This window comes from Gigantopelta aegis, chromosome 10 (assembly GCF_016097555.1).
Source record: "Gigantopelta aegis isolate Gae_Host chromosome 10, Gae_host_genome, whole genome shotgun sequence".
Lineage (NCBI taxonomy): Eukaryota > Metazoa > Mollusca > Gastropoda > Neomphalida > Peltospiridae > Gigantopelta > Gigantopelta aegis.
Genome location: NC_054708.1, coordinates 66939434 through 67000381, shown reverse-complemented (window position 1 = coordinate 67000381; position 60948 = coordinate 66939434). Strand labels below are relative to the sequence as shown.

At 35.9% G+C, this 60948-nt stretch overlaps 2 protein-coding genes across 2 annotated transcripts; one reads left to right on the top strand and one right to left on the bottom strand.

The window, feature by feature from the left end:
* Positions 1-375: 375 nt before the first annotated feature.
* On the bottom strand, positions 376-27649 carry LOC121384377 (serine--tRNA ligase, mitochondrial-like). The gene is made up of 15 exons (XM_041514749.1): positions 27547-27649; positions 26938-27018; positions 24132-24206; positions 22991-23036; positions 11352-11412; positions 10678-10819; positions 10167-10202; positions 9178-9283; positions 8231-8308; positions 7758-7801; positions 7113-7219; positions 5847-5940; positions 3373-3474; positions 3059-3127; positions 376-1915 (listed from the first exon to the last, which is right to left on the bottom strand). The coding sequence occupies exons 1-15, from the start codon at positions 27631-27633 to the stop codon at positions 1862-1864; spliced, it is 1182 nt and encodes a 393-aa protein (XP_041370683.1). The 5' UTR covers positions 27634-27649; the 3' UTR covers positions 376-1861.
* Positions 27650-33146: 5497 nt separating this feature from the next.
* Positions 33147-54877, top strand: LOC121384469. Its single transcript, XM_041514874.1, has 6 exons — positions 33147-34645; positions 37492-37587; positions 40734-44454; positions 47403-47596; positions 51032-51253; positions 54412-54877. Exons 2-6 carry the CDS (start codon positions 37543-37545, stop codon positions 54499-54501), a joined length of 4272 nt encoding a protein of 1423 aa, XP_041370808.1. The 5' UTR covers positions 33147-34645; positions 37492-37542; the 3' UTR covers positions 54502-54877.
* The last annotated feature ends 6071 nt before the right edge of the window (positions 54878-60948 follow it).

Here is a 60948-nt window from a genome sequence, read left to right as displayed (position 1 = left end):
CTGGGATTGTTAAAAACCTCACTGTACCTTAGGCAAGCATTGAGGTACATCCCACCCCATTTAATGTCAGCAATTCAAAACTTGTGATCAAGTTATTTTACAGTGGAACATAATGTTAGTAAACAATGGCTAATTTGTTTGTAAGTCACTTTTCTATTTTATTCAAAGGTCATTAGGTGGAAAGATAATGGCAAGTTTGACAGTCTATCATTTTCTTCATTATTATAATCTACAGCGAGTTAATATTATATATGTTATTGAATGCCAAAAGAAATTATCTACTTAATATTTTTCAAATTCATTCTAATGTAAGAGAAAAAGAAGTTCATAATGATAATATCAAAACAGATTTCAGTAACAAGCAAAGCACTTCACTACATTCCATTATATTTTAAAAATAAAAACAACCTGGAGTGTGGGGTGGGTGTATAAACAAAAAATGTAAAACTGTAACACATATGACAAATCGAAATCCTCAGTCAGAAATTAGAGGTAAAATTGCATGGATAGAGTCGCAACTTCATTGAACAGACACATCAGTCTTTAGTAATGTGTTAGTCCACTTTTAGAAGTCATATTATGGAGATAACATACATGTTGAAACCACATTTGCTCATAGTTTTGTCATTCTCGTCAATGCCACCACGATTGGTATATCAAAGGTCATGGTATGTGCTACCCTGTCTGTGGGATGATGCATATAAAAATCCCTTGCTGCTAATTGGAAAGTATAACCCATTGCATGGTGGCAGTGGGTTTCCTCTTTCATTATCTATGTGGTCCATAACCATATATCTGACGCCATATAACCGTAATTAAAATGTGTTGAGTGCGTCGTTAAATAAAACATTCCTTCCTTCACGTCAATGCAAGCAGAGTTAATGGTTGTTGGTCGTGTCTCACCCTCCTGCATACTGTGTACCACTAGCTATCATTCAGCATTTGATTCAGTATGAAGTAGCCACTTGCATACATCAATTTAATCATGCACATGCTTTTATGTGCAAAACCAGTTTTCCGGCCTGACCAGTGAAATGTCCAATGGATTGCACGTTTTTGTTGGGTGATCTTATTCAAAGGATGTGATTGCATCACATATACAAAATTGGTAGAAAAAAGTATTTGAGAAAATATGGCATTTTGAAAAGTGTATGGTTTCTTTTGGTGTTTAGTATATTATTAAAATATTTATTTAACAAATGAATCAGTGTTGATGAAGACGACCTTATTAGGACATCATAATGTCACATCCTTCAGCAGCAAATAAAAAATATCTGCCATCTTAATCACTCCAAAATCAGATCAATACATCGACCATCATTCTTAAATTATATTAAAAATGCTATCTAAGTTTATTGTTCCTGCAGTCAACACGTTTTATAAATATACAATGAATGAATAGTTTAACGACATCCCAGCACAAAAAATAAATATACTGACACAGATAAGTTTTTATCACTTGGAACCATTTGAGAAAGGGTTCTGGTTCGCAAGTCATACGTACACATGGTTCATGGTAATAAGATTTCATAAAAAGATATGGTGCAATATTGTCATTAACAGAATTAATGAACAATGGCATGGAAGATCATGGATACCTGGTAAAACCAAGAAAATCCTAATACATGATGAGATGCAATCAGTTACACTGTTAGTTGATTATTCGATTAGATGAATAACTATTCATTTTGCAGAATAATGAGTTCTTTCATCTAGTCTATCTGTTAGAGATGTCTTTTTTTAGGTAGCAGAAAATCATTCCATTTGAATAGATCGTTTGTTTTTATTAGCTCGTAGATTAAAACGGATGGTTTCTTTATGAAAAGATCTAGGCAGATGAGTTGTAGTCATGGTTTTTAGTTTAATCAGTGATTGGTCCACTTGGAATTGGTATTTCTGGTAGTTTCCATGAACCCTGCAATAACAAAATGTGAAGAGAAATATTTTTTAACAGTATTTAAATTGTTAATAACTGATCAGTCTTAATAGAAATAACATATTGAAATTCAATTCAAAGATTGTCTTCAGCATTGTGGAGTTTGTAGTCATGAAAACACACACACACACACACACATTTCCATCCATACTCTGTTTTGACTTGCACAGATTGAATTATGCACTCTGTGTACATTCCTCAGGGCTTCTAGATTATTGTAGCCCCATTCCCATGGCTAGTGATATTCAGTGTTGGGCTATTAAATTGCCACGCCCGACAGCTAGTGAATTTTTTTGTGTCAAATGTTGCAGTTAAGTCTGTTTTGTAAATATAAATATCCTGACCCCACCCCCCCCCCCCAATGTTAGTATTTTTAGGCTTTATCTCCCTCTTTAGGTGACATATTTGATTATTACTAGTATTTAGTAAAATTGTATTAACTTAAAGTAAAGTAGGGCTAGTGAATTTTAAATCGTGGCTAGTAAATTTCTAAAATCACTGATCCCATGGCTAGAGAATTTTAAATGGTGGCTAGTAAATTTCTAAAATCACTGATCCCATGGCTAGAGAATTTGATAAACATTCTAGAAACCCTGATTCCTCCTCTTCAGCAATTTTCAGACATTTTAATAAACATTTAAAGTAGGGAAGTAGTTTAAACCCGAACATTTATATACTGATGGAAAGAAATAAGGGAACACACAACTATTTAACAGCAAGTATTGACTGCATCCAAATCTCATCCATTGTATCTGGAAGTTAACTGTGTTACTGATGTTTAGTCCACCCACAGACATTACATCTCTGCATTTTATACAGGATAGCTACTCTAATAGTAAATTAAATTTGGTCCAAAATACTGTGTTCCTCTTTCTCTTTCTGTCAGAATATCTGTTAATTTAAAAATTGTTTGTGCAAATAATTGGGTTTTGTTCCTCATGCAAATGATCTGTTGTTTAACAAACTAAAGAAAATACCCCAAAACACCCCCCCACCCCCCCTCAAACAATTGATGAAAACCAAAACATTAAACCCAACAATTGCTGTACTGTCAGAAATATAAGCATGTAATTATATATTTTTATCTGAATGATGTAAGTAAGTAATCAGTTTAAGACAAACCTGCTGTACAGAACCATGTTCTAAGGCACATGCTATCATTCGGGTCATATCCATGGCTTGTCCATGTACCTGTAAAATTAACAAACAAAACCATTTAGAGATTCTTACAGTTCCAATGTTTTCATATTAAACCATACTTTTTAATAAAGAAAAGTGCAAAGCATTGCAGACAATCATCTGCTATTAAAAATCATCTTGGATTAAATTTCAGTTTTCCTAATGCATGATTAATTTTAAATGTTCTTTCTTCTTTAGCACAAAATTTAATTGTTTAAAAACAAAGCATGTATTAAATGATATTGAATTATTGTTACCATGTGGATGTGTTGGCCCAGTTTATGATCACCAATATTCACAGAGTGGAGACAGCAAAGCCTGCGACTCACATAATCCTTGTACTGGGAAGCAAAAGCAACCTAGAAACAGAAAGTTCATGTCAAGTGTCTGGTGACTACAATTAAAATAATAGTCACACAAATGCTGTTGTTGCATACTAGATACAATAAAAGAACATAAATACAGGGCTATAGCTAGGAATTTGTTTTGGGGGTGGGGACAGATGAATGTTTGGAACAAACAAGCATGGAAGGTGCAAGTCCTTGGGGGTCTGGGAAACTTTAAAATCTAGAGGCTATGAAATACCATTTTACAGCCAGTTCAGGGAAGTTAATTAAAATGCCAATATCAATAACCAGTAATTTGGTTTTTTGGGGGGTAATTGCCCCCCCCCCCACTAGCTATGGCCCTGAAATGGTTGAATAACCTAGCATGAATAAAAATATCAGCTGCTGGGTGCACTACTAAGGTAAATCAATGAATGAGATACATCCATGTATACACATTCTACAATTAAAATGCTATTAAAGTACAATAAACAACATGTAGGAAATGGATTGTTTTCTCATTTCATGAATACTCAACCTGACCTCAAACTAATGGCATTTCCCCCTGAAACAATGGACTGGTCCGAACAACAATGGGGTGGCTTAAAATGTTTCATTGAGTCCTCTGCTTACTGTTCAGGTCTGACTTAATCCCATTCGTGCTAAGAAGCACATACGGCTATAACCAGAGATCGTCACTGCTGCCTGTCTTTTACCAGCTTCCACTCATTCCGAAGTTTTTCAGAGATGTTGACAGACGTGTCGCTGTGCTCTCTGGCATTGCCCCCCACCTGGGGGGACTTATTTCTACGTATGGAACTTTGCTTGAATACCGCGTCGCCTACACCGGGTCTCGGGCAACCGTGACCCTGGTGTATGGTGACCGGCAACAGAAGAAAGGAAGGTGGAGGAAGAGGAAACGTGCGTCAGGGGTGATCCAGGGGGAGACAAAACCGGTGGCGGCTCCTTCTGCTTCGCCGCCCACCGCTGCTCCTAGGAAACAGAAGAAGAAAGAAGAGGCTCCGGCTGATCTGGATACTGACGTTTCCACTACACCAGGGGCGGTCCTGGACACAGCCATGCACGAAGGACCGTCATCGCCCCCAACACCTGCTCCGACTTTGGCAACTCCGGTGCGGCCACCGACTTTACAGGTGGCCCCCGTCGAGAAGCCGGCCCATCAACCGGCCATTGGGAAGAGGAAGGCAGACAACCAGCCAGGCGCCACCTCTTCAAGACCTCGACCAACTCCGGCGGTGAATGAGGGACAAGATTGGACGTTGCAGGGAGGCAAGCTCAACCCCCGCTACGCCAATCTTGTCAAGACGTGCATCAACATCAAGGACAGCTCCAAGAAGCTCTTCATGCAAGGCATGTCGATCCTGTATGAGCCACTGGTGGATTTTGAAGGGGACTTCGCGATCCAATGCGTCTCAGCAAAGGACAGCAAGAAAGCTGCAGCGTGCATCACCCACCGATGGAAACACCTGGTGAACCAAGCTCTCCTGCTCGCCGAAATGGACAACCGTACCATCCACCAGCTGACTAAGAAGGTCTTCGGAAGAGCCTACCCAACCATCATCACTCTACTGCAGAGACCAACACAACAACCAGCTCTTCCGAAACCTTAGGATGACAGACTTTCTCTACTCGCCGTAGCGCCAACCTCCCTAGTCAACATTGCCACCGTGAGTATGGACTTTTTTTTTGTAAATAGTCTGGCATCTTTATTTTTGGCAGTCCATCTAAATTGCTCCAATCACCTTCAACTTTGGATGAGCAGTCTAATTTTTTGTTTGGCCTCTAATTGATTCCAAACTTGGTTATTCTCAACTTACTAAATTTTTCCAAATTCCGTCCACCTCAAACTTACCCCCCCACTCTCCCCTCCTGTCCCAGAATTGGTCACTGGCGAAGTCAGAGGTTAAGTCCGGGGTGGGCGTGCCTGAACCTCTGTGGATATGGGCACGTAAATAAAGTTCCCATTCCCATTTACCAGCTTCTCCAGCAAGCTCCAGCTCAGACTGCCCTCTCGGATTTCTTTCGGTCTTCCTCGTTTCCTTTTTCCAGGATGGGTCCATCGGAGTGCCACTCTTGGTGTTTAGGTCACATGATTGAAAAGCTTCCTTCTTTCCCCTGAGTGCATTAATTTGAGGTCGGGTTAAGTTGAATAGAAAAATAAATTAACAACATCTCAAAATACTTTAATTGTAAAACCATCATAGGCTATGACGTCATTACAGCACACGCCATTGTGGCATCATAACGCATGATGGTTTTATGATTTCATTGCATTATGACAGCTTTGAAAATACGGGCCCTCATTATCAGAAGGCATATTGAGTATTTTGAGCAGCATTTGCAGAGTATCCGCCGTCATTTTGAGCCTTGATGGTAAAACATACCTGTACAAACTGCTCGATACCTGGAGCCCACATCTGAACCTCAACTCGTTTAGATTCTGCAACATGGAGTTCACTGCCTGGAGAACACACTAACCTATAAAACAAGAGAAGTGAATAATGAAAATAATTAAATACAATGACACTGGCTTTTAAACCTTCCAGGATTCCTGATCCGGGATGTGGTAATTAATCATCTATATGATGCAAGTGTTCTAGGGGAATAGTTTTAACTTCCGATTCTTTCTAATATATTTTCGAAGTTACTCTATGGGTATAACCTAGTATCAAAATTCTTCTTTTAAAATTAACAATTTGGACTAGGAGTTTGGTTTTGTTTAATGACACCAATGGATGTCAAACATGTGGTAATTCTGACTTGTAGTCGGCAGAGGAACCTACTACATTTTTCCTAATGCAGCAAGGGATCTTTTATATGCACTTTCCCACAGACAGGAAAACACATACCACCGCCTTTGTCCAGTTGTGGTGCACTGGTTGGAACGAGAAAAAACCCAATCAGCTGAATGGATCCACCAACGTGGTTCGATCCTGTTACGCAAGCACCTCAAACGACTACTCAACTGACTGAGCTAAATCCCGCCCCAATTTGGACAAGATGTCATAAACTGCCTGACACCTAAAGCTGTTGACTGGACAATGTGCTGCGGTGTTATTAAACATTCCTTTCTAGAAGACATGCGAGTATGTATAAGTAGACATTAAATCAACAAAAATATAATATGTAGAGCAGTTAAAAAAAAAAAAAAAATTGTTTTGTAACAAAATTTATTAATCATCGGCTACTGGATGTCAAACATTTGATAATTTTAGAGAGGAAACACGCTACATTTTTCCATTAGTAGCAAGGGATTTTTTATATGCACCATCCCACAGACAGGATAACACATACCACAGCATTTGATATACCAATTGTGGTGCACTGGCTGGAATGACAAATGGCCCAATGGGTCCACCGATGGGGATCAATCCCAAACCGACAGCGCATCAAGCGAGTGTTTTACTACTGGGCTAGAGCAATTTATGGCCATGGGAAACACTAATCTTGTAAATATATTTTTAGTTGAAGACAGGATTATTTAAATGTGATGAGATGTTAATACACATTTGTGTTTCCATTTTACTTTGTTTTTTTCTTTTGAACCACTAGATAGGATGATTATCTTTTGTGGATATCTATCATAAATATTTACATGCAGATACCTTGGCAATAATTAATAAAAATTTCAATTTGAATAAATTTCTTACCTAACTGGAAATCCCATAGATTTGTACATGTTCCATATTAGTGACTTCATCTTGTCAAACTCTTCAGCGCTGGATGTGTCACATTCACTTCCAGAAAACAACACTGCCTGTCAAAAAAGCAATTATCATCCATTAAAGGTTTTTGTAGGAGATATCGCTAGCACTATAATTTGTGATATCTCCTGCGATATTCTCCTAGGAGATATTGCTTCTTTTGTTGCGTCACTGTGCATGTTTCAGTACTAAACATATCATTAGTGATGTCACGCCACTGTTATTCTGCCAGTTAACGAGTCTACCGCTGCCAAATATAGTGACATTCGACTTATATTACTGACATTGTTTACAAATGTCGCAAATGAAAAGAATGATAATGGATGATACAAAGAAAAAAACCCCTGTGTCTTGTCATATCATAATTAATCAGCACAAGTTGATAAAAGTATAAAAATAAATTATGATATCACATAACACTCGGGGAGCATCCTCTATATATTATTTTAAAGATTAAAGATTAAATAAAAACATGCAGGCTAAATAAATGGTTATAGTAGTTTTGTCAAAGCATGTAACCATTAATAATCTAAGAACGGATTCATGAAAAAACCTAACTCCAAAACATAAACCAAAAAAACATTCATTTACCTTTGTTGACTGGAGAGCTCCAAATAATCCAGGCAAGTCACATTCTGAAAATGATTTATTCAAAATAAGTTACTTCTCCAAACATTAAAAAAACCCATAACAACAATAAATATACTAAACTACTTTCTTAAATATGGAATATTCTGTATTTTATTGAAAATGTATCCTTTATTTTACTTTTTCTTTTTGAAAAAAACATTGCTTTATTTAACAACACTAAAATGAATAAATAAATAAATGTTCAATGACACACCAGCACAAAAAAATACACCAGCTATTGAGTGTCAATCGACACCACTAGAGCACATCATCGACTATTGGGTGGGGTGGGTTTTTTTTGTTTTAATTTGACATTAAATAACTTCCAGTATTGTGATTCCAAAATTTACTTCTTACTATTAGCTATGAATTCAGTACCACAAAAATTCAAAACAATGACAAGAATGTGCAATATTATTATTGCATGTACTTACGTGGCTGGTAGTGTGTTCCAACACTAAACATTCGAAGTGGCAATGTTTCTCTGTCAGTGTTCATTTTTGTCAGATAACCTAAAAATTACCATTAATGGCTGTCACTATCTTTCCAGTACATATAAATGCTTGCTAATGAAAGAAAAAACTAATTCTTTTATTGGTAATAAAATACATTTAAACGTTTATGCCAATGGTGACATTTTCTGGCAATGGTTTTACACTGGTTTGATACAACATGTCTGCAACATATAACAAATATATAAAAAAAAATATTTGATTTTTATTTACATTAACAACTAATTTAATTTTTAAAAATTAAAAGTAAGGAAGGAAATGTTTTATTTAACGATGCACTCAACACATTTTATTTTCAGATATATGGCATCAGACATATGGTTAAGGACCACACAGATATTGAGAGTGGAAACCTGCTGTCGCCACTTCATGGGCTACTCTTTTCGATTAGCAGCAAGGGATCTTTTATATGCACCATCCCACAGACAGGGTAGTACATACCACGGTCTTTGATATACCAGTCGTGGTGCACTGGCTGGAACGAGAAATAGCCCAATGGGCCCACTAACGGGAATCGATCCCAAACCGACCACGCATCCAGCGAGCGTTTACCACTGGGCTTCGTCTCGCCTCCATTTTAGCGAGATGAAAGACAAATTAGTAAACAGGTGGATAAAACAGATAATGGAAATAAACCTAGATATGCACCATCCCACAGACAGGATAGTATATACCACAGTCTTTGTTACACCAGTTGTGGAGCACTAGTTGGAACGAGAAATAGCCCAATGGGTCCACCGACAGGGATCGATCCTAGACCGACCGCGCATCAAGCGAACGCTTTACCACTGGGCTACGTCCATGATGTTTTATTTTTTCAGCTTCTTAATAAAGTTTATGTCTGAATGACTTAAAAGAAAATCATTAACCTGCAAATGAGACTAGGGAGGCACCACGTAAGTGAAGCATATCCAGCAGCTGGTGAGATTTAGACTCGGTATCATTGACGGCATCACGGTCATATAATTTATACAACTAGAAAAAATTTAAAATGATTAAAATTAGAACGTGAAATTTAAACAAGTAACATCCATATAAATATATCTTTTATGGAAAATGGAACTGTTTACAATCTTATTACCCACGAAATTGCTTAATCAGATTCAACTACCTGTACTTTAAAAAACTGAGTTAACTTATGCATATGATAACTCTTTTTGTAATCAATACTAAAGTCAAGATATATAATAATTATGACATTTAATTGATAGGGAAAACACACTGCTGACAACTCGTTTAAAACTATTTTAAAGTCTATCATTCACTTGCCTTAAATTTAGTATTTACTGAAAATAAAGCTAAACAGAAAATGTATGTTTGATGAAATTACACAAATAAACAGTTTTAAACCTTTTTGTATATTGATAACAATATGCCTCTTACACCTGTTACTGTCAAGACCATCATACATAAAGTATTACTTTACACAATATGTATGTATTCATGTGTTGAGTTGCCACAAACAAACACATTTGAACAAGGAAGGAAGGAAATGTTTTATTTGATGATGCACTCAACACATTTTATTTACGGTTATATGGTGTCAGACATATGGTAAAGGACCACACAGATATTGAGAGAGGAAACCTGTTGCCGCCACTTCATGGGCTATTCTTTCCAATTAGCAGCAAGTCCCCAAGGAATCTTTTATATGCACCATCCCACAGACAGGGTAGTACATACCACAGCCTTTGATATGCCAGTCATGGTGCACTGGCTGAAATAGAAATAGCCCAATGGGTCCACAGGCGGGAATCGATTCCAGACTGACCGTGCATCGAGCGAGTGCTTTACCACTGGACTACATCCCGCCCTTTCAAATTTTAACAATATCAAATGTTTATATTCTAACTCTTACCTCTTGTGAGTTTTGTATGTCAACACCACAACCCTCCTGAAATATAGCAACATAATTTCTTTTACTGGTATTAATATATATTGTTCCATTGTATCAAAATAGCATTACAAATAGTCTACAATTCAAACACTAATTTAAACTAAGTTAAATACTACCTCAAACAGTAGTGATTTAATTAAACCTGACTGAAGTACTTGCATCATTATTAACAAAATAAATCTTCAATGTCAACCTTAAAAAATATCCCCACCATTTTAAATTTGCTACATAGAGGGAAGTAACTCGCTGTGCACGTTAAGAAAAGTATTGCCTTAATGTGCCCTGTGTACTAAGGTTGACGACAGTCACTTTTCAGACCCTTGTTTTGGGTTCGTACACAATAAATAAACCATATTTAACACTAAAAATTACTATATACAGAGAACACACTATTAATATTTTTGTTTTCATAATAGTCCATGTAGTGGTTTTCACTTTAAATAGATTGCGGTATATATTTTAATGAACTCACAGCAACTCGTGACCGGAACATCTCAGGAGCTGCTATGTGAGAAAAACCATGTCCAGTCAGATAGTTATTCACAGATGAAATGAGTGTCTGTACAGTCATTGCCAGGTCATTCTTAAAGTAGTAAGCCTTGGGACCAACAGAACTGAAACATAGCAAACAATAACTTAATAAATCAGAGAAGTCGGGAGGGGGAATACATGATTGACAAGAAAACCAGTATATACAGTTATAGTCAGGTCACTCTTAAAGTAGTAACCTTTGGGACCAACAGAACTGAAACATAGCAAACAATAACTTAATAAATCAGAGAAGTCTGGAGGGGGAATACATGTATGTCAAAATGACAAGAAAATCAGTATGTACAGTTAAAGTCAGGTCACTCTTACAGTAGTAACCTTTGTGACCAAACAGAACTGAAACATAGCAAGCAATAACTTAATAAATCGGACAAGTTTGGGAGGAGGGATATATGGGTTTTTTTTTTAAAACTCACCCCACCAAGTCTGTAAAGTTAAGAGGCAGGTAATTTTTAAAACAGTAAATCTTAGGTCTAATGTATCTAATTGTAAGCAATAACTTATCAAGTCAGAGAAGAGGGAGTGGTAGTGGAGGTGGGGGTCACTGATATAGCCAGGGGAGATGGGGGCCATGTGTATCAAAGCTATAAAACCTACCTAAATTTGGCCAAGTCAAATTGCTTGCAAATTTCAATATGACTTCTCACATCATCTGAAACTAAAATTAGAAAAAAAAATCTTTACACAAACAATGCATTAATAAACTATTAGCCAAATGTTACAGTCATTTAATAAGACATGATAAAAACTTATCCCTAGACCTTGTGCTGGGCCCCCATCAGTGGACTAAGATATTTTCTGTCACCAATTAGTGCTCCATGACAGATGTACATGTATCAAAGGCTGTCCTGTTGGTACGATGGGAAGATGGATATACACATGCACATTAAAAAAAATCAGATTGCTGTTTATCAGGAGTACCAAGTGTGGTATCAAAAATGGATTTCTCTAATTCTTTAGATATGGGGCCTATTTCATAAAGGTTTCTTAGGCTCTGTTAAACAACAAAGCATCCTCTTTGCAAGTCTTTTAGCATTTCACTGCGACATCGCAAAGTTGTGGAGAGTTTAGTGAATTAGGCCCCAAGTGTAATAATTATCTTAACAGGGCTTGAACTCAAGAATTTGCAACAATCAAACTGTTCACTTAAAGTTAAAGCAATTTTGACCCTGCCTACAGCAATTTTAAACCAGTAACATTTGCAACAAATCAACACAAAAGTAAAAATAAAAAATTATCCTTTCAACCGACAATAATTCATACCACAGCTACGGCAATTGCTGTCAGTGCTGCCTTTAAGTACGAAACGGGCACAATATTATGTTAGACTCTTCATAACCTCTAATTAAAGGATGTGCTACAGACCTGCACAATATTATGTTAGACTCTTCATAACCTCTAATTAAAGGATGTGCTACAGACCTGCACAATATTATGTTAGACTCTTCATAACCTCTAATTAAAGGATGTGCTACAGACCTGCACAATATTATGTTAGACTCTTCATAACCTCTAATTAAAGGATGTGCTACAGACCTGCACAATATTATGTTAGACTCTTCATAACCTCTAATTAAAGGATGTGCTACAGACCTGCACAATATTATGTTAGACTCTTCATAACCTCTAATTAAAGGATGTGCTACAGACCTGCACAATATTATGTTAGACACCTCATAACCTCTAATTAAAGGATGTGCTACAGACCTGCACAATATTATGTTAGACACCTCATAACCTCTAATTAAAGGTGATGTGCTACAGACCTGCACAATATTATGTTAGACACCTCATAACCTCTAATTAAAGGATGTGCTACAGACCTGCACAATATTATGTTAGACACCTCATAACCTCTAATTAAAGGATGTGCTACAGACCTGCACAATATTATGTTAGACACCTCATAACCTCTAATTAAAGGATGTGCTACAGACCTGCACAATATTATGTTAGACTCTTCATAACCTCTAATTAAAGGATGTGCTACAGACCTGCACAATATTATGTTAGACTCTTCATAACCTCTAATTAAAGGATGTGCTACAGACCTGCACAATATTATGTTAGACTCTTCATAACCTCTAATTAAAGGATGTGCTACAGACCTGCACAATATTATGTTAGACTCTTCATAACCTCTAATTAAAGGATGTGCTACAGACCTGCACAATATTATGTTAGACTCTTCATAACCTCTAATTAAAGGATGTGCTACAGACCTGCACAATATTATGTTAGACTCTTCATAACCTCTAATTAAAGGATGTGCTACAGACCTGCACAATATTATGTTAGACTCTTCATAACCTCTAATTAAAGGATGTGCTACAGACCTGCACAATATTATGTTAGACTCTTCATAACCTCTAATTAAAGGATGTGCTACAGACCTGCACAATATTATGTTAAGACTCTTCATAACCTCTAATTAAAGGATGTGCTACAGACCTGCACAATATTATGTTAAGACTCTTCATAACCTCTAATTAAAGGATGTGCTACAGACCTGCACAATATTATGTTAGACTCTTCATAACCTCTAATTAAAGACTCTTCATAACCTCTAATTAAAGGATGTGCTACAGACCTGCACAATATTATGTTAGACTCTTCATAACCTCTAATTAAAGGATGTGCTACAGACCTGCACAATATTATGTTAGACTCTTCATAACCTCTAATTAAAGGATGTGCTACAGACCTGCACAATATTATGTTAGACTCTTCATAACCTCTAATTAAAGGATGTGCTACAGACCTGCACAATATTATGTTAGACTCTTCATAACCTCTAATTAAAGGATGTGCTACAGACCTGCACAATATTATGTTAGACTCTTCATAACCTCTAATTAAAGGATGTGCTACAGACCTGCACAATATTATGTTAGACTCTTCATAACCTCTAATTAAAGGATGTGCTACAGACCTGCACAATATTATGTTAGACTCTTCATAACCTCTAATTAAAGGATGTGCTACAGACCTGCACAATATTATGTTAGACTCTTCATAACCTCTAATTAAAGGATGTGCTACAGACCTGCACAATATTATGTTAGACTCTTCATAACCTCTAATTAAAGGATGTGCTACAGACCTGCACAATATTATGTTAGACTCTTCATAACCTCTAATTAAAGGATGTGCTACAGACCTGCACAATATTATGTTAGACTCTTCATAACCTCTAATTAAAGGATGTGCTACAGACCTGCACAATATTATGTTAGACTCTTCATAACCTCTAATTAAAGGATGTGCTACAGACCTGCACAATATTATGTTAGACTCTTCATAACCTCTAATTAAAGGATGTGCTACAGACCTGCACAATATTATGTTAGACTCTTCATAACCTCTAATTAAAGGATGTGCTACAGACCTGCACAATATTATGTTAGACTCTTCATAACCTCTAATTAAAGGATGTGCTACAGACCTGCACAATATTATGTTAGACTCTTCATAACCTCTAATTAAAGGATGTGCTACAGACCTGCACAATATTATGTTAGACTCTTCATAACCTCTAATTAAAGGATGTGCTACAGACCTGCACAATATTATGTTAGACTCTTCATAACCTCTAATTAAAGGATGTGCTACAGACCTGCACAATATTATGTTAGACTCTTCATAACCTCTAATTAAAGGATGTGCTACAGACCTGCACAATATTATGTTAGACTCTTCATAACCTCTAATTAAAGGATGTGCTACAGACCTGCACAATATTATGTTAGACTCTTCATAACCTCTAATTAAAGGATGTGCTACAGACCTGCACAATATTATGTTAGACTCTTCATAACCTCTAATTAAAGGATGTGCTACAGACCTGCACAATATTATGTTAGACTCTTCATAACCTCTAATTAAAGGATGTGCTACAGACCTGCACAATATTATGTTAGACTCTTCATAACCTCTAATTAAAGGATGTGCTACAGACCTGCACAATATTATGTTAGACACCTCATAACCTCTAATTAAAGGATGTGCTACAGACCTGCACAATATTATGTTAGACTCTTCATAACCTCTAATTAAAGGATGTGCTACAGACCTGCACAATATTATGTTAGACTCTTCATAACCTCTAATTAAAGGATGTGCTACAGACCTGCACAATATTATGTTAGACTCTTCATAACCTCTAATTAAAGGATGTGCTACAGACCTGCACAATATTATGTTAGACTCTTCATAACCTCTAATTAAAGGATGTGCTACAGACCTGCACAATATTATGTTAGACTCTTCATAACCTCTAATTAAAGGATGTGCTACAGACCTGCACAATATTATGTTAGACTCTTCATAACCTCTAATTAAAGGATGTGCTACAGACCTGCACAATATTATGTTAGACTCTTCATAACCTCTAATTAAAGGATGTGCTACAGACCTGCACAATATTATGTTAGACTCTTCATAACCTCTAATTAAAGGATGTGCTACAGACCTGCACAATATTATGTTAGACTCTTCATAACCTCTAATTAAAGGATGTGCTACAGACCTGCACAATATTATGTTAGACTCTTCATAACCTCTAATTAAAGGATGTGCTACAGACCTGCACAATATTATGTTAGACTCTTCATAACCTCTAATTAAAGGATGTGCTACAGACCTGCACAATATTATGTTAGACTCTTCATAACCTCTAATTAAAGGATGTGCTACAGACCTGCACAATATTATGTTAGACTCTTCATAACCTCTAATTAAAGGATGTGCTACAGACCTGCACAATATTATGTTAGACTCTTCATAACCTCTAATTAAAGGATGTGCTACAGACCTGCACAATATTATGTTAGACTCTTCATAACCTCTAATTAAAGGATGTGCTACAGACCTGCACAATATTATGTTAGACTCTTCATAACCTCTAATTAAAGGATGTGCTACAGACCTGCACAATATTATGTTAGACACCTCATAACCTCTAATTAAAGGATGTGCTACAGACCTGCACAATATTATGTTAGACTCTTCATAACCTCTAATTAAAGGATGTGCTACAGACCTGCACAATATTATGTTAGACTCTTCATAACCTCTAATTAAAGGATGTGCTACAGACCTGCACAATATTATGTTAGACTCTTCATAACCTCTAATTAAAGGATGTGCTACAGACCTGCACAATATTATGTTAGACCCTTCATAACCTCTATTTAAAGGATGTGCTACAGACCTGCACAATATTATGTTAGACACCTCATAACCTCTAATTAAAGGATGTGCTACAGACCTGCACAATATTATGTTAGACTCTTCATAACCTCTAATTAAAGGATGTGCTACAGACCTGCACAATATTATGTTAGACACCTCATAACTTCTATCGTGGAAGGCCATCGGTCTACAGGCTGGTAGGTACTGGGTTCGGATCCCAGTCGAGGCATGGGATTTTTAATCCAGATATCGACTCAAAACCCTGAGTGAGTGCTCCGCAAGGCTCAATGGGTAGGTGTAAACCACTTGCACCGACCACTGATCCATAACTGGTTCAACAAAGGCCATGGTTTATGCTATCCTGCCCGTGGGAAGCGCAAATAAAAGATCCCTTGCTGCCAATCGGAAGAGTAGCCCATGTAATGGCGACAGTGGGTTTCCTCTCAAAATCTGTGTGGTCCTTAACCATATGTCTGACGCCATATAACCGTAAATAAAATGTGTTGAGTGCGTCATTAAATAAAACATTTCTTTCTTTCTTTCATAACCTCTAATTAAAGAATGTGCTACAGACCTGCACAATATTATGTTAGACTCTTCATAACCTCTAATTAAAGGATGTGCTACAGACCTGCACAATATTATGTTAGACACCTCATAACCTCTAATTAAAGGATGTGCTACAGACCTGCACAATATTATGTTAGACTCTTCATAACCTCTAATTAAAGGATGTGCTACAGACCTGCACAATATTATGTTAGACACCTCATAACCTCTAATTAAAGGATGTGCTACAGACCTGCACAATATTATGTTAGACTCTTCATAACCTCTAATTAAAGGATGTGCTACAGACCTGCACAATATTATGTTAGACTCTTCATAACCTCTAATTAAAGGATGTGCTACAGACCTGCACAATATTATGTTAGACACCTCATAACCTCTATCGTGGCAGGCCATCGGTCTACAGGCTGGTAGTTACTGGGTTCGGATCCCAGTCGAGGCATGGGATTTTTAATCCAGATATCGACTCAAAACCCTGAGTGAGTGCTCCGCAAGGCTCAATGGGTAGGTGTAAACCACTTGCACCGACCAGTGATCCATAACTGGTTCAACAAAGGCCATGGTTTGTGCTATCCTGCCCGTGGGAAGCGCAAATAAAAGATCCCTTGCTGCCAATCGGAAGAGTAGCCCATGTAATGGCGACAGTGGGTTTCCTCTCAAAATCTGTGTGGTCCTTAACCATATGTCTGACGCCATATAACCGTAAATAAAATGTGTTGAGTGCGTCGTTAAATAAAACATTTCTTTCTTTCTTTCATAACCTCTAATTAAAGAATGTGCTACAGACCTGCACAATATTATGTTAGATACCTCATAACCTCTAATTAAAGGATGTGCTAGAGACCTACATAATATTATGTTAGACACCTCATAACCTCCAATTAAAGAATGTGCTACAGACCTGCACAATATTATGGTAGGCACCTCATAACCTCTAATTAAAGGATGTGCTACAGACCTGCACAATATTATGGTAGACACCTCATAACCTCTAATTAAAGGATGTGCTACAGACCTGCACAATATTATGTTAGACTCTTCATAACCTCTAATTAAAGGATGTGCTACAGACCTGCACAATATTATGTTAAGACTCTTCATAACCTCTAATTAAAGAATGTGCTACAGACCTGCACAATATTATGTTAGACTCTTCATAACCTCTAATTAAAGAATGTGCTACAGACCTGCACAATATTATGTTAGACTCTTCATAACCTCTAATTAAAGGATGTGCTACAGACCTGTACAATATTATGTTAGACACCTCATAACCTCTAATTAAAGGATGTGCTACAGACCTGCACAATATTATGTTAGACTCTTCATAACCTCTAATTAAAGGATGTGCTACAGACCTGCACAATATTATGTTAAGACTCTTCATAACCTCTAATTAAAGAATGTGCTACAGACCTGCACAATATTATGTTAGACTCTTCATAACCTCTAATTAAAGAATGTGCTACAGACCTGCACAATATTATGTTAGACTCTTCATAACCTCTAATTAAAGGATGTGCTACAGACCTGCACAATATTATGTTAGACTCTTCATAACCTCTAATTAAAGGATGTGCTACAGACCTGCACAATATTATGTTAGACACCTCATAACCTCTAATTAAAGGATGTGCTACAGACCTGCACAATATTATGTTAGACTCTTCATAACCTCTAATTAAAGGATGTGCTACAGACCTGCACAATATTATGTTAGACTCTTCATAACCTCTAATTAAAGGATGTGCTACAGACCTGCACAATATTATGTTAGACTCTTCATAACCTCTAATTAAAGGATGTGCTACAGACCTGCACAATATTATGTTAGACACCTCATAACCTCTAATTAAAGGATGTGCTACAGACCTGCACAATATTATGTTAAGACTCTTCATAACCTCTAATTAAAGAATGTGCTACAGACCTGCACAATATTATGTTAGACTCTTCATAATCTCTAATTAAAGGATGTGCTACAGACCTTCACAATATTATGTTAGACCCTTCATAACCTCTAATTAAAGGATGTGCTACAGACCTGCACAATATTATGTTAGACCCTTCATAACCTCTATTTAAAGGATGTGCTACAGACCTGCACAATATTATGTTAGACACCTCATAACCTCTAATTAAAGGATGTGCTACAGACCTGCACAATATTATGTTAGACTCTTCATAACCTCTAATTAAAGGATGTGCTACAGACCTGCACAATATTATGTTAGACTCTTCATAACCTCTAATTAAAGGATGTGCTACAGACCTGCACAATATTATGTTAAGACTCTTCATAACCTCTAATTAAAGAATGTGCTACAGACCTGCACAATATTATGTTAGACTCTTCATAACCTCTAATTAAAGGATGTGCTACAGACCTGCACAATATTATGTTAGACTCTTCATAACCTCTAATTAAAGGATGTGCTACAGACCTGCACAATATTATGTTAGACACCTCATAACCTCTAATTAAAGGATGTGCTACAGACCTGCACAATATTATGTTAGACTCTTCATAACCTCTAATTAAAGGATGTGCTACAGACCTGCACAATATTATGTTAGACTCTTCATAACCTCTAATTAAAGGATGTGCTACAGACCTGCACAATATTATGTTAGACTCTTCATAACCTCTAATTAAAGGATGTGCTACAGACCTGCACAATATTATGTTAGACACCTCATAACCTCTAATTAAAGGATGTGCTACAGACCTGCACAATATTATGTTAGACACCTCATAACCTCTAATTAAAGGATGTGCTACAGACCTGCACAATATTATGTTAGACTCTTCATAACCTCTAATTAAAGGATGTGCTACAGACCTGCACAATATTATGTTAGACTCTTCATAACCTCTAATTAAAGGATGTGCTACAGACCTGCACAATATTATGTTAGACCCTTCATAACCTCTAATTAAAGGATGTGCTACAGACCTGCACAATATTATGTTAGACTCTTCATAACCTCTATTTAAAGGATGTGCTACAGACCTGCACAATATTATGTTAGACTCTTCATAACCTCTAATTAAAGGATGTGCTACAGACCTGCACAATATTATGTTAGACTCTTCATAACCTCTAATTAAAGGATGTGCTACAGACCTGCACAATATTATGTTAGACACCTCATAACCTCTAATTAAAGGATGTGCTACAGACCTGCACAATATTATGTTAGACTCTTCATAACCTCTAATTAAAGGATGTGCTACAGACCTGCACAATATTATGTTAGACTCTTCATAACCTCTAATTAAAGGATGTGCTACAGACCTGCACAATATTATGTTAGACTCTTCATAACCTCTAATTAAAGGATGTGCTACAGACCTGCACAATATTATGTTAGACACCTCATAACCTCTAATTAAAGGATGTGCTACAGACCTGCACAATATTATGTTAGACTCTTCATAACCTCTAATTAAAGGATGTGCTACAGACCTGCACAATATTATGTTAGACTCTTCATAACCTCTAATTAAAGGATGTGCTACAGACCTGCACAATATTATGTTAAGACTCTTCATAACCTCTAATTAAAGAATGTGCTACAGACCTGCACAATATTATGTTAGACTCTTCATAACCTCTAATTAAAGGATGTGCTACAGACCTGCACAATATTATGTTAGACACCTCATAACCTCTAATTAAAGGATGTGCTACAGACCTGCACAATATTATGTTAGACTCTTCATAACCTCTAATTAAAGGATGTGCTACAGACCTGCACAATATTATGTTAGACACCTCATAACCTCTATCGTGGCAGGCCATCGGTCTACAGGCTGGTAGGTATTGGGTTCGGATCCCAGTCGAGGCATGGGATTTTTAATCCAGATATCGACTCAAAACCCTGAGTGAGTGCTCCGCAAGGCTCAATGGGTAGGTGTAAACCACTTGCACCGACCAGTGATCCATAACTGGTTCAACAAAGGCCATGGTTTGTGCTATCCTGCCCGTGGGAAGCGCAAATAAAAGATCCCTTGCTGCCAATCGGAAGAGTAGCCCATGTAATGGCGACAGTGGGTTTCCTCTCAAAATCTGTGTGGTCCTTAACCATATGTCTGACGCCATATAACCGTAAATAAAATGTGTTGAGTGCGTCGTTAAATAAAACATTTCTTTCTTTCTTTCATAACCTCTAATTAAAGAATGTGCTACAGACCTGCACAATATTATGTTAGATACCTCATAACCTCTAATTAAAGGATGTGCTAGAGACCTACATAATATTATGTTAGACACCTCATAACCTCCAATTAAAGAATGTGCTACAGACCTGCACAATATTATGGTAGGCACCTCATAACCTCTAATTAAAGGATGTGCTACAGACCTGCACAATATTATGGTAGACACCTCATAACCTCTAATTAAAGGATGTGCTACAGACCTGCATAATATTATGTTAGACTCTTCATAACCTCTAATTAAAGGATGTGCTACAGACCTGCACAATATTATGTTAGACTCTTCATAACCTCTAATTAAAGAATGTGCTACAGACCTGCACAATATTATGTTAGACTCTTCATAACCTCTAATTAAAGGATGTGCTACAGACCTGCACAATATTATGTTAGACTCTTCATAACCTCTAATTAAAGGATGTGCTACAGACCTGCACAATATTATGTTAGACACCTCATAACCTCTAATTAAAGGATGTGCTACAGACCTGCACAATATTATGTTAGACTCTTCATAACCTCTAATTAAAGGATGTGCTACAGACCTGCACAATATTATGTTAGACACCTCATAACCTCTAATTAAAGGATGTGCTACAGACCTGCACAATATTATGTTAGACTCTTCATAACCTCTAATTAAAGGATGTGCTACAGACCTGCACAATATTATGTTAGACACCTCATAACCTCTAATTAAAGGATGTGCTACAGACCTGCACAATATTATGTTAGACTCTTCATAACCTCTAATTAAAGGATGTGCTACAGACCTGCACAATATTATGTTAGACACCTCATAACCTCTAATTAAGGGATGTGCTACAGACCTGCACAATATTATGTTAGACTCTTCATAACCTCTAATTAAAGGATGTGCTACAGACCTGCACAATATTATGTTAGACTCTTCATAACCTCTAATTAAAGGATGTGCTACAGACCTGCACAATATTATGTTAGACACCTCATAACCTCTATCGTGGCAGGCCATCGGTCTACAGGCTGGTAGGTACTGGGTTCGGATCCCAGTCGAGGCATGGGATTTTTAATCCAGATATCGACTCAAAACCCTGAGTGAGTGCTCCGCAAGGCTCAATGGGTAGGTGTAAACCACTTGCACCGACCAGTGATCCATAACTGGTTCAACAAAGGCCATGGTTTGTGCTATCCTGCCCGTGGGAAGCGCAAATAAAAGATCCCTTACTGCCAATCGGAAGAGTAGCCCATGTAATGGCGACAGTGGGTTTCCTCTCAAAATCTGTGTGGTCCTTAACCATATGTCTGACGCCATATAACCGTAAATAAAATGTGTTGAGTGCGTCGTTAAATAAAACATTTCTTTCATTCTTTCATAACCTCTAATTAAAGAATGTGCTACAGACCTGCACAATATTATGTTAGATACCTCATAACCTCTAATTAAAGGATGTGCTAGAGACCTACATAATATTATGTTAGACACCTCATAACCTCCAATTAAAGAATGTGCTACAGACCTGCACAATATTATGGTAGACACCTCATAACCTCTAATTAAAGGATGTTCTAGAGACCTGCACAATATTATGTTAGACACCTCATAACCTCTAATTAAAGGATGTGCTACAGACCTGCACAATATTATGTTAGACACCTCATAACCTCTAATTGAAGAATGTGCTACAGACCTGCACAATATTATGTTAGACACCTCATAACCTCTAATTAAAGAATGTGCAACAGACCTGCACAATATTATGTTAGACACCTCATAACCTCTAATTAAAGGATGTTCTAGAGACCTGCACAGTATTATGTTAGACACCTCATAACCTCTAATTAAAGTTAGACACCTCATAACCTCTAATTAAAGGATGTGCTACAGACCTGCACAATATTATGTTAGACACCTCATAACCTCTAATTAAAGGATGTGCTACAGACCTGCACAATATTATGTTAGACACCTCATAACCTCTTATTAAAGGATGTTCTAGAGACCTACATAATATTATGTTAGACACCTCATAACCTCTTATTAAAGGATGTGATAGAGACCCACATATCATAACCTCTAATTAAAGGATGTGTTAGACTGTTATGAATCACATTCTTTTTCATTCATGCTGGAACAAAGAAACATGGAAACAGAATGTTCATGGTCTTATGTACTGGGTGGCCTAAACAGATAGGTCGCTCAAACGGAAAACAAAAATAAAAGTGTCAATCTTTTTCTTGGATAATAAACAGTAATAAATACAAGTCTCACCCTTCACCTGTCCAGCAGAATCTAGTAGTTCAGACTTTTCAACTGGCTGAAAAATAAAAGAAGTTTATTTTTCCTACTTGTAAGCATAAACGGAATCATGTACAACAATTAGATCCATACTTGTTTTAGCTGTTTGTTTTCAGTTTGTGGGAGGGCTGACTTGGAAGAGGAAGGGGGTGGAGGGGAGCTAACTCATGTGATTACAGTTTTTTAACAGAAATAATGCAATGGTACCAGCATACAATTATTATATGTTCAAAACCTTTAAGAAAGGTGTTTTTGTTTTCTGGGGGTGGTGATTTTGATCTCACTGCAAAATGTAGTCAAGGATACACAATTCATACTTATCATGAATCAAAATATTGATATAGCCAGGCATCGAAATAAGCATTGTGTCTGGTAACCCATTTACAGGTTACCACAAAATATAGTCTGGTAACCTATAGGTTTCCACAACTATATGAAAGTTAGAATTGAATTCCTGTTACTACTATGCGGTCGTTCTGAAATTGTAACGGTGCGCGCGAACATCGATACGAAAAACAAAATCCGGAAGTAAATTTATCTAGTGGGCGCTGCTTAAACGCGGATTGCCAAAATTGCTTTACAATTGCACAAGTGCGCACGAACATCGGTGCAATTTTGTACGAGAAAACAAAACGCGGACATAAATTCATTTAGTGGACGCTGCTTAAACGCGGAGTGACTTGCGCGCGAACATCGATGCAATTCCTGACGAGAAAATGAAACGCAGAAGTCCTGAATGCATTGCCTGGTTTACGTTCGGAAACAAAACTACCATTCGTTGAAATTTTTTATCGAGAACGAAACACCGTTCTCGACTTTTCTAACATGTGGTAACCTCCCAGTAACCTGAACGACCGTTCTCGACTTATTTCGATGCCTGTATAACTTTATATTTTAACAAAGTAAGAGTCAAGATTAAAGAGGAATTTTAATTTCTAAAACAAAAAGGACTTATTTATGGCAATGCAAACTACCAGTGTGTACTGCTGGTCTAAAATATACACTTTCCATAAAGAGATAACATTTAAAGTCAAACAATACTACAACATACGATATTCACTATAATCAAAAACAGCAAAACTTGATACATATGGAAGTTTTATGATGTACTTACTGTATTTTTATCAAGATCATTTGGCAAAGTCAAAGCTTTGAGCATTACTGTGTTCTCCAGATCCAACCACTGTTTCTGTCAAACAGAATCAAAACACTTATGTATATAATGCTCTAAAATACATTTCATAAGTCCTAATTGTTTTTAACACACTATCCCAAGCCCTTCGTTCACCCCAGGCTGCAAAATGACCGGGTTCGCATCGCAAAAAGCGATGCAAAATCTTGCGATCGCAATGCAATATTGTAACAATGACTAGCAATTTGCGATGCATGTTTTTTGTAACCAAACTGATCTTTGAATTGAGATCGCGGGAGAAGAACGCACTTAGGGGTGTCGATTTTCCGTGATCGCAGCCAAGGTAACTGATTCGCCAATGATAAACATTTTAAAAATTTATCTCAGTGTACAACCTTCTCGCATGAGTTAGTATTTCAAATAGAAAATACTGTCGGAATACGCGGAGGATGTTTGACGTTTTAACAAGAACAGTGATGTAACGTACTAGTTGCTACGTCATTGTGGTAAACTAATTTGCAAGCAGCTATGACCGTGTACACTGAACTTGTAGCCTACCGTGCACGCAAATATATTATGTTCACGAATTAAATATACCGCGAAAATTGTGAACATGCTGATAGCTCCGCGAATTTAATTACGCGTTAACTTATTTCCGAGTTAGCTTTGAATAATGCCTATAGATACAAAACACATAGCGCATCGCATGCACACTTTATTTTTATCGTCAAATTACCTGCCACGTGGTTTTATACTACAAGTGACACTCGGTGCTATGCATGATCTGCGTTCAGCGATAGCCAGTAGTCAAAATGTCTGATAATTATTTTGACCGGTTGTCGAAGTGGTCGTTCGGTTTAACTTGTTGCGTCAAAAACAGTCTGGCAAACATTAGCGACAAACGGCTGGCTGAACTCACGTCTGGTATCTCGTGACTACGAGATTTCAGTTTGTTGTTTTTACACTGATTATTCTTATATTCGATACATACTTGTGGCTTTCGTTATTTGTAAACCTGAATGAATGAATGAATGAATGAATGTTTAACGACACCCCAGCACGAAAAATACATCGGCTATTGGGTGTCAAACTATGGTTAATGCAAAACTAAAGTGATGATCAACATCAATATAAAAATTCAACAGGTCAGTAAAAACACAGTGTAAAGGACTGTGTAAAAATACAAATATTTGTAAACCTGAATGCAACCTATGAATACTACTAATAAATAGTATTTGGTCTAGTTTGTGATTTTTCAAGTTTTCTGCATGGGCGTACATAGGATTTTGAAAAGGGGGGTTCCAATACATAGGATTTTGAAAAAGGGGGTTCCAAAATAGATTGCAGAGATATTGGGCATATATTTCTATGTTGAGTAAATATAATAATGTCAGATATCAATGTCAGATATATTAAATTATAAAAAAAGTGATTTCAGGGGGGGTTCGGTCGAACCCATCGAACCCCCCCTATATACGCCCATGTTCTGCATCATGTATTATCAGACATACATGCGGACAAGACTAACAGCATGCAGACCACATGGCAAGAATGTCTCGAGTATAATTACATCGTACGTGAAACTGTCATTGAAAGGAGTTCAGTTGATATTGGTCGTTTTTATTTTATTATTGGCAAAAACTATTGTGAAAATGTAAAATGAAAGCTTGATCGCGCATTATTTTAGCCGCGAAAATGTTTGCGTATACATATGATATTATCGACTAATCAACAGCTTGGCGTTTTTAATTTCGAATTGCCTCGGCAAATAATGTTCCGGTAAAATACGTATATATATCGTTTAAGAACTGTCAATTTTCATAACAAAAATGAACACCGAATACATTGGAATGATCAGCCAAATGAGGAATTTTTCTCGGGCTTCAATCGCACTTTGGATCAGACATACAAATCAACTCAGGAAAGACTAAAAAATCACTTTGAACAAGTTAGATGACCAAGCTGCTTAGCATAACCATTGACAAATATTATTCAGAAATATGTTGTACTATAAAAATTAAACCCTGACATTTCTATGCTATTTTCTATATACCCCCCCCCCCCAAAAAAAGTGAGATTCTCTGGGTGTGTGTGTGGAGGGGGAGGGGGAGGCAACTGCTCCCCTTGACCTCCAGAGGATACGGCCTTGTAAACAAGTGACAGTGATGACCTTCACATGTACTGTTCTGTACTTGTTTTATTTTCGGGTAAGCAGCCCACAATACAGATACATGTATAAGAAATATGCAATTTTAATGAAAAGAATGTGTTTTATTCATGTTTACTCATTTTATTAAAGTGCTAATCAAATTCCAATAGTTGCTAATCAATTCTCCATCCAGTAGGAAAAACTGCTAATCAAAATTTTAAAAACAAATTGCACCCTGCACCCTGTGCTGTCTTATTCCAGAAGGCTATATGTTTTCTTAGCAGGACATATTTCGTTTGGTCTGCTATTTAACAACAGGCCATATTTTACTTCCTATATATACCTGGTATAACAGTATTAGGCACAACATAAAATAATGTTTGATTCTTATTACCCGACTGACCCTAATTTTACTCTGCTAATTCTAATCTTTTCTCAAATAATTATCAAGAAAATTATACAAAGCAATAATCTTCGTGTCATGGTAATAAATTTTTTATATAAAATAATTTCCAAAATTAAAAAAATGTCCTACAAGTCTACCTACCCTATTTTTTTTCCAGCATATAAGCCTCAATAAACAATACTATTTTATAAAAGGATTATGTCTTTATTTATATACGCATGTTTTCAACTCACTGTAATTTTGCGCAAGGCATCTCTGACTTCTCTACCTCTTTTTTTCAAGATGACACGAGATTGGACCACATCATTATTCTCCTGTGTGTATTACAAAAATAATATAACATGTATATGCTGGTTCCATAGTCAGATTTCATAAACCTGCAAGGGTGTTTTCTTTCATATAAAGTTACGTAAGGAAAAAGGCTGGCAGATACTGATTTTTGCATCCTGGTACCAGCTCCCACCCACAGCAAATTGAATGACCTGGTGGGAAGTTGTACGGCAACTACACCAACTTCTCTCTTTTTAACCATAAACAAAACTAACCACTAATTCACTGTCCTGGACAGGCAGCCCAGATACTTGTGCCCAGGACAGTGTGCTTGAACCATAATTGGCCATATAAGCATGAAGATAAACATAAACAAACAAAAGAAGACACAACACTCACTGACAGTTAAATGAAAACAGATTTTACTTTACTCCTCAACTGAGAAAAAGTTTTAATTATTTTAGATAGCAATAATAAAATATTATGCCTCTGCCATTTAACTCATGATGAAATATATGGTATATTTGTTAATGATCTACTGCGAGTGAATGTTATATCTATATTCACCATACCTCCACTTTCTGAAGCTGGGCCATTACTTGTGAAATTTGTCCTTTTTCAGCTTCCAGTTTTAATTTCTCAGTTTCGACCATTTTCATTTGTTTGTAGTCATTCACCTAAACATATTTAACAAGATTCCATTAATTTCAACAACAACAATCTTGCCCATTAATTAGGTTGAAAACATAATTCTAACAAAATTCTGAACCATACTGAAATATGGTACAATGTAGATCATACACATTACTGCCATATTTGCCTTGGATGTCTTTAGTAGCAAATATATGAACCAATTCGATTTTAGTTGCAGGTGACCTTTCATCATGAACAGTCATTCTGAATGTGTTAAGCTGTAATTGTTTTGATGATCAAATCAAAGTTCATATGAACTTTGGATAGCACTGACTTCAGTCGGATCTACTGATAGTGAACAGTAAGATTTGATTTCAAATGGACTGATAAAATACAAAACATATCATTGTTATAACTATGAGCTTGATACATCTGTCAGAATTACCTGTACCAAATGTTTGACATCCAATAGCCAGTGATTAATTAATCGTGGTGTCGTTAAACAAAACAAACTTTCAATTATACAAATTACACATTTTAAATCACAGCACATACACACATAAACGCAAACATGCATGCATGCACCCATGCAAAACACATATACATGGGGGTTTTTCCATTACATGCACACACACACACAATTAGACCTACACTTCATGCACGCACACCACAGTGCACGGTGCACACTCATACACACACACACAGGTGTAGACACACACACACAACACCTCCACACACACAAACACACACACCAGGTGGAGATCACCTCATACACGCACAAACACATGCCCACACATACATACATGCATGTACACAAACACATGCATGCGCACACATACACGCATACACACGCACATGTACACCATTACAAATTAAAACAATTATTCTGATAGTGAGAGCCCACAGATAAAACAACAAAACAAACACAAGAACAAATCCCCAAGAAAAAAAACCCCAGTCATTCTAACAGTCTGTAACACTAGATATAAGCTTGATATTGAGATGTGTATGTTTGACCTTTATCTATTTTTCATTTCTGTTTATTTGTGCTTACTAATATAGTACATTTGTATATATTAAGGTAGAGCATACTATCTCTAGATATACCCTTGTCTACCTGGCCGGTCTGTGTAGGACAGATGTTACAGGTTAGTGCTTAGTGAGAGACAAGACCACTATCAGGGGTGGGAATTCTCCTCGGATCAGCTGTTTTCCTCTCATGAAACATTGCGTTTCCTTGCATTTTAATCGTCCTTTCCTCCAAAATGTGTCAGATGGCACAGATTTTAACCTAGGATTTCAAGAATTTCCGGGACCCCTCTAGAAAAAAAGAAAGAAATGTTTTATTTAACGACGCACTCAACGGACCCCTCTAGATTTCCTGTTTTTTACAGTTCACCAATTCCCACCCCTGCACTATTAATGTTATTTATTGATTTTTATTGATTTATTTATCTTTATGTTTTTTGTATTCCAGGATGATAAAGGAAGATGTGGTCCAAGCAGCAGCAGCAGGACTTGGCGTGGACTTGCTGCACGGAAACTCAGCAAGACTCTCAAGTGTGATCAGTGTAGTTACGTGACGTGCTACCCGTCCCGGCTGACCCGCCATCGCAGGGGTCACACCAAGGACTTCCTGTGGTGTCATCTGTGTTCCAGCCACTTCTGGGACAAGAGTCAGCTCGTGTGTCACTTGAAGGCGCACGCTGGCATGATCGTGTGTGACGTGTGTGGCAAGAAATACTCGTCAACCAGTGGACTGGCCAGGCACAAGAAGTGTCACATGCTCAAATGACTACCAGTCCTTGCCAAACAGAACAAACTTGTAAAATAGAAACAATGAAATTACAAGGATGATTTATTGATTACTTCTGAGAAGAAAACAAATCGGATACAAACACTAACCAATTTGTTGGGAATATGTAACAATTTCACTAACTTTTCATGTCATGTGTGATTTAGTTAAAAGTTAAAGTTTGTTTTGTTTAACTAAGGGGGGGGGGGGGACATAGCCCAGTGGTAAAGCACTTACTTGATGCAAGGTCGGTTTAGGATCGATCCCCATTGGTGGCCCCATTGGGCTATTTCTCGTTCCAGCCAGTGCTCCACAACTGATGTAACAAAGGCCGTGGTATGTACCATCCTGTCTGTGGGATGGGTGCATATAAAAGATCCCTTGCTGCTAATCGACAAGAGTAGACCATGAAGTGGTGACAGCGGGTTTCCTCTGTCTATATCTGTGTGGTCCTTAACCATATGTCTGACACCATATAACCGTAAATAAAATGTGTTGAGTGCGTTGTTAAATAAAACATTTCCTTCTTCTTCCTGTTTAACTAAGACACACTGATTTATTAATCATCAGCTATTGGATGTAAAACATTTGGTAATTTTGACACATAGTCTTCGAGAAGAAACCAGCAACATTTTTCCATTATTAATTAAAGCTGCAGACTGTAAATGTTCAATAATAATATGTCAATTATTATACATTGTAGTACTTGTAACAAAGTACCTTTATGATATTGTTACATATTTCAACCTTTGTGTTTTCTAATGCACGTTTTGCTTTGTTTATGACTAACATTTTTGTCAAAAACAATATAAAAATTTATTATATTATTTGAAATTGTTTATTGTCCCAGAAATACACTGTGGTAATGTCAGGGTTAGGGCCCCGACTTCATTACCTTACATATATTACATAGCAAACAGACAGTACATAATTTTAATCTAAAAATAATGTAGCATTGTTGTCCTCATGTACCTTAATTACTCAGCATATAACTATTTTTTATCATGAATTTACACCCCCCCCCCCCCCAAAAAAAAAAAAAAAAAAAATAAAATAAAAAGTCATCTGCTTACAGAAAAACCTTGGATCTACCTCTGAACGAATTTCACATCTCATAATTACATTTCCTCTAATTTACTGACATTATTTTTCCTGATAGCTTCAAATTCTTTCAAATAATAATAAAGATCTTGTCCATTTGTAAAAATTTCTACTATGGTCTAAAGTGATATTTGCGAGCAGTTTAAAGATTATCACTTGGTAATACTAAATACAACAGCTATCCACAGGTATTAGTTGGCGTGGCGACCTTACTGGAAACGGGTGGATCTATAACAGAGATGTGAACCCAGTACTGACCAGCCTGGAACTTAACTACCAAGCCATCGATGCCAGTGACAAATAACCTTGATTTTACTCTACATTCATGGGTCTGCTTTAGAGTCAGATTGATTTGAGTCAGATTCATGGGTCTGCTTTAGAGTCAGATTCATTAAGTCAGATTCATGGGTCTGCTTTAGAGTCAAATTGATTTGAGTCAGATTCATGGGTCTGCTTTAGAGTCTGATTGATTTGAGTCAGATTCATGGGTCTGCTTTAGTTTCAGATCAGATTCATTGAGTCAGATTCATGGGTCTGCTTTAGAGTCTGATTGATTTGAGTCAGATTCATGGGTCTGCTTTAGAGTCTGATTGATTGGAGTCAGATTCATGGGTCTGCTTTAGAGTCAGATTCATTGAGTCAGAGTCATGGGTCTGCTTTAGAGTCAGATTGATTTGAGTCAGATTCATGGGTCTGCTTTAGAGTCAGATTCATTAAGTCAGATTCATGGGTCTGCTTTAGAGTCAAATTGATTTGAGTCAGATTCATGGGTCTGCTTTAGAGTCTGATTGATTTGAGTCAGATTCATGGGTCTGCTTTAGAGTCTGATTGATTTGAGTCAGATTCATGGGTCTGCTTTAGAGTCTGATTGATTGGAGTCAGATTCATGGGTCTGCTTTAGAGTCAGATTCATTGAGTCAGAGTCATGGGTCTGCTTTAGAGTCAAATTGATTTGAGTCAGATTCATGGGTCTGCTTTAGAGTCTGATTGATTTGAGTCAGATTCATGGGTCAGCTTTTAGAGTCAGATTCATTGAGTCAGATTCATGAGTCTGCTTTAGAGTCAGATTCATAGTTATGGGTATGGTTCATAGCTTTATGGTTTAATTTATGGGCACCACAAAGGTCAGACTTATGGCATGTTCTGGCATCCAATTGATGGCCTGTTCTAGGGTCAGACTCATAGGCTGCTGTAGGGTCTGAATCAAGGGCCAGTGTGTGTGTGTGTGTGTGTGTGTGTGTGTGTGTGTGTGTGTGTGTGTGTGTGTGTCAGATTTATGGGCTGCTCTGCTATAGTCAAATTCATGGTTCTGTATTAGTCATATTCATGGGCTATTTTAGGGTCAGATTCATGGTTCTTCATTGATGTCAGATTCATGGCCTACACTTGGATAAGAAGTTTGTTTTGTTTAATGACACCACTAGAGCACATTGATTTATTAATCATTGGCTATTGGATATCAAACATATGATCAATTTTTGACACAGGTATAGAGAGGAAACCTGCTACATTTTTCCATTAGTAGCAAGGGATCTTTTATATGCACCTTCCGACACAGGATAGCACATACAACGGCCTTTGATATACTAGTCGTGGTGCATTGCCTGGAACGAGAAATAGCCCAAATAAGTTCACTGACGGGGATCGATATTAGACCAGCTGTGCATCAGGCATGCGTTTTACCACTCGCACTCGCCTAAAAACCACCCCACACTAGGATAAATTCATGACCTGCTCTAGGGTTAGAATTACGGCACTCAGCACAAATATTAAAGACAAAAATAAAAGTTAATTAGGAAAACTTTAACCAAATTCCATGTGACCTTGACTTTGCCTGGGGTCAGATTAAATGGAGTGAAGATGTACGGTGGAAAGACTCGCCTGGTAATCAAACATACCATACTGAAAACCATCCATTAAATAATCAAAAGAGCTAAAGCCAATTATACTCCATCATTTCATTTCTACTTATTTTCGTGCCAATATCCAATTAAGGTTCAAGCACACTGTCCTGGGCACACACCTCAGCTATCTGGGCTGTCTGTCCAGGACAGTGGGTTAGTTGTTAGTTGGTTGGCGGTTAGTGAGAGAGAAGAGGGTGTAGTGGCCGTACACCTACCCATTGAGCCCTTAAGAACTCAGTTGTGAATGCATTTTTTTGTAATAAGTTTTGTATAGGCATGTAATTACATTAAACACACACATACCCCCACCCCCTGAAAGTAATTTTTGTATGGGTATGTAATTACATTTCCAAAAAAATATTTGCTTGATAACTGCCATTATTTATTCAACTTTGAGACCTTGCCCCTTTAACAACCATACCTTCTCTAATTCCATATCAAATTATCCTGTCTGTACTTGTGGTTATGGTCATATTGTACTTGTGGTTATGGTCATATTGTACTTGTGGCTATGGTCATATTGAAGATTTTAAGCACTATTCTTTCAGGCCCCATAAAGCACTCACTTGATGCGCGGTTGGTTTAGATCGACACCCCTCTTCCCCCCCCCCCCCCCCCCCCCCCCCCCCGGTGGGCCCATTGGGTTATTTCTCATTCCAGCTAGTGCACCACGACTGGTATATCAAAGGCTATGGTATGAGCTATCCTGTCTGTGGGATGGTGTGACAATATACAAGAATATTCAGTGCACCAAACAACGATCTGTATTGTAGTTGCATTCGTATTCATCACTAACTGAACCGAATACACAAATACATATATATATTATATATGTAATGCTAACTGTACAATTAATATTTCTAATTCAAACTACCAAAATGCAATACTGATTCAATTGTTTTGATAATGCCCGGACCTGTTTTGTATTCAGGCCCCAGGACATCAAATTTGATAGGAAACACTTTTTTGTTCTAAACCTGTAATAACTGGAACCCGCCGACAACTGTATTTTGGTAATCACAGTAATTATAGTGGATTATGCAGAGATAATTTTTTTTTTTTTTTTTAGATTTATCCTGAATTTCAGGTTTTTATTAGTATTTTCTGCTGATGGTGCAAAATGTTCAATATTCTCCAAAACACAGTATGGTTTCGGCTAATGCTTCACATCCAGAATTAGAGAACCAATTTAGACTTGTGAAACCCTTACCCAAGGGCTAATCTCAGTACCCAACTATCAACATTAAAATATCTGTATTTTATGTTTTGTTGTGGAAACCGACTTCCTACACTGATTATGTTCCATGATGAATAACAGATTTTCGGTTCCGTGATTTTGCCGGCATGTTACCAATATTCTACCAGAAACGATTGTTTTGTGGAATCATGAAGCATGTCTTTACTGTTCTTTATGCACAGAACTTCTTAAGATCCTGTTACGTACAGTACATAAAACATGATTTTAAAATTAATCTGTTCCATTTGTGCTATGATTTTGATATATATCAGTTTTAAATCTAAATCTTGAATGGCAAAGCATAATGGCACATGACTGTGTACTGGATTTAAATCGGTCCTCAAGTGCTATAGACAGTTCAGGAGTAAAACAGTTGATAGGAATCATTAATCTCAACACACACCACACTCTTTTTTGTTATATTTACAAATTTTCTGGTGTCACATTTATGGACATGGTGGATGTGCATATTAGAGACTATCACTTGATGAACATTTATACTAAATATAAGGAACTGAAAAACCCCACATTTAAAAAAATTAAAACAAAGTCCAAAATGTTATTGAATTTACAGACACAGTTGAAGCAAGTATTCGTAAACATTGGGGTTGGGGCCGATTGACTACTAACAATTAGATCAATTTTCAACCAAACAACCCAGATGGTTGGACATCCATATGATCCATATAGAAAATGTTGTTTTAATGTCTTGCCTTGCTTCCATCTGTTTCTAAATAATAAAGTAAATCAGAATGGGAAACAAATGAGGCAGATGCTTAGAGCTTCATTTTTTATTGATTCACATTTTGCATGGCATGTGGGTTCAGTGTTAATTGTATTTGCACATATGCCTACATGATTTGTTGCAGGAAGAAGTTTCCAAGGATGAGGTACCAGAGTGTAAAGATAGATGTCCTGGATGTAATAAGGTTTATGACCCAGAAGTTGAAGATCATGTCCAGTGTACAAAACTTTCCTGTGGACATTCATTGTGTGCAAAGGTTTGTCAGTTTATCTGTTGCAGTTTTATTCACAATTCCCCACATCATATAGCATAATTAATATAAAGTAAGTAGGTGCCATCCGAACATTTGAGGGAACATTTTGTTTTCAAAATCTTGATTAGCAATATATCTAGTCAGTTGAAATTTGAGTAGCAACTACTATTTAATGTTTCAAAATTGTGTAGCGATCTCTGAAACTTGCGTAGCGTATTGCGATACGATACTGAACAAAATGTTCCCTGTATTTGGTCTTCACATTAAGCTATTTTTATGTTACCAAAACTGATTTAACCAACATTTTGGAAACCCTTTCATATTTTGTTTTGCCACCTTGGTGTATCTAAGCTCCCAAAATTGTATTTGATCTAATTATTTTAAAGAAGGACCCTCCTGTGTGAATATTGCCAATGTACACCACATTCTATTTGTACTGTAGTGTAATCATCTGAATTCAACAAAAAAAGATATATTTGGTAACAGAAATGTGGTAGAATATTTTAAAATTTTAAATATACCAAATATTTTGAAAATAGGAATTATTATAACTTGTTGTCGAAGACTTTGCTTTGAATTTTTGAAAAATAAATGTTGAAAAATGCAATTATAATGTTTCATAGATTCTGTCCATTTACTAATATTAAAAAATAAAATCCATTTAACAAAAGACACCAATAGAACATATTGTTTCATTAATCATTGGATTTGGCTATCAAACAGTTAGTTATTGTGAAATGTAGTCAGAGTAAACTACAATTTTTTTGCATTATGGTAACAGCAAGGAATTTGTGTATGTGTACTTTCCCACAGACAAGACAGCACATACCTCAGTCATAAGGCACTGGTTGGGATGGGAAACGACAATGAATCAAATGATACATTTATTTGATACACAAGTACACTGTTAAATTAGTATTTACATATGGAAATGAAATACTATTATATATAGAAATATATAAACATTTAAATTATGTTCTACAAATATTACAAGTACCGGTACATTAGAAAACATTTGTTATAAATATCTTTATGTCATTTAAACTTTTATATATCAAAACCTAGCTATACCTAGCTGTCATGTTTGGCATAAACTAGCAAACATTTACGTTCACAAAGGCACAGTGTAAATCTTAATAAGTTATTTATTTAAGAATTGTCTGTTATTTCTTTTACGTTCATTTGGGTATGAAAAATAAAATCATCTGCAAACTGTGAATCGGCAAAGCCGTTCTCACATAAGTTTGCACATGATTATTTTTGGTTCATACCCAGATGAACGTAAAAGAAATAACAGACAATACTTATAATTAAATTTGAATCATACTTGCTAAAAATAACACTAGAAGTTCATACTTTATTTTGAATTATTTTGGTCCATAAACAATAACACTCAATAAGACAAGTTGCCCATATAAATGATGTCATCAGATATGACATTCCCTGACAACGTAATTTTTACAGTCATCAAAAAATTAACAAACTGCCTTGCTACCAATGGGATGAAGTTACACTGCAATAAATGTAAAGGAAATTTTGTTATTGATTATTGATTGATTTGTGCACACTGATCATTGTTCACAAGATTTTATTTGATTCTGTATTTCTTGAACATATATTCATTTACATTATACTTATCTGCTATACTTCAATAAAAATGTGTTGGATAATTTAATATCAAAGTATATCAAAGTTCAGTATCCTAAGTGAATTTAATTTACATACGGTATATAATTCACGTTTAGACCAAAACAAACCTTTTAATCTGTAATATGATGCTTTTAACTCTTTGAGGCCTGGCTGTCATTTTGAATTCCAGCCCTAGGCAGTTTTACCTGCTGGTGCCCTAAAGCATAAACACAGATTTCATGCACTGCAGCAAAAATAACTCTTTAACTTAATCAATAAACAAATCTGCATCAAATTTTGTCAGCTATTTAATTATGTGCAATTAATGAAGAACATATATTATTTTATATGATGTAATTGTAAAAAAGTAGTTTAATTGTCTATAAATAACAGAAATAAACAAAAGTTTTAATAAACGTTACTGGTAATTGTCAGGAAGTTCTGATTGATTTTGGGGTTTTTCACTGAAACAATGCTGGAAATCTGGCTTTGTGGTATTGCTTGAAACATCCAACACACAGGTTCACATTGCACTGTTCACAGCCTGTGGCTGGCTCACGTCGAATGCCTTGTGTACTGCATTGTTTACATGTCCGTTTTTTACCCAGCACAACAGGCCAGTGTAAGAGTCCTACCGATATTCCGTCTATTTCGAAAATGTGACAATGGTATGTCGTCACTATCGCTACTTAAGTCTACATCCGAATTACTGTTATTTAAATCGAGTACGTCATCGTTCGTGAAACCTTCAAATTCCGAAATACTATCATCATCAGAATTGAGAAATACGTCGTCGTCCATTTTGTTAAAAAAAAATTCAAAGCCGAACAAAGCCACGAGGTGCATGAACAAACCCAGCTGTAAGACTACTTTTTATTGGTCACTGGATTAATCTTCTACAAGCTGATAATGAAAACTTCTAATTATATTAGCCAATGACGTCTCGTTTTACATGTACAGTCGGCCACGCCTCCAGTCGGCATTCGATAATAGCTACTGCTTGTAAACCACGCGTACAGGCGGGACTCGACATTTCGCGCAAATTAACATCACGACGTGAGTCGGGATTCGGCCCCAAAGAGTTAAACACACCACTGTGCCTTGTGTTAAACTAAAAATCTTAATTGATTATAGCAAGGATAGATCGATATAAAGATCTGAGTATTATATAATGTCATATATCTTGTTTACTTAAGTATATTCTTCTGTTTTCTTCCTAGTGTATAGAGGTGCAGTGGTGCAATTCTGCCAGCAATGATGCTGAAGTTGTAATGTGTGAAGTCTGTCAAGTTGCTGTTAAAATTTCTCATGACTTGGTAACAAAATGATATCTTGTTTTTCTCTGTAAACAGGCCCTGTGCTTACAAAACCTTTTAGAATCTAGACTCAAAACTCTATTAATAGAGTCTGAGACTTAAAAAAAAGAAGAAAGAATTGTTTTATTTAACGATGCACTCAACACATTTTATTTACGGTTGTATGGCGTCAAACATATGGTGAAGGACCACTCAGATAATGAGAGAGGAAACCCGCTGTCGCCACTTCATGGGCTACTCTTTTCGATTAGCAGCAAGGGATCTTTTATATGCACCATCCCACAGACTTTGATATACAAGTCGTGGTGCACTGGCTGGAACGAGAAATAGCCCAATGGGCCCACCGACAGGGATCAATCTCACACCGATCATGCATCGAGCAAGCGCTGTACCACTGGGCTACGTCCCGCCCCTGAGACTTAAATGCCACAGCAAAGCCATTCAAATTGTATGTCACTATGCATGACATCATTGGAGATTTAAGCCTTGTTTTTTAAGCACAGGCCAAGGGCCAATAGTTTCGAAGCAATCTTAAAACCATCGTAGGGTATGACGTCACTACAGCACACGCCATAGTGACGTCAGAGCCTACAATGGCTTTACGATGTCATAGCGCTAAGATAGCTTAGAAAATATGGGACCTGGTTATAATTTTAGGATATGCTAAATGTTAAATATATCTTTGATGGGAATATATGGAGGATATTTTGTTTCCAATCAAATATGATAGATATTACCAATGATTCTCAATATGTGTTAACTAAAAATTTCCATGTACCAGCATTGGAAATAAGCACTTGTCTGTCCTGACAAGTGAAAATCTCCTTGGACAAGCAAAATGTACCTTAAATCAAATGGTTGTCCAGTGGACTAGTAAAAATGTATATATATATATGCTGTTTCATTTTAAGCAGTCAAAAACATCATTCTTGAACTTGAACTAACCACTCATTTGGACAAGTGAAAATATTGGTGGACAAGTAAATTTTTAGTTTTCCTTGTCTGGTGGACAAATGAAAAATATTGTTTATGTCTGTCACTGTATAACACAAACTAGATTAATGTTCTTTTATATTCAGAAATCTTTCTAAATGTATATTTGAGTAGTAAACTATTCTCAAACTTTTCAGAATAAATACTATTTAATTAGCATACAGTCTTAGTCTAGATTAGTTGATGTGAGACGTTTCACAAGCACACTGTTGGTGTTGGGGATTGCTATATGTCACCACTTTAAGTGTAGTTGATAACACAGAAAATGAGACAGTTTGCTTCAGACATGCTAGATGTTAGTAAATTACATTTAGTACATATACATATATATATACATATATATATATATTTTAAATGCATAGCACTGTTTATATAGTAAAATTAATATGTATAGCAGACATCAAAATGTGTGTAGTAGCTATTATTACATGAGAGCAGATGTTCAGAGCAGTGTTTTTTATGTTAAAATGTTCTGTCTAATCAAATAGTCTGACAATGCTGCCATCTTTAAATCATTAACCATACCGTCTTGCAAAACTAGCTAAACAGTTAGCACTTACTGTTACTGAAATGTTTAGCTGTCAGTATACATAACAGTAACAGTGTGGTTGTGAAACCTTTCTATTTAAAAACACAGCTATAACAGACATAGACTTAAAATGTAGGGTTTTCAAGAAGGGAGACTTTTGTAATTGTCATGCATTTTATATTAAAACCCCCCAATTTTTAACAGTCCCTTTCTTTGCCAAAGACAAAACCACTGAATAGATTACTTGACAAAAATTAGGGGCGAGTTGGGTTTATTCCTTGCACCAGGGGCGGGACGTAGCCCAGTGGTAAAGTCCTTGCTTTATGCACGTTCAGTCTGGGATCGATCACTGTTGGGCTATTTCTCATTCCAGCCAGTGCACCATGACTGGTATATCAAAGGCTGTGGTATGTGCTATTCTGTTCATAGGATGGCACATATAAAAGATCCCTTGCTACTAATGGAAAAGTGTAGTAGGTTTCCGGTCTATGACTATTTGTCAAAAGTACTCAATGTTTGACATCCAATAGCCAATGATTAATATTGGGTGGTGCTAGGTTTGGGGTATGTGATCATTATTCCCACATATCTTCATGTACTGATATTGATGTCATAAAATGACCTGCTCATCAAACGTGACAAACTAGTTTTATAAGTGTCGAACAATTTACAATTATTGGTGACCAAAATCACACAAATTATAAACAAATTACACTTAGTTGATTGAATATGAAGCCAAAATAACAGTTTATTTTATGCCTAACAGCATTCTATAATTATATAATTTTTAATATAATTTTATTTAATTTCACAGAAAATGTTTACATTTTTATTGTGGTTTTTTTCAAAACTGTTTTCCTTGTTTTCCTACATTAACAACTATGCATGAAAAACATGTTTCAAAAATTGAAAAGACTGGCTAAAGACGGAGGGTATTTTGTAGGGTAGGCCTATTCGTAATGACGTCACGACTTGCTACGCTATTTGAAAGAAAGAAAGAAAGAAATGTTTTATTTAACGACGCACTCAACACATTTTATTTATGGTTATGTGGCGTCAGACATATGGTTAAGGACCATACAGATTTTGAGAGGAAACCCGCTGTCGCCACTTCATGGGCTACTCTTTCCGATTAGCAGCAAGGGATCTTTTATTTGTGCTTCCCACAGGCAGGATAGCACAAACCATGGCCTTTGTTGAACCAGTTATGGATCACTGGTCAGTGCAAGTGGTTTACACCTACCCATTGAGCCTTGCAGAGCACTCACTCAAGGTTTGGAATTGGTATCTGGATAAAAAATCCCATGCCTCGACTGGGATCCGAACCCAGTACCTACCAGCCGTTTGACCGATAACCTAACCACGACTCCACTGAGGCCGGTGCTACTTAACCCTTTTACTGCTATGCTCTATAGGGGCACTGCATGTGATAGTAAGATTTCACTTAAAGACTTTCCAAATTTGAGTGAACCGAGTTATATGAAATTAAACTTAATTAAATTAAATGTTTGCTAAAGCAATTAATTATAGAATGCTGAAACATCAAATAACTTATGAAAGTGCAAAACATTATGAATAATAATATATTTTCCATTATAAGAATTATGTAAGAATTGTTTTTCAGGATTCAAATGTAGACAAGAACGATGCTGCAGGATCCTTAAAACTGGAAATGTCTGCTTTTCTTCAAAAACAGATAAATAAAGCTCTACTGGACACCGAGCAGACATTGCCACAGAATGTTCAAACCTTTGACAAAATCCACTCTGTCAGTTTTTCACCAAATATTCAGAGACCTCAGGGATTACCAACTCCGGTCAGACAGACCCAGTTGTCACGATCAGAACTATTCAGCTGTATACAAGGTGAAGATTCTTCCTTGGCTTCCAAGTCACCTCAAATTGAGCTTGGAGATGAATTCCTCAAATTCATGGCACAGCAAGATGAAGAGCATTTAGAACAGCTACTATACACACTTGGGTGTTCCCCAATCAAAGCTAGTACTGCTTCACTGAAAGCACAGAGACTGCCGTCAGCTTGTCCTTGTCATTCAACCTCTCTAGACTGTCCACAGTGTCTGTTATCTGAGTCTCCAACACATCCCAATATTGGACATTCTCGACATACTCGACATCTCAGGAATTTAGGAATGTCATTATGTGGAACACAAAAGAAGACTGAGAAATCCAGATCTGGTGGTAGGCATGCTTCAAAACATGCTGATTGTTCAACTCATCATCATAGAGCCTCTTCAAAATATTCAAAATATAAAGCCTTCTCCAGATCATTGAAATTTGATACCCAAAATCTGGAAACTTTGTCGGCAGTTGCTTCAATTCAAGGTGATTTGGATTCTTCCATGGCTGAAAGTCTGCTTCAGCCACCACAAAAGCAATCAAATAAGAAAGATGCCTCAAATAAGCCAAAAGCTAAAAGAAAAAGCTACACTTTGCCTCATAAATCAGACCAGCAGTCTGAAGTGAAACCAGATACAAGATGTGTCCATGTTTTACCACAAACCAGTGGTTCTGATTCTGAAACTAACTCTTGTGATAGCTTAACTACAGAATCCAAGTTTGGAGTGCTAAAGAAGCAAGTCATGCCAGATGGTAGTAACATTGAACACTTGTTCTTGGTTCCTACCGACTGGCTTTCCAACAAAGTGGAAGTTAAAATGGTTCCTTCGGAATCTGCACCTCAGCAGGAACAAGTCATGCTAGACCAGGGCATGCTTGATGATAGTGAGGTGTATGGAACCCATAACTTGCATTCAAATGCTACATCTGTATCTGAGAACTATGATCAAGTTATTCAAACAAGTTGTGAAGGGCATGTGTTGGAGGTAGGTCAACCAAGTTTAGACTGTAATAAAGCCACTGATAATTTTAAAGTACTCTGCACAAAAGTAGCTACAGATGAAACTGACATGGAATATGAAAGAACCGATTTAAGGGCTTTAGAAAATGACACAAATATTGTGTCAAATACTAGCGATGTGTCAAAAGTTGATCTGTTACCAAATGACAAAATAGCCTCTAGACCGGATGTTGACCCAGATGTAACATGCAAACAACAGATGCCTACACAAAACAGTGACACCATCAAAGAATTAAAAACCAAAGACACTGAATCATCTGACCAGTTATCTGAGTATGATGGTGTTCTAGTAAGTGGAAATGAACCCTGTGTTATTTTAATGACAAAAAATCTGGACTGTATTGACGAAACTGTACTGACCAATAAACCAATGCACCAGGGTCCATTTGTTAATGATTTAAAGTCTGCATCAAGTTCAGACGAGCGTTTACATGTTCATAAATCACAGGGACAGTCTTCATTAACTGAAGAAACCACTGAAGATAAAAGTAGCAGTTCATGTGCCATTGATATTGCTATGTCAAAGGCAGGTTTATCAACTGGTAGTAACACTGAAGCTAAGATGGGAAAAGCTCTTGCTGTCAGGGATCAACCGAAAGCTGGCATTTTAGTAACAGACAAAGATTTGAAGTTTAGTGAAGCTTTGAAATCTCCATCCAGAGATCAAAGTAGAGTCGTGAATTCCATTAATGTATCAGGATGTAAAACTGGAGTACCTTATAACAGTTTTACTACTAGAGTATTGTCAAACTATTCTGATGGATCAAGTGCATCAAATTCATGCAGTGCATCAAATTCATACACAAGCTGTGAAAGTGATTTTTGTTGTCCTCCATTTGAGAAAGTAAATTTAGTTAACATGAAACTCCCAGGTGACACCAATTCCCTAGCTTCTGCAAAAAGGTCAAATAAGGTAGCTTTATCATTGGACCATGCTGTAAGTAAAGATGATCAGCGATGGAAGAAGTGGAGATTACTGGTGGGAGATGAAAATGTTGAATATACAAATCGAGCTGCACAAAAATCTGCATCATCAAATGCATCATGTGAATCCCATTCTCACTTCAGTGACCCATCCAGAGCTCATGCTCAAAATATGCAGTGTTTCTATCATAGGCTTCATCCAGAATTCCTTTTGAAGGAATTGGAAAAGTTGGTTTCTAGTACAAATTCAAAATTAGAACTGACAGTACTACTCCAGAAGTTGTCAGAACTGCATGAAATAATCAATCTGAGAAGTTCTGGTAATGCCCAGATGGTCTTCAATGAATCACTGATTTCTTGTGAATCGGAAAAGGAACTGTTTTATGGCATCATGATGGCTGCTGCATCAGTAATTTCCTTTGTGAAGGCATACCAAGTCACTGTGAAAAGTGAAGGGAAAATTAACCAAAATTGTTTTGGACTAATCAGTTTCTTTGATAAAATAATCAGACATGGCGTCATCCTTATTACAAAGATGCTGTTTGGATATAATCACCTTCTGTATACTCACCAAGAGAAATGTGCAGCTGTACAAAACATGAACATGAATTCTCCACAACAACTGGTAAACCAGAGAGATAACACAACAGTTATTTCAAACAGTATACCATGTGGTCATGAAGAGATGACACATGTTAGCAACCAACATTCAGTTGCAAAGTTTCAAAAAGTCATTGCTTATATAAGGGAGCTGCAGCGAGCACAAAACAGTAGCAATACAAGGTGTGAAAATTCATCTGAGGAACTGACAAATACTGAAATGATGTCAGGCAACCAAACATATGCATTTGTGAGTTCTGCAGAATCAAGTCATAGTGGTCCTGACAAATCTGAGAACCCTTTTCATGACAATGAAATGAATACACAGACAGCAAATTACAGCAGTCAGATACAGAGAGGCCCCGAATGTTCTGTGAAATGTACTGAATATCACAAAGCCTCTCGCCTAGAAAACCATGCTGAGGTAAAGACAAATGACTGTGATGAAGAGGAAAAGGTTATAGGCATAGTCTCTGATGTTGCCCTGAATGTGGAAGTTGGCAATGCCACAGCAAGTTCACCAGATGAATACCAGTCTGATGATTCTCATATTCCTTTAAAAAACATGTCAACCCTCACAGCTACCTTATCCACTGGTAGTTTAAAGGATCAATGCCAGTCTTCTGCCGTATTCAAAAAAGAAGCTAACAAAACAAAGTCTAGAAAATCACGCACTTCAAAAAGGTTGAAACCAACTCCTCAAGATAAAAAATCAAGTAAATGTGAATTCTCACAAAGTAGTATTCCTTGTCCTGGAGCATCACAAGGGAAAAAAGGGAAAAAAGAAAAAGTATCGAAGGCAAATGCACAAGGCAAGTCTGCACCTTCCAGAACTCAGAAAAGTATTCCTGAATCCAATGAAAGGAAAAGACAACATCCAGAAGATTCGGCTGGTGACTGTGATGAATCTTCTTCAAGCAAGAAATCTGCAAACAAAACAACAGGTAATTTGTATATTAACCACTAGGAATGTTACCATGTATGTCTGACTATTGGTTGACATCAGTTGTAAGGCCCTCCTGCTCAGTTTCAAGCTCTAAACATTTTGATTCAAACTCAAAACAAAAACTTAGCCTCAAATTGTGATTGGCTAACATGATTCTAGAAAACTGACTTGTCTTATTAGTGGGACAATGATACATGTATCTTTATCAAGACATATTTCATGCCTAAAGCTATCCAGTGGAAATTGTGAAATAGTAAATAAACTTACCTGGTACTTGCAGTTCATCAATAAATTGCAGAACTAGTATAGTCCACATAATGGTAATATAATAATTTATTATTTAAATTTTTGCTAGACCCTCGTAAGTCAACCTGAGTTACATGTATTAATGTATTTTGATTTTTAAATTTTGGTGAATATACATTTGTATATTTTTTTGACCCTTAATTCCTTTTCTAATTTGGGGCACATTTACAATATTTGATCTGATGTCACATGTGGGCTTACATATATACATACAAACAGCATAATAATGTGTTTTGTAAATTGTAAATGAAAATGTATATAATTATGAAAACAACATGACATAAATGAAAATGTAACTTTAATTCAAAGGCCAGTAACATTCCTCATAAGACATGTTGCAATGTTTGTTAGTGGCAGTGTTCTACGTTGCAACCTAAATGGTCGCCAATGCGACCAAAATGTTGGCGTGGCGACTGATTGAATTTATTATCATCGCCATCTGGCGACAGACTCCAAAAACGTCTAAGTATTAAATTATTTGCCATGAGTCCAAACAGCGAAAACAGATGAAATTTATTGACATCATTATGCAGTCGGAACACTTCATTATTTACGAAGTTGTCCGATTGATCACTAAATTTCGTATTAATTTTCGGTACCGTCCGGAACTCATCGTTGATTTTAGTGATTTGGCGAAAACAATCCAGATACTTGCAAAAACAATCCAGATATTTCGTTTGGTGTGTTATTGTCATGCAGACAAGCATTTGGAATATCTCAATTGATATCGATTTCTGGATCATGTATGTAATAAAGAAGTTCCGAATACCGTATTGTACTATACATAACCGATTCACTATGGTACATTACTGGTGGTTGCATTCAATTGAAGAACACGAGTACAAAATCAAGTAAAGGTTGCTCACTTACTGTTCATACTATACATATTGTAATCAAACATGTAAAATGGAGACTTATTATTAAACAATGCATTATAAATGAGCATTTCACCAATTACGTAATGCTCTTTGATGTACCATGCGATGCGTTACTAACGTTATGGGGGAGGGGAGGGGTTGTTGGTCAAGATTTACGTATGGGCCGTCCATAATTTTCAACATTTTCACGAACGTACAAATCGTACACTTTTGACCACACACCCCCCCCAAAAAATGTACATCCCCAAATGAAAAATGTTGATCCACATTTTTCATTTTCAAAAAAAGTGTACGCTGGCCCCTTAACCCCCTCCTCCCCCCGCGTATGGTTTGTATGCTCGTGAAAATGTTGAAAATTATGGACGCCTCTTACTGACAACGTCTTTAAAACAAAGTGATTTTTTTTAAAGCATAAACTAAATACCAGCAACCATACATGGCCATATTTTCTATTAGATGATTCTTTAATCAATTATTTATTTAAAATAATAAATTCAAAAGAAAACAAAATGCAAACCGAATAATGTTGGTTAAATTGCATAACTGTGGCAGTAAAAAGTGGAGGGTGAAAAGTGTTACATAATTTTAGAAGGGATGGTGGTCTTAACGTTACAAAATGTTAAGTGGAGCAGGGTAAAAAATAAACCTGCCAAAGTTTTCACTATGTAATTATTGAACGGACACAAGTGTTGCGTTTGATCTGCTAACCCATTATGCATGTTGCTACAATCGTTCAAATCGAATGCATCTCCAGTTAGCGGGGGGAGGGGGGGGGAGGTCTTGCTGTGTAGATGTATGCACCCACCAAGTAGAAGCACGGCGAAAACTTTCAAAGAGGCAAAATGTTAAAATATTACAATTCTTTAGGAAAACGAAAATCTAAAACTTCAAACGCTAATCAAGAAGACGAGACCGGTGAAACAAGTACTGAAAAGTCAAATGAATTAAGGCCAATCTGAGAAATGTGCAGCTGAAACCGAAACAGAGCCAGCCAAAAAAACATAGAAAATTTCATGAAACTTCGCTTTCAGTTTCTGTGGCTTCAACATGACGATAATACTAACACAATGCACTATACCTATTGTAGAAAAATTAGCAAGCATGTTGCTGGCATAAATCAAATGAGGGGAAACAGTTTTTTTAATTTTTTATACCCAGTAACCCACCACCCACAAAATAATATTTTAGTTAAATGGTAGGATACGTAGGGGGAAAAAATAGCAGTCATATGAGGCATAGATTAATTATAATTAGTCCCTCCCACCTCCCTCATGCGATCAATTCTGAAATGGTCCTCATTTCTAATTCATGATTGAGTGAAAACTTAACAATTTCACTGTTTCAAGCTATTTATTTAATCCAGCAGCGTAAGTCATGTATATTGTTATGATGATTACAACACATTCATAAATGATACAAAATGAGTAGTATGGCTAGTAACATTTTAAGCATTGGCGAGTAAAAATGTTTTGTCCACCAGCCAAAGAAGAGTAAGTTATAAAACCGAGCGTAGAACACTGAGTGGTGATGCTGCTATATTCTTTCTTCCTGTGGAAGTTCTGCTTTGATACTCCACTGAATTCAACAACTGAATACTGTTTATTAATTTAAATGATACATGCCCAAAACACAAAAAGAAAACAAAATGATACAAAAAACCCCAGAAAACACCAAACAAACAAAATCTCAACAAAATATCCCAAACCACTATTTCTTATGGAAATCGACTTGTTTGCAAATATTTGTATTTTTATTATTTTAGAAGTCAGAAAAGTAAACAATAGTAACAAGAAAAGTAAAGTAACAAACAAGACTCAATCATCAAAGAAGAAATCATCCACGAGGAAAACGTGTACAAGGAAAAGAAAAAAATCTCAGTTTTCTGTAAATCTCTACAGTTCATCATCAGAGGAAGTCATTCGACCACCAAGAAGACGAGGTTTCCAACACACAGATGTAAAATAAGTCTTCAATTTAAAAAAAAAGTTTTCTGCTGTTACAACTTATTTCTAGCAAAATATATTACTACATATCCCTTATTTTTAGTCCCCTACCGGTCCAACTTATAGGGGACTATAGGTTTCATCTCCGTTCTTCTGTCTGTCCCACGTATACTTTTCTGGATGGGTTTTTTCACGATGCCTTGAAATATTGTGCTGAAATTTTTTGTATAGCTTTATCATGTACTTATAAGTTTGGCTTTCATGGTGATTTACCCATTTTTGTCAAAAATAATATTTAAACTTTAAAAAAATAAATAGTAGAATTAGTTTTTTTAATTAATTTTAAACATTTGTTTTAAATGCCAAAATCTAAGGTTGATAAGTATACATGACATTATGTAGTGTTCATATAACTTACTGCACTGGTGTAGGAAGTGGGGAGGGGGGCAAGGGGAGTATGTGCCCCCCCACTTTGTAGCAGCAATGATGATTTTTGTGTATTTTTACATGTATTTATATATGTGTGTGTGCTCCCCCATGTTTTGGCACCTTCCTATGCCAGTGTTATTGTAATAATTTTTAAAAACTTACGATTTTGTGTTACATGCAAATCATGTGCATTTAAAAAAAATCTCCTGCTTTTTCAACTCACCTGCTTTCTCTTGACTAAAGGTTGACAGGTCTGATTTTTGTCAGTTATGGCCTTTTAATCTGGGAGATAATGATGACATCATGGTTAAGCCATCAGACTACAGGCTGGTAGGTACAGGGTTCACAGCCCGGTAACGACTCCAACCCAGAGCAAGTTCTTATGGACTCAATGGGTAGGTGTGAGGCCACTATACACCCTCTTCTCTCTCAGTAACCACTAACCAACTAACAACTAACCCACTGTCCTGGACAGACAGACCAGATAGCTGAGGTGTGTGCCCAGGACAGCATGCTTGAACATTAATTGGATATAAGCATGAAAATAAGTTGAAATGAAATGAAAGTATATTTTTCTGACTTTGTTTTTTGAAATGCCTCAACATATTGAGCTGACATTTTGTGTATAGCTGTTACCAATCAAGTTTGACTTTCACTGTAATTTACCCAATTTTCACAGAGTTATGGCCCTTGAATTTATTAGATACAAACATTTGTTGGGCCCAGTATTGGACATATATTGCTTTAGCAGTATTATCAGAATGCTTGTTCTGGTTGTCCTGATATTTGTAGATCAATTAATGGAGTTCAACAAATTTTTTACAGTAAATTTAAAAAAAAAAAGAATTGATCCATTTTGGAGTAAAAACAATGGTTTAGTTTTATTAGAAATATGATGAAGCTTAATCTTGTGGAACATCTGTCGTAATAGATGTACTTTTAGTAACTAATGCAGACCCTAATCTAGAATTGAAAAAAGTAGGAGAAATGACTTCTCCCTTTTCTCTTGAAAAGGGAGAGGTTTGATAAAGATAGGTGAAGTGAACATTTTATCGGAACATTTCGTAATGTTCTGCATTCATTCTGAAAGGTTTTGAATTATACACTCTTCGTATTGCAATATTTGTTAATTAAATACTAGTAATACAATTTAATGATAATGATAATTAATGTGCCGTTGTTGTTAAAAGGAAAGTAATAATTAGTGTTTTCTGGCATTATTGAAATGAATCTGGCCGAGAACTAAACAAGGTTCACTGCAAAGGGTGAGACATGTGTTGTTGTACAGTCTTGCATCAAAGCAAAACAACCGACTAAATAGGTGTTAAATTAGGTATCACACTAAACAACTTAAGGTCGACGACAGTCACTTTTCAGACCCTTGTTTTGGCTTCATACACAATAATAAAGTAACTAATTTTTTGATGTAATATATTTGATGAAACGTACTTTTTATTTCTTTCATCTTTTAAAGCTTAAACGTAATATTTTGTGCAGAATTATGAAAAATAAAAACATGCCAACCTGTAAACAGTGTTGTCTGCTGATTATAGAACTTTGACAACGGTTAGTAGACCAGTTTTTATTTTAATGTTGCGAAGCATTGTAATAATATAGCTTATTATGATTTTAATGATGTCAGTATTCCAATGATGTCACTTTGTATCTCCTTACAGTAACCATAAACTAAGTACATGACATTTCCGTTTTCAGAATGTTGGAAAAATTCCAGTGCAAAATTGCTATTGAAATTATTTAGTTTGAACATTACTAATGCACCTGAATGTGTTTGAAGAAAATTTTGTGATTAAAAAATTGTACCTTTTACGAAATATGGATTTCAAGTGAAATTATGGTAAAATATGTTACATTTATTGTGTATGAAGCCAAAACAAGGTTGCAAATAGTGACTGTGGTCGACTGTAGTGTCTGGTCATCTGTTGTGTGATTTTGTTTTTGAAATTGGTTTGGGTTCAAAATGTTATGACTTCAATTTTAACGATTTAATACCTACATGTGTGCGACTTGAGCCAACTTTCAGCAAAAAACCAGGTGCCATTTCACTGGCTAAATTAGGGCCTGCTTAGTGCTAGTGATGTTCCAAAGATCGGTTCTGATAAAAAAATTTTATCAATCTGGTACTACTGATGTGATGATTGATGATAAAAAATCCATAATTGATTGTGTGTGGAAAATGTTAACTGTAATTGTTGTTCCAGTTTGAATGATGGAATTGATGTAGATATGTTGGGGTTAGGGTTTGTTTTCATGTGTACATAAAAACAAAATAGGGTTGAAATAGTTATTGAAGGTAATATTAGCCATTTATAGAGTCTAGATCCAGGCACCAGCCTCGGTGGCATCGTGGTTAGGCCATCGGTCTACAGGCTGGTAGGTACTGGGTTTGGATCCCAGTCGAGGCATGGGATTTTTAATCCAGATACCGACTCCAAACCCTGAGCAAGTGCTCCGCAAGGCTCAATGGGTAGGTGTAAACCACTTGCACCGACCAGTGCCATAACTGGTTCAACAACGGCCATGGTTTGTCCTATCCTGCCTGTGGGAAGAGCAAATAAAAGATCCCTTGCTGCCTGTTGTAAAAGAGTAGCCTATGTGGCGACAGCAGGTTTCCTCTACAAAAAAAAACCCCAGTGTCGGAATGATCATATGTTTGACGTCTAATCGCCGATGATAAGAGAAAAAATCAATGTGCTCTATCTAGTGGTGTCATTAAATAAAACAAACTTCTTTTTTTTTTTAGATCCAGGCGAACATAATATTCGGTGCATGGTCCTTAATATTCAAATCCTTCTTATGTTGACATTATATTTCTACTGATTGGGTATAATCAATAGTTGATCGGTTGGTGCCAATTGACAGTTTATAGGTTGGTGACAACTGCTTACAACTAATGATTGATGATGAAATTCCAACCGATATCCAGCATTAATAGTAACAGAATGTTTCTTCTCCAAATCAGGCCAGTTGTTTCAGTATAATGTTTTATTTTTTTAAGCAGACATGCTACAAGATCTTCACCACTGTGTTCAATCACAAGCGAAGTGACGAGTTCTGCAATGAGATTCTCTCTGAACACAAGCCAGACTATTACAAGGTGGTCAAACGTGGCATGTGGCTTAACTTAATTGCTCAAAAACTTCGACAAGGGATTTATGAAACCCTTGAGGAATTTGTTGATGATTTTAGACTTGTCTTCAAGAACTGTAGATCCTATTATCCGGTAAGAATTAACTTCAGATATTTTTAGTTGTCTAATAATGTTCCTGAAAATAACCTGGTATACTTAAAAAAAACAAAGATATGCTAAATGGCACATTTGAAATGATTGTACCATACTCCAAAGTTTTGCTTATGTTATAAAATATTTATCTCATATCATTTCCGATCATCTGGCTATGTATTCATAAACATTCCTCACTTAAATATATACTTAAACCTTAAATATCATATCATAAATAAACTACCGTAGTCATCATACTTAAAGTTTCAATACATAAAATGACTGAAGTATCAAACAATTCTTAGTGTGATAAATAAATCTAAACATGCCTCAAATTTCTCATGCTGTTGTTAGGGTCTAGAGTCACATACTAGTCATTCTGCAGTAATGTTAACAGGGCATATTGGCGTCCCCTAACTTTAGTACTGAATAACTCTGTAAAACAAAAATGTTCAAGTAATATTTTTGTTTGTGTCATCTTAGCAAACAATTCATTTTAATATCTATACTAGTTTGATATTGTAAATTATATTTCTGGCATTTTCTTGTAATATTTCCCTGAGAAGATAGTAAAAAAGTGGCTGCCTGGTTTCTAATTTACAAGGTAGCCATTGCGTGTAACCAGTACATATTAAATAACATGTATTTTGTCAGAAAGACCCCATGAAACATATTATCCTTCATTGTCTGTTTATATGAACCAATTTTCTTACTAGTAGTAGGGACGTCATTTACTTAAACCGTCCCTACTATTACTACCAGTAATTAATTGTTGTGTCATCTATGTCACTTCTGTATTGTGTTGGAGTTGACATTGACATCCAATAGGCGATGATTAATAAATCTGTGTGCTCTAGTGGTATCGTTAAAACACCCACTAACTTTTTGAGTGTGTCATAGATGAAACAATTAGTGTCCATCATATAACAAAGATACATGTATAGGCCCTGATATTAAAATGGAAGCAGGTAAGCACCTTGAGCACCCTGTCGCAGTCATTTAAAAGGGCGAACCCCCCTCCAACAACCCAGCATTTTCCTCCAAAATGCAGCCCTCTCCCAATAAATCAAACATAATTCAGTCCAACATGCCTGCTATTAATTTTGAACAAGTTAATTTTAAAATCTTTACACTAATTGGTCAACATTCCCAGGACATGTATTCCAAAAAACCCAGCATATGTCTAATGTATTTGGCGGAATCATTACAGATTTAAAGCATAGATTACGCTATTACGATTGTCTATTTCGAAATTCCGATTTTTAGAAAGAAAATCGCAATTTTGCATATTTGGTGTCGGATTATATTTTGGAAGGCACAAATGTTGTTAACACTGGAAAAATGGAACTTTTTCCCTCTTCATCGTCAACAATCATAGATTGGTTTCCTGCCTTGTTCTTCAAACTTATGGATTCCGAATAGCGAGCATAGCTTGCGTGGCGATATAGAATAAATCAGTCTAGCAGTCGGTCTTCTGAACAGCCCCGATGTTTGTCGATTAGGTACGGCCTTAAACTTGACTTTACCAAAATGTCGAAAAATGCATTCCTATTTTGGGGGGAGGGATTCCTATTTTTGAAGGCCTGATTCCTATTTTTGAAGGCCTGATTCTTATGACACTCCAACTAGGGTTGGCATCTGTATTTTACATGAACCGCTGTTCTGTTCGCTTGTAAATAACGCAAAATTAACTTCACAGGAACTACAAATTGCTTACATGGTAAATTGTTACATATTTGGAAAGTCACTTTACCAAGCATCAAAGAAACTATATTTAATGAAAGGCAATATAATATTTTAGCTTAAATTAATAGTATCAGCTGGAATACTGTCATTAAAATGTAAGTTCAGTGCACATTTAAGTTAAATGATAATGTTATACAAATATAATGTGTGTCACATAACCGAACAATCGGTTATCTAGGTACAAATCATGTGAATCGACTTAGTTTTCTAAGATTTTACTTAGTATTAAAGGTTGAGAAATTCAGTTTAATATTAACATACATGTACATATGTGAATTTAGTACTTGAATTTACCTCCATTTTCCCCAAATGTTCCAACCTCCCTGGAGAAAAAACAACAACTCCCAAACAAATGCTGAAATTAAAATAAAAATGTATCACAGAACTAGTTTAAGATATGCTTGCAGTACTTTAAATCCAGAATTAAATTGTTATGGACTTATTATGGATCTCTCATGCAATTGTGAATGTTGGTTTTGCAGCATATCTCATTTTACCTTTCAAAGTAAATTATATGAGCAGCAACAATGTTTGTGAAACTTATAATTTAAACTTAATTAATCCCCATTAATATGTTGGGATATCGGAGAAGAAATATTTTTAGATCAATATTGCTTAACTATTATTAGTTTTCTTTTTTCTTTACTGTTTTTTCGTTAACATTCTTAATACATTATATATATATATATATATATATATATATATAGTTTAAAATGTATATTATTATTATTTACTTAATTTTGGAAAACAATACAGCAGCCAATATTGTATTATTTGTAATTAGTAGAAGACCTAAAAAGTGGGATGAAATAATATTTTAATAAAATGAAAATAAAAATAAATAATAAATATTTGTTTTCAAATATGAATGTCAGTTATGTTCAAATTTCTCTGCTACCAATATTAACCCAGCCATGTGAATTTCAGTTCTCTTAAGTTTTCCATTCTCCTTCGCCGACTTTAAATGAAACAAGCTGATTAGGAATACACTACCTACTTAAAATTAGGAGACCCCTTGGAGGTGACTTAAATTTATATATCAATTTAAATGTGATGCATTTGGTGTGTAGTATATTGAAAACCACTTGTTCATGATATATGACTTAAGTAGGTAGATAAGTATCATACTTTGATTTAAGTACGTTTATGAATACAGATTCTGAATATTTAGGCTCTATGGCAGCTTCAAACAGATTTACAAATAAAGAATTTTGACTTGAAATTACAATGATTAGCATTCTTTAGTGGTTATGCTTAAAGTAGGTTTTGACATTTTCAACATTGCAATATTAACTTAAGATGAATACCTTTTATGGGGACAAATGTCTGTAAAGACTAAAATGAAAACATGAATTATTTTAAACAGTTTTATGTACAGAGCACAAAACTAGAGCTTTCATTTATCATTACAGCCAGATTCATACACCTATGAATCAGGTGAAATATGCAGTCAGCTATTTGAGCAGCAGATGAAAGAAGCATTCCCTGAAAAGAGTTTCTGAGGTACTGGACATTGATATGTTTTGCCAACCAGACTGGTCTTCATACCATAGATGCACATCTTATTACATCATACATCATCAAAACCAAATTGAATAGGTATTGCTACTAGAACTATTAGGTTTTTTTTTTAATGAATTAGAAAGCTTATATTCAGCTTCCAATATGCAAATGTCTAATATTTACTTGATATAAGCATAACCTTGTTTTGTATGCAACAGCAACTACCTATCTGTATGTCAGAAATTACTTAACATATACTGAACAAAATAAGAAACTTCCGCTAACTTTGCTTGAACATAACTCGATGAAAACAAACCGGGGGAATAATTGTTATGTATGCGTTTAAAGAGTGTTCAATGATGCATCGTTTGGTGCAAAAATCATGACCATAGGTTAACAGAAACGGGGAGAAAGTTTGACCAAGTGTGGTAGGGGTTAAAAAAACCCAACCCACTTAATAACGGGTATGACCACCTCTTGAATTGATCTCTGCAGTGCATCACAGGCGCATAGAATTGACTAAAGTGTTGATTTCTGCCTGTGGAATATTGTTCCATTCCTGAATGAGTGCTTGACGAAGTTCGTTGACGTTAGTGGGTGGGTTGGGACGACGCCTCAATCGTCTGTCCAGACTATCCCAGACATGCTCGATGGAGTTGAGATCAGGACTTCTAGCGGGCTAGCCATCAATGAAATCAATGTTATTTGTCCTAAGAAAATTTACAGTGTCTCTAGCTGTATGAGAGGTGGCATTATCATGCTGAAAAATCGAGATGTTGGCGTTGTTATGGAACAGAGGAATAACGTGATGAGCGAGAATGTCATCACGGTAACGTTGAGCATTTAAATTGCAATCAATGACATCTAGTGGTGAACGATAACCATGGGCAATGGCTGCCCAGTCCATGACACAACCCCCACCCCCACAGTCAGCATAGCGTTCATTTCTCCTATGGTAGACGCGCACCCTGCCATCACCACGTTGTAAAGAAAATCTGGATTCATCCGAAAAAAGAACGGTATTCCAGCATCGCCGTATCCAACGAGTGTGTACACGTGCCCGATTTAGACGATGACGCTGCGTTAAAACGCATCCGACATAAGGACGTCGTGCATGTAAACCGTTCTCCCGCAGATGATTACGAACAGTTTGCCCACTGATTCGGTTATTATGAAGCCCAGGTGTGTTAGCAGCAGTAGCAGTTTGGAATCGATTGCGCAAATGCGTGTTCATGATATAGCGGTCTTGACCACGCGTTGTAACATGCAGATGTCCACGACGTAGCAAGTCGTTGGTGCTTCATGTCGTTCGAAATCTTATGCGAAGATTTCGTATTGCTCGACTATAACTCCCAACATGCCTTGCAACGTCTTCTGTCGACATGCCAGCATCAAGCATGCCAATCGCCCGTTCACGAAAATTATTGGGTATTCTTGGCATACTAAAAATGCTATAATGTAAAAAACTTTATTTTTTTTACAAATTTTGAAGCGTTTTCGTTCACTTGACAACAATGTCAGTAAAACAAGTAAAACAAATTGACCGAATACTACACGGGACATGTCGAACCATGCATGGACATGCAAATTGAATTTCACATTGTCGACGATTAACAGTGCAAAAATAATTGATAAAATTCATGAATCCTAATAATACAGCTCAAGGCTAATACTACCTATATAATTTCATTACACAATGAATTCTTTAACACAACAAATACTATATGTACAAATCGGAAGTTTCTTTTTTTGTTCAGTATATTTGATGTATGGATCCTATAAATTAAGTCTCAAATTGTTACTCATAACTTTAGTCAGTAGCGGACATTTGTTTGGATTACAATATAGTAATTGATTTACAATAACTGACTGATGTTTGTACAGTATTATAAAGCAATTTGTTTACATATCTTTCCAGAAGTGGCTTGTAAAGGTAAATTCTTGTACATTTTATCATTATGGGTCCTTTCTAAATCAGATGACAATTATCCAATATACACTGCTTATTGTGTAAATGGATGTGCATTTTTAATGAGTCTATTAATGCAGACGACCACCACAAAACTGCAATAAATGTGATTTGTGGTCTTAAGCGACCTTGCAACAAATGTACAATTTTAAAGGACAACTTTGCAATAAATGCTGATATTGGGTGGTTGGCTTCACATAAAGAGTGTATTTGGACTGAAGCAGGATGGGGAGTGTTTTGATAGAGTACAGTTGCTTCCAGAAAGGTGATTGTGTTATAAAATGAGGCTTACTGAATCATAATTTTAAAATTGAGTTGGTTTGAAACATTTTATGAACAAACTTTAAATTTTGTTAATTTTTGTGTCTTAAATTTCATGGTGTATAAATTTCAGATCCTAAATATATTCCATATACTTTTCAGTGTGGACCCCATTGGAGGTACATGGGGTGGGGATTACTGATGAAATATACAAAAGGTGTACATAGGGTAGGGTGGCGTTGGAGGAACTGTGATAAAACAAATCCAGATTTCCAGTATAAATATTTTGTAGAATTTTCCAAACACTGGCTGACATCTCTTACAACGGTTTGAATATGTGTTCAAAACAAGAAAAAGGAAACCAATTGCTCAAAAGGCATGAGCCAGATGTATTTAAATGAGATCATTACATGGTTTTATATTTTACTTAAAATTTTTGTATTAATCCTATTGCATTTTTACACCTTTCATACGATTTGTTTTCTTGTTTGTATTTTGATTATAAATATTGTTATTTGATATGTGTGTGAGGTGATGTCATCACAACAACCAAGAACAGTAATTGACTATTGCTTGCACTATCAAATATTCAACCACATGGTTATTAGTATTGACGTTTTTCTCTTTGTGATGTTCCATATTTGTATATTTTTAATTAAAACAGGTTATATGTATTGTTAGGGCCGTTTGTGAAGTAATCGCATGAGGGAAGCTCCATAATTATTCTTTTATGTCTGGTGGGTTTGTTGCAAATAAAGTTTTATTTTGTGGGTGATGAGTAAACGACAACAACAAAAAAGAATAAAAAAGGAGAGAAAAGCCTCACGCCTTCTGTGTTATAAATTCTAGAACAGCTCTTAGTTATTCTTCTAGTTCTGCTTGCTGTTTGTACATGTATAGTGAATATGCCAAATATTTTTAATATTGTCTTAGGTTCTTGTGTTGTCAGTTGGCAGCTACAGAAAGTGACAGTGGGGAGAGTGAAAGTGCTAAATACACTGTCAATGTATTGCCTTCTAGAGTTTTAGATTTATACTTCTGACAGAACTTGTTACTTCTATGTTCCGTTTGGTACACTTCCCTTCATTTTAATATCGGTTTGCTAATATGCATTAATCACCCATGGTTGACGTGACTTGAACCTTCCATATTCAAATTAAAAAAGATGAATTGTTAAATTTATAATTGTATGTTTTTGAATTGTTGTCATTATTGAAAATAAAATTGTATGTTCCATGACCTTGTACCATATATGATGAAATCACACAATTCAATCAAATGTTTATATTAAGTCAGATGACATTAATATTATTTAGATTTTTTAAAAATGTAATGTATGTTGTAAACATGGTTATTTTATTGCATGTCTTTGCCGAGAGAGAGAGAGAGAGAGAGAGAGAGAGAGAGAGAGAGAGAGAGAGAGAGAGAGAGAGAGAGAGAGAGAGAGAGAGAGAGAGAGAGAGAGAGAGAAAAAATGGGGGCAATATTTAAATTACATTTTTTATTGGAATTTTTTTTTTTTTTTTTAAATTAATATATTTTGTTTTACAATTAATAACTACATTATATATATTACTAAAATATGATTACTGTTTTCAATGTTACAAATAGATTTGCTGTGGATTACACCACAGCAATTCTAATAATTTTGTAAGTAGCATCTTATGAATAAATAGTTTTTAAGAGGTCAACTTAGCATAAAGTACCTGCACACAAAACACCATGTTTACAGTAAATGTTTTCAACATAACATTAAATTATGTTTAATTCATCAAAATGTTTATAAATGCAACCGTTTTTGTCTTTTTATGTATTTTTGTTTTCTGTCATATGGCTGCAAGAGATCTGAATCTGAATATGTTAGACCAGACAAGCAGGTTTTGTCTAATAGTTTTATCACTGCAATGTATTCATTTTCGTGGTTATATTAGCAATGCACTTTTCAGACATCCAGTCATAAATGATTCATTTAGTTTTTCTTCCAAATCTATTGTTGTAACAAATAAATAACAAACAAGAGAGATATGTTGTTTGTACTTATTTCTGCATGTCAACAGTATGACCAGCTCGTAACCAGTCTCACCATCACAAATGATCTGTGTTCACTCTTAGGCCTGTTTTTCATTAACCCAATTTCGCATGTGTTTCCTCATGCAAGTTTATCGATGCAGTGCATATACATAGTACCTTTTACATATATGCAATTCCGCACTCTGAAAAAAATGTCTATTGATAAGTGATTTTTATTGTTGCATGTTTTTCATCTTGGTCATGTTTTGACTTAAAAATACACTCTGACCACATCATTTTGTTTAAATAATCTGCTTGCAAAAATGCAACTTTTAACCATATTGACACTATTCTACTAAATATTTTTGAAAATATCTCTAGGTAAATAGGAAAATACATGGAAGTTAATTTCCTCTTTTGTACAACTTTACACGTGTAAAATTTATATTTCAGTGAGAGGAAATGTTCGTACAAAACAAATACATGAAAAGTGGGCCTAAAGATTTATCAGTCTGCAAATTAGCAGTTCTGTTAGGAACAAATAACTAATATTCTATATTGACAAGACACTATGCATACAAGTAGATTGAAGTAATGTTAACACTAATACCAATGTGCCAGTGTATATAGTCTACTGTTACATGAATGTTATCTGTTAAATAAAACTCATAACAATAATTTTTAAAATCCACAAACCAAAACAAGGTTTTAAAAGAACTGGAATTAATGTTGGAATCATGAACATAATTCTGCTAAACGATACCATTTACAAAGGAAAAGCAGCATAAACATTTAAGTTTACAACACAAGTAATATGTTCCATTCAAGATTTTGGGAAATTACATTTCCCATTTTGTAAAAAAACACATCTGTACCGTTTTTCTGAAGATTATGTGATAATGTGAGCTTTTGCTAAAAATAATGTGAAATTCTTCCATACAAATTAACGGATAGACCTTTTATGAATAATGCATCATGTGATTCAGTTACGTTTATGACCGACTTAAAAGTAAAAAACCCAACAAGAGTACCGGTGAGATACATAATATGCCTGTAAAAGTAAGTCGCAGTGACCTAATTATGGTACGCAACACACTGCCATCCCAAGTTGTACTTGATAATTTTATATGAATTGATAAGGAAGATATGGCCTGGACAAGGATTTTTTTTTTAATGTTCAGTAATGTGTGAAAAGTATAGATACGGGTGTATAAAAAGTCTTCAAATTATATTCATATATTGCTTATATACAGCAAGCAAGTGTAACATGGTTCTATAGTATACAACACCAGTGTTTGTACAAGAAAATGTTGCAAGTTTTTGTTTAATAATCAACACTAAATTCAAATATATAGGCTATATCTTTATTAGAAGTTAAAGTCATTTCACTATATAGAAGTTAAAGTCATTTCACTATATCGTCCTAACTGGCACACAATCATTATGTTCCATGGGCTGATCTACAGCCAACAAGCAGGTTCTATTATTTGCAACACTATCGTTTGCATATGATAGTAAAAACATGCCAATATAAAATATATTTATAACACTTTACTATGTAACAGAAAAACATAAAAATCTGTAAACATTGTGAATTCCACTTAAGTTGCCGTACTGAATCTTGTGATTCAGTCCATTTTTCTATGTTTGTGGAAGATAATCCCTCTACTGAATAAAAGCTGTACAAATACGAGTAGTAAACAGGGATAGGATTCCAATGAAAATAAAAGCTAAACTGATTTTTAAAAACCTTTAATATGTCAATAGATCATGTCCAACCTATTCTACTTGTGCAAATTAAAAAAAACCCACTCAAAATAATTTGCTGAAATTGAATAAAAAGATTACAATGTCATCATTAAAATACATCTGTATGAATTTAAACAAACTTTATATTGCCTATTCTGAAAAAAACCTACAAGAGTACCGATGAGGTACATGACACGCCCATCAGGAGTTTGATGGAAAACCATAGATATTAATGAATATGTTACAGGTATGATTCAATTCTAATTATGTGAAATTTTTGCAGTGGGTTTACTGTTATGTGCAGTAGACTGAAAAGTAAGTCACAGTGACCTAGTAATAGTATGTGACACATGGTGCCATCCCAAGTTGTTCCTATATGTGAGGTTTGATGGTCCTGCATGCAAGATATGGTCCGGAAAAGGATTTACTGTTATGTACTGTAGACCGTGAAAAGTAG

Coding starts and splice junctions, on each gene's coding strand:
- LOC121384377 (XM_041514749.1), bottom strand. CDS start 27,633: ATGAAAATGGTCGAAACTGAGAAATTAAAACTGGAAGCTGAAAAAGGA. Junction 10,820..11,351: donor TTTGACTTGGCCAAATTTAG/GTAGGTTTTATA, acceptor GCTATGTTTCAG/TTCTGTTGGTCCCAAGGCTT. Junction 9,284..10,166: donor ACATACAAAACTCACAAGAG/GTAAGAGTTAGA, acceptor AATTTTTTCTAG/TTGTATAAATTATATGACCG.
- LOC121384469 (XM_041514874.1), top strand. CDS start 37,543: ATGTGTGAAGTCTGTCAAGTTGCTGTTAAAATTTCTCATGACTTG. Junction 47,597..51,031: donor GAGGTTTCCAACACACAGAT/GTAAAATAAGTC, acceptor TTTTTTAAGCAG/ACATGCTACAAGATCTTCAC. Junction 51,254..54,411: donor ACTGTAGATCCTATTATCCG/GTAAGAATTAAC, acceptor TTATCATTACAG/CCAGATTCATACACCTATGA.